Source organism: Mustela erminea, chromosome 16, assembly GCF_009829155.1.
Source record: "Mustela erminea isolate mMusErm1 chromosome 16, mMusErm1.Pri, whole genome shotgun sequence".
Lineage (NCBI taxonomy): Eukaryota > Metazoa > Chordata > Mammalia > Carnivora > Mustelidae > Mustela > Mustela erminea.
In genome coordinates, this window is record NC_045629.1 from 74924291 (window position 1) to 74996379 (window position 72089).

Consider the following 72089-nt stretch of genomic DNA (forward strand, 5'->3'; position numbering starts at 1 on the left):
CTGGGCAGCCGGCAAGCCCCATCAAGGATTTATTTCTTGCAGCAGCTTTCAGGTTGCTCAGAACCTGGCCTTGGATTGTCCCAGTGCAGAGCTGGTGTATGTGGAGTGACCCAGTAAAGCGTCTGCCTCTTGGTCCCTGGAGCACAGACAAGGGGGTGTCTTCCTGGAGCCAGCAGGCACAAAGGCAGCCTCCCCACCTTTCGCTTTTGCCTCTGGCAGAGGTAGAAGCCCTCAGAATGCTAACTGGTGCTTCTGACTTCTGTCCTGTAAAGGCAGCAGTGACAAAAGGCTTGAGCAGATACAGCTTGCTTGAGAATGCATGGTGTAAATGCCATTATTATTGCTGAAAGACTTGGTGGGGGCTTGCTTTCTGGGTCCTCCACCACACCCTTGAATTTCCGGCTGTACCTCATTGAACATCACCTCAACCTGTTTTTTAGATTGGTGGGCGAAGTCAAGCAGTTCACATGGATTGCAGTCCAATGATGAGTAGTTCCTGTCCAGTTGCTTCCAAAATTATCTTCTCAGTGAGTCCTCACAGCAAAGCTTGGAATATTGATCTTCATTTTACAAATAAGGAAACTGAAGCTTAGCAAGATTAAGATCACATGGTCAGCAAGTGGCAGAGGTGATTTGGGACTTCTGATTACCAATTCCAACTTCAGAACCCTGTCTCCTTCTATCCCACGAGGGACAGAGATGCAGTTAAAGCATGTGAATGGTTCAGTTGGCTCTTGTAGGCTATTGGGGTAATGCGTATCCATCTTCCCCTGCAAATCCACAGTGTGTATCCTTTGCCCATAAAATGTACTTGTTGATCGGCCTTTATAAAAATTGGTTATTGATTTTTTTCTTGTTGTGGAGTGGTACTTGTGAAATCTATTTGCAATAATTTAGACCGTACATGCAAGCATGAAAAAAGACATAACTGTCCTGAATCCCTCTTCCCCCTGATGACCACTCTATTCTTTTAGTTGTGCATCCATCCTTCTAGGCTTTTATTTTTTTCTGTGTAAATGAGTGTACACCATCACGGTTGTGCAGCTGATACTCCTTAATAACCTGCTCATTTCACTGAACAAGTGCTCGTAATGACTTCTTGTATCATGATTTTTTCCTTGATCATCCTTCTTATTGATGTACCTTCATTTATCTCACTGCTATTGTATTGCTGAACATTTCCTTCCCCATTGTCACATGCTTTGGCTGTCATAAACAATTGTACACCCTGATATTTCTTCATGTGCATTATTAATTATTTAGAAATAGGATTTAGGGGTCAACCTACATTTATGGAGGTTCATATACAGGACCTTGTCACCTTTCAAAAAGATACACAGTTTCATCAATATTTTGTAAGAATGATCTTCCTGCATCTCTCCGTCTCTGTGATTATTGGTTTTAATCATAAAAATACTTAGCATCTTAAAGAGAAAGTTACTGCTAATTAAGTTGAAACCATGTTAATATTGAGTAGTGTGCGGCTCAGGGGAAACACTGATTTTTCTCATCATTTCACCCAATCCCCATGGAACTTGGAAAAGAGATCACCTCTCTCATTTATATTCCCTGCCGAAACTTCATGTCAAGACTTGTCCCCTCCTCACACCCCAAGCGAGGTTTATCTCCACCATCAGGATGCGATAGCTATTCTGTCTGGCGTGCTTCAGGACAGGCTTCCTGGCACCCAGACCTCTTTGGACGGGGCAATAAATGTTTGATCAGTCTAAAAGAAGAGATAGAATAATCCCTAAATATATGAAATAGATCAGCAGATTCTCCGAACTGGCTTTAGTGTGTCTGTTTCTACAAATCAGTTTTTGCGCCTAGCACTTTATGTTCTTTTCCAAATTCCTTTTGCTATGATCAAAATCAGTGTTGATTGAGGTACATGGCGGAGCTCCAGGATGCTTCTGGGAGGACTTTGCCTGATCATATACATAGGGTGGGGGAAAGAAAAGTATACGTAGGATGTGAGGTTTGGAAGGGAAACAGAATGCCACCTGGTCCAATCTCTCTTCTGACAAAGCGTTCCTCAATATTAGTGGTATTTACATCATGCACTCTCAAGCATGCAACATCAGTACCTCATGTGTTCTTGCATAGTGACCTGACAAAGTGGGCCAATGATTATTTCCATTTTACAAAGGAAGATCAGGAGACACAGAGAGATTAATTACCTTGCTTATGTCACATAGCTCTAAAGGCAGAGCCAGGTGCAAACTCAAGGAGACCACACCCCCAGCCACTTTGCTCTTTATCCCGGTGGTGGAGAGTTAGCTGTGTTTCGAGCCAATCAGGCAGACTCAAGTTGGATCCCAGCTCATGATGTCTATCCTTGATCTGCCCTCCAAGCTGTGTTGTGCTCTGGAATGCATGGATTGGTAGGATGGTGCAGAGAAAGAGGGAGGACTTAGAAAAGTGTCTAAGAAACAGATGGCTAGTGAGTTTTCTCCTTCTTCTTCTTTTTCTTCTCCTTCTTTCTCCTCCTCCTCCTCCTCCTCCTCCTCCTCCTTCTTCTCCTTTTCCTCCTTCTTCTTCTTTTTGTCATGAAAGTACCTCCAATATCCCTCAGCTCAGTCTTATTTTGCCTTTGCTAAACAATCTTAGCTCCATTAGCTTTTAATAAAAAAAATATTGGCTAGTATTTTGTTGAGTATTTTTGCATCTGTGTTCATCAAGGATATCGGTCTATAGCTCTCTTTTTTGGTGGGATCCTTGTCTGGTTTTGGGACCTCCTACACTGTTGGTGGGAATGCAAGCTGGTGCAGCCACTCTGGAAAACAGCATGGAGGTTCCTCAAAATGTTGAAAATAGAACTGCCCTATGACCCAGCAATTGCACTATTGGGTATTTACCCTAAGGATACAAACGTAGTGATCCAAAGGGGCACATGCACCCGAATGTTTATAGCAGCAATGTCCACAATAGCCAAACTATGGAAAGAACCTAGATGTCCATCAACAGATGAATGGATCAAGAAGATGTGGTATATATACACAATGGAATACTATGCAGCCATCAAAAGAAATGAAATCTTGCCATTTGCGACAACATGGGTGGAACTAGAGCGTATCATGCTTAGCGAAATAAGTCAAGCAGAGAAAGACAACTATCATATGATCTCCCTGATATGAGGAAGTGGTGATGCAACATGGGGGCTTAAGTGGGTAGGAGAAGAATAAATGAAACAAGATGGGATTGGGAGGGAGACAAACCATAAATGACTCTTAATCTCACAAAACAAACTGAGGGTTGCTGGGGGGAGGGGGTTTGGGAGAAGGGGGTGGGATTATGGACATTGGGGAGGGTATGTGCTTTGGTGAGTGCTGTGAAGTGTGTAAACCTGGTGATTCACAGACCTGTACCCCTGGGGATAAAAATATATGTTTATAAAAAATAAAAAATTAATCAAAAAAAATAAATATTTACATCAGCTTTACATAAATCATCCATATAGTTCTCACTGCAGTTCCGGGGCAATGACAGCAATGATAATGTTGTCTACAGTTTATGGAGGAGAGGATGGAGGCTCAGGAAGATCAGAGGACCAGTCCAGTGTTGTAGCAGCTCCACATGACTGAATCTGTGTCTTGAAAACAGGTCATCTGACACCAGAGGAAGAATGTTTCCACCACAGCTTCCTTCCTTCCACTTCTCACATGACATATTTTCCACCCTTTCCCTTACTCCTCTGATTTCTTTCTTCTGGGTCACAGCAGTTGTCAATGAACCTGAGGAGGAGGCTCGCACTGAGTGCAGTACTTCTGATGGGGCATTTTAGCCTGTTCTTGTCATGATGCTTGCGAGAATGGGTCTAAGTTCTATCCCTGATGTGTTGGGTGACATAAAGTTGCTTTATCTCTCTAGTTCTGTGCTTCCTCAGTTGAAGATGAGAGGATTTATTTATATAAAATAAAAGAAGAAAGCCTTCTATATTGTTGGCTTTCAGTAAGTCTTGCTTAAGTGAATGAATGGATGAATGGCTAGATGGTTTCTTGAGTCCTCATACCTCTGAATTTTAAAAGCAGATATTCAATAATAAGCACAGCTCTATCTATATGATTATTTAATTTCTTTTGAAACACTCAAAAATGATATGACTCTTTTTGGAGGCAAATCTCCTTCCTTCTTGGCTTCATTTTCGTGTAGAAAGTGCTTCATGTAGAGTAACATCCTGACATCTTTCTCCATCTCCAACCTCAAGAAAAAAAAAAGAATAATTGAATAGATTGGTTAATTGTTCATTTATAGTCCATCGTGGCTCTTTTGGGGGACATATTCCTGCCTATGAAGAGGAAGCCTCTAGTCCATGCTCTCCATGATGCCCCGGTTTGAGTGGGACAGTCTTCATATGTCAAAAGGGGAAATAGTGTCTTGTGGGTAAGTTCAGTTTAGAGGGTGTTAGCAAGACCATTGGCCAAATGTGGAAGCCATGCCAATAAATACATCCTCTGCCAATAATGAAGCTGATATTCTGGTCTCTGTCTCTCTAATCCTGAGCTCACATCTCGCTGGGCTCCATGATTAGAAAAGAGTGAGTTGTTATGTATTGACTAAAAAATTCCTGTCATTTGGTAAAAGCAGATGATCTTGAACCACAGATAAGAAATGACACTTGGAGGCAAAATAAGAGGTGTTGCAATAGAAGGTTTGTTGGCCAGGGACACAGCTCTGGGTGCAGAGCTCTGGATCATGGTGCCAGTGGAGATTCTGACTGGTTTGCATTGACTTGTGTTGTACTATGGGGATGGTTTCGGTTTTACGCTTGTGCAGTTGACCTTCTGGAGGCTTTTTCTACAGTCACAGACAGACTTCTGAATATGCTGGCCATTTAGATCTTTATTTTGGGCTGCTGTAAGTTAACCTTAAACCACACACATAGCCCTTGCATTACAATCTCAGAGCAGCTGAGGCAGACACTACAACTTTTTGGTCTTGATAAATTGCACATAATTTCTGCTTTTCCTGAGGTCTGCAGCCAAGTGTCAGGTCTGTAAGTGGTCACTTTAAACTGTAAAGGCAGTGACATTCTACATAGATTATAGAACCTAATGTGTAAAACTTTCACTTTAAAATGTTATAGCAGGCCTAGGTAATACCACTAAACTTGCCACCCTAAATTCTCTGCTGCACCAGGGCTACGTGGAGGAACCCAGAATCCTAAGCCCTGGTAAACACCAGTTTGTTGGCAGGTTCTAGAGAGTTGCTCTCCACTATATAGTCTTTAGTTTGTTCATTTTGTGGTTCTGACCAGATCTTCAGTTTCTCAAGACAAAAAACTGTGGCTTCATGCATGGAACGGTGATAGACCTTATTAGTAAATTGGTAAAATGAAAGGAAAGGAAAGGAAATTGTAAAGGAAAATAAGCTCTTCCCTTGGAGGAAATTCGTAAAAATCCAGAGCTTAGGAAGGCAATTAAAAAGATCACCTGCACCTGGAATATTTGGCATCTAGAAATAATTTTATTTCAGAAACCAAGGAGGAAGTTGAATATCTCAACGAGCTTGCTTTAGTCTTACAGTCTCAATAGGAGCAGTGGAAGAACAAAAATCAAGCACAGGAAACTCCATTAAAGCGCAGAGACAGCTCCTTAGGAACAATGTTAACATCTTAGAGGAACATTCAGGCAGCTATGAAAGGGAAATGAGATATTAAGGGCTTGATAAGCAGATATAAAAGGTAAAAGTAGCTGCATCTAGGTGTAATTGCTTTAAAAGAGGGCATTAGGAAATAAGCCATTTTAGTTGTTATTAGATCAGAAAATGTGACAGGTGTACAAAGAAATATAACAGAGGGAAAGAGGCAAAATCTTGGAAGGCAGCCTGGAATGAATGCGCCAGCATGCCCGGGATCCCTGAAGGCGACCATAAAAAGAACTGACACCAGAAAACATCCCCTGAAGACTAGGAGAGACATGTAAGTGATTCAAAAAACTTAGACAAGAGAAATCAGTAGGATACACTCAAGAGAACTTCTGGATCAGTTTCACAGTGACATGGATGTTACAGGTGGGCTGGCAGCTGTTGTCGAAACCATTAGGAAACATGTTTGGTATATTTCTCAATTTAGGATTCTAAAGCTACCATCCACAGCTAACTCTCTGCATTTAAGTGATTAGATTAATCACAGGATAGTATAGATAATCTTTATTTTGATTAATGCGATGTCAACTGATGAGTAACATTAATTATATCTTCAGAAAGTCTTTGCCATGTAGTGCAACATTAATCACCAGTGTGAGATCATATTTATAGTCTCAGGGATTAGGGTGTGATACCTGGGTATTTTTTTTTTTCCTTTAAAGATTTATTTATTTATTCATTCATTCATTCTTTCATATATTTAACCAGTCTCTATACCCAACATGGGGTTAGAACTCACAACCCCACGGTCAAGAATCACATGCTCCACCGCCTGAACCAGCCAGACATCCCATCTGGGGACTGTTTCTGGATTCTACATACCACAGCACACACTAAAGGGAATCTAAGCAAAATAATGATAGATTTAATCCAGCCTGGGTGAGATACAGACTGATTTAAAACTGTCCTCCGGGTGGGATGGTTTAACTTAGGAAATGATAACTGACAAGATTAGTTGTGTTAGAAGCTTTCTGCAGACCCAGAAATTATTAATTTCATATCTCTCATTGTGTGGGTCTATATGAGATAACATTTAAAGGGTGGTGTTGGATGAATACATATCTTAGCCAGAAAGCAGAGAAAAAATTCAAAGGAAAGAAGAAAGGAATTCAATTCCAGTAAGTAGCAGGATGTCACTGTTGGAGAAGGAAAGTGGCCAAGCTACGAAGCAGATTAAGTAGTTAGAAGCTCAGTTGCGCATTTACATGATACTCGGCAAAAACAGAGAGTAAAGAATCATCAGAAACACCAGACGCATAATTTGCTTCTGTACGAGGTTACTGCAGAAAGAAATGTTATTCAAGACCAGGATTACGCAGGCTGAGCTAAGCCTGGCTTGAGGGTCCCATGGCAGGGGTAGTGGTACTCACTAGGTCCCCAGAACAAACATTTCTGATGCATCAGCAGCAACCACGGTTCTGAACTATGTTGAAGGTGATTATTGAACTGAAACAAATGTTTGCATGAGGAGAAATAGAGGATCCAGATTTCTTAAGGCCTAAGGAACTCCAGAGTAAGGAACAAGAACCATCACTTCAGAAATGAAAATGCTTGCTCACAGAGATGATGTAAAGGCTGTGATATCAGTTCCATTCAGGGTGTCAAATATTGAGTTCAACATGGGCAAAACAATCAAGAGCATCTGAAGAGGGTCTGAATTAAGAGGAGCTTCTACCAGTGGGTATTAATATACTTTGGAAGAAGGCAAGAGTTTCATAAATGCAGCCTTTGAAGAAGGTGGGTTGTACAGATTGGTGGGACTTTTAACCCCTCCCCCCACTGCTTGTAACAGAAAATATGCCATTAACACTTGATGGGAGATTTCTCCTGAATGAGTTGTAGACTCTGGAGAGCTTAAATAGATTGACTCACCTCACTGTGAACCTGCTGCTCATGCTTCTCAGAGTCTCTGCTATCCCGTGGGGCAATGAAACAACTGGAAGAAAAGTAAGTGACTTAGAGACTAGAGATTTATGCTTTCTAAATTTTATGGGTGTGTTACAGGTGCTAAAATAATATTTTCATCCTTATTAAGTCTTTAGGTTCCTTATAAGGGAATGCTTATGAAAGATTTGGGATTGGACTTGCACAAGTATTGAGACCCTAACAGAAATACACTAATTGCAACAGAAGAACCTACATGTAGATGCTAAAGGAATCCTTCCCTTCTCCAGGCATCAAGATTTTGTGAAGAACAAGAAATGAGAAAGTGCTTCAGTTTATTTGGATTTAACTTAAAACGTTTTGGACTTTGAACTTTATTCTAAAATGACAAACACTTTGTTTCAGGAATTAATTCATTTGGACTTTAACCTGCAAGGATACTTGATCTTTGAACACTGGTTTCTTGTTGTAGACATGGAGGATCATTTAAGTCATTGTCTGATCTTATTGCAAAACTTCTGATGATCTCTCATAGACAAGGAGACTGGATATCATTGAGTAGAATAGGGGGTGAATTTTTCAGTTTTAAGTACAATAAGGCCTTGGAGCTAATTCCAGTACTGTCTGACACATTCTAGGGCTATCTGACCCATATTGGAAGCAAAATATTTATAGGTTACCCATAGGATACCCATAAGTATAATGGTTTGTATTTTTTTTTTAAAGATTTTATTTATTTGACAGAGAGAGGACAGCAAGAGAGGGAACACAAGCAGGGAGAGTGGGAGAGGGAAAGCAGGCTTCCCGCTGAGCAGGGAGCACGATGTGGGGTTCAATCCCAGGATGCTGGGATCATGACCCAAGCTGAAGGCAGCTGCTCAACTGACTAAGACACCCAGGTACTCCTAATGGTTCGTATTAGTGGTTAGTATTGAAGCAGTGGCTTCATGAAGAAAGGAGTCAAGAATTGATTGATAGATTGATGGTCTTCTCTCCTAAGGCGTTGACTATATTTTGGGAATCCTGGATTAATGTTTAAGCTCTATGAGTTAGATTAAAAAAAAAAAAAAGTCATTTTGAATGTTGAGGAGGGGTGTTCTCCTTTATCCTGTCCTTTTGTTTTCTATGAAAAGATCTTCATTAGAATAACTTCTTGGCATCTTGTCCCACCTACCATTGCTCCCCATCTCCACGACAATCAGGAGTGCTGACCTATCTGACTGATGAATTTGGGAGGAGTTTGGAACAAATGGCTTATCTTACTCTGGCTTTCCTTTGGGGGACCTGCATGTTTTTCCCTTAAGGAAGCCTTCTGACCTTTTCTTTCTACCAGCTAGTTACCTTAACGGAACAGATTCTACCCCCCTGCAAAGAAAGTCTGCAGTTCTAGGAACTAAATTCATTTCAAAGCAATGTTACTAAGCCCATTTGACTACTCATCTTCAAATGTAGCTTTAATCCATGATGCAGCTAACATGGTTCTCTATAGTTATTGCCTGCTCTGAAGTTTCTTTCTATGCACTGACTGAAACCCAGGGAGTATAAAAGCCTTAAACAAGGAGCAGAGGTCTGGGTGCTATATCTAGCCCTGCCAGTGCCATGTTGTGGGGTGCTGGGGAGATCACGTCAATTTTCTGGTCTTGAATTGTCTTAGTTGGACAATGCAGAGGTAGGACAAGATGGTCTCTGAGGCTTCTTCTAGTTTTGATATAGTGCGGTGATAATGAGAGAATGCAAACAAGGAGGCGGGGTGGGAGGAGTTTACATTTGCCATCTGTGTTTGCCTTTGAACATCATAGTTGTTATCTAGGTATTATTGATGGATTTGGGGAATTGGGTTCCCAAACAGTGGTACCACATATATAGCTAACTAATCACTGCTATTAGGGTCAGCCTAACTAGAGCTAATGGAATGCAAAATAGAACAGAGCCTTTTTTGGTCTCTCTGCAGTCTCATGTTTAGATACTTCTGATAATTAAGATTTTGATAACAGAGACTTTTTTTCAGAGCAAGAATAAAAATAGTGCCAAAACCTCCAAGTGGGTTTTGTTTGAGTTTGGCTGGATTTATGAAGGATGTCTACAAGTTTAAATTATCTCTTTCCCTTAAGAATTATTTTAGGGCTGATACTCCCGCCTCCAGTCCTCATGATTTTGTGTTTTTCTTCCTGGCTCTCTTTTTCAGCCATACTCTCTCTCTGGAATTGCTGTCACTTAACCCCTTTATATTTCCAAGCACCAAGGGACTTTCTGCTTTTTATTTTAGCATGATGCAGAGTGAGGAGAGCAGGTGAAAATTCAATACAAAGTATATCACGAGCCTCTGTATGTAGTTTTGAAATATTTGGAGAAGCCGGAAGTTGAAGGTAAAAGAGCCAGGATATTGAGGAATTTTTTTTCTTTTTCCATATGATCTTTCTATGGAATGTAGTCTATCACACCTACATAGACATAGAACCTCAGGTTCTTTGCATATTCTGTTCCCTTTTCAGAACTCCTTCCTCTAATTTTGCTTTAGATATAGACATAGAACATAGACATAGACATAGAACCTTATACATAGACATAGAACCTCAGGTTCTTTGCATATTCTGTTCCCTTTTCAGAACTCCCTCCTCTAATTTTGCTCTTCACTCCCATGTCTCCACTCTTCCTGTTTTCTTCACCTCCCTAAAACTCTTTGTTCATCAAGTCCCAGCCAAAATGTCACTTCTGCAGGAAGCTTTCCTGGGCCTCTCAATCTGGCTGCCTCCACAGCTCCCTAGTGATGGAGACGTTTGCCATCAGGTCTTACGACTCCACACTGTAAGGCTCCTGGACACTGGAATTGTATCCACTCTGTTCACGTCTGTATCTCAAGTTCTGCATGATACTTGGGACAAAATCGGTGGTGAATAATTATTTACTTTGTAATTTAGTGAACGAACTAATGAAGGAAGGTGTTTGTTGTAGACAACCTTGCTGCTCCTGATATTTCCTTCCATCAGAAGAGAATTTTCATGGCAGTGACCTTCAAGCCATGTCTTTACCCTTCTGTCTCTCCTCCTCATAGGAAGAAGAGTGGCTTGTTGAATGTCGGAGAAGAAAGAACATGTATCCACAGCTCAGCTTCCCTCCTGGGAGCCCCATGTCCACAATACAGACAATTTATTGCTTTCCTCCTTCCCTGCTCTGCATTTCAAAAGGGTATTAGCCCATGTTTAGAATTAGGAAGCATCTACCTTAGCCACTTCCTAATTCATTTTTTAACAGCAATAAAGCTGCTTTAAATCCCTACCTGTTTTACTGTTTGTCTAATGCTTTAACTGGTTCAGAACATGAATGGAGAGGAGAAATGATTATTTATCAGACCCCTCCAATCCCAACAGAAGGCATAAGATCTTAGTTCTTAAAGGGAACATGGATTTTTAAAAAGTTAGAAGCAGTGCTATAGTTAATGTGAGGCCTTTGAAAAATATTGTGTCATGAACTAATATGACTCGTTTAAGCAACCTGGCAAACATTTGTTGGGGATCTGTTCAGTGCAAAGGGCTGCACTGACACTGTGGTGGATATGGAGATGAGTAAGAGCTCTTCTGGACCTGTTCAGAGCTCACAGTCTATCAGTGAAGACAGACTTATACATAAATATCGTTGATTCAAACACAGATCATGATAAGTGCTGTCAGAGGGTAATACACAACATGCTATGGAGTTTGGGGGAGGGAGAAACTAACTCAAAATAAGGGTATTGGGAGTATTTGTGGGAGAGAGAGGAATTTGACCTGAGCCTCGAAGAAATGTGTTGGAATGTGTTCAACCTAGGGCTCAAGGTGGGACTGGGGGGATCGGAGGACCCCTTGATCCCAATCCTCAGCACAGAGCAGGAAAGGTTTTAGATTGGGGTCAGTTGAGGCAGGAGAAAGGTTTTAGATTGGGGTCAGTTGAGGGGTTATACCCAAACTAAAGGTGCTGAAGTGAGAAGAACCTCAACAGAAAAGCTCGATTGGTTGAAAAGTAAGTGAGTTGCATGGGGTGAAATGGTGGGATCATTTAACAACCTGGATTGAAGAGTCTTTGTCTTTTAATGTTTTCTGAGGCTGTTCCTTCATAACCAAGCCTCACTCTCCTATCCTTTCACTTAGACCAGGATAGAGTGTTTTACTTGTAACCCCAGACAGCTGACCAGTGCATAGATTTTCCTCTGACGATTAATTGATCTAAGTCGAATGTAGTTCCACTCGGAGGCAGAAGTGTGCGTGTGTGTGTGTGTGTGTGTGTGTGTGTGTTCCATATATGGAGATGGGAAAATATATTTCCTTGGTTCACCATCACCTATGACCTTTCTCACATGTACCAGAGCATAAGAAAGAGACTAAGCATGGGATATACAAGTGATCAGAACCACCCCCAATTCCCAAGAGTCAGGCCTCCAAACATGCCTTGTGTTCTGAATCCTCTAGATTCTTTTATCCTGGTGGATGTCTGTTGTTTTTACTACCAAGCATCTAGTATTTTTCCCTTCTTACAGTGTGCTGATTTTTCTGGTGGTATATTTCTTTCCCTGGCCACAGTGATTAATTCAGGGATAGGGATAGGGTCTCAGGAATTTCATTGAGAAAAAATTCTGAAACTTGATGCAACTGTTATGAAAGAGACCCTCTCCTCTAGAGTCACCGAACTGGTAGGATAGGAGCTTAGAGCTGTGTTCTTCCAGGCAGGAGAAAGCCTGCCCAAGAGATCACAGGTAAGAGCAGAACCTATCTACAGAGGTAGAAAGACACCAAAGGACATTATTGTATACTTATATTCAACCAAACATGGAACCAAGTATTATCCCTGAATTTTTAAGTGACACGAGCTAAATCTTTGCTTTTATGGCTCAGACTGGTTGGAATTAGATCTCTAGCAATCGTAACTGAAGAGTACACATTAACTCATTCAGATGGAGGATGTGTCTGAGATCTCTTCTTCATGTCTTTTCATCTTACAACATGCTTCTCTTTCATCATTTTACGATCCCACTTTCATCTTTAGATGCCAGGATGTCCTTACTTGACTACTTTCTGAACTTTCTATCCAGACAAAGTGTGACTCTGGGCAGTGCACCTTGCTCTGGATCCTAGGAATCAAGTGAGTGCTGGAAGTGGGCTTGGCCTGGCCTGTGAGCTTCTGAGTATAGAGTCAAGGTAAACATTGGCAACCAGCACCTGGGCTCAAGTGGAATCAGACCCAAGGCCTCAAGTAGCCCAGGCACTGTGATGAGAACCAGAACCATAAAGACAATTTGATCTGGGATGACAAATCTGAGGGTTGGGGTCTGTTTCAGGAACAGGAAATGGTGACTCAGTAGAATATTCTTGGGGAATATTTCAGGAAATAGCCTGGAGTGGTAACTAAGAGTCAATTTTGCAGAGATTTGAAGGCTAGACTGAGTAGTCTGAAATTTATACTTAAAGAAATGGAGCTTCATGACTATAATTTTGGAGACAAATTGTGAGAGACTAGTGACAAGGAAATCCATTACAAGGCTCCATTCTGACACTAGAGGCTCCAAGCCTCTAGCTTGGAGCCTGGGTGACTGGAGAGAGCTGGCATCATACCTGAGAATATGGGGTTCCACACGGGAAGCTGGTTTGACAGGGTAAAGGAAGGAGATGTGTTAGATTTCAGATGTGTAGAATTTAATACGCCAATGAGTGAAGATAGTGTGGAGCACACTGACGTGAAGATACAGAGTTAGGGGTCATTTCCTTGGAAAAGACAAAATGAGTCCATGCATATGACTTACGTCTCTAAGGAAAAGTGCTGAGGAAATCTGCCTCTTGGTTCACTTGCTTTGTGGAAGGGGAGTGGTCATCCATCTGATAGACTGCACATAAACTTCAAAAATATATGGTGATTCAGGAGTAAACAGGGAAGCCTAGAATAGGATCTAATAGGCTGCACCGAATGATTCCCTTTGGAGAGGGTGTTCAGAGATTTGTTCCTGCTCGTGACAAGAAAGCTGGTCTCCTCCAGAAGACCACCCACACACTTGGGCTTTAGAAACAATTGGGAAGGGGCGCCTGGGTGGCTCGGTGGGTTAAGCCTCTGCATTCGGCTCAGGTCATGATCTCAGGGTCCTGGGATTGAGCCCCGCTCTCTGCTCAGTGGGGAACCTGTTTCCCCCTCTCTTTGTCTTTGCCTGCCTCTCTGCCTGCTTGTGATCTCTATCAAATAAATAAATAAAATCTTAAAAAAAAAAAAGAAACAATTGGGAAGACTATAAAAAAGGCAACTACCATACAGAAGACATCGTTCACATTTTTATCTTTTATTTGCAACTCCGTGGCAGAAAGCCTTCTTGCAGGAAATCATGGCTGACAGATTATATCAGGCTTGTAAGGAATGCGTGGATCACTTACTGATGTCAAGGAAAGAAATGTTGTGTTGGAAGGCAGAAGCAACCTCTGTCGAGGATTATTCATCATCGACCCTTCCCTCTCCCTTGTCCCCGTATCTGTTATTCATCTCTGACTGTATTTTTTCTCTAATGTCTCTCAGAGCAGTTTGTCAACCCAAATGTATTATGAACCTACTATGTGCCGGTTATACCAGACATTTGAGAGAGGGAGAGAAAGAGAAAAAGAAATGGTTTCTGACTTTAGGTGACTCAGAGACAAATAAGAGAACCGAAAAAACACCACTGCCTTGCTGGTGCCTCCAATAAACCATTGCTATGTTAGAGGGGATGATGGAGAGAGATACCTCTCGTCTTGGTTGACAGAAAAGATTTCTCCCAGGAAGTGATATTTCACATGTGATTTGTGATATGACAAAAAAATAATTAGGGATTTTCTAGTTAAAGAAATATGGGCAAAGGGCATTCCAGGTAAGGGGATAACATGACTATTATTTCTTTATTAACCCATTCAGCCTACCAAAACTTATTAATGTCCTAGACCTGGCACCAGGCACTGGTATTTATAGAGAAATAAAGGAAATGTACACAAAGCAGTGATTGTTATTTTTAGAATCCCTTTTCTGTGCCCCAAGATACTGGTCTTACACATTTCTCTTTGTCTCTCTTAGATCCTAGTTTCTATTGATACTTTAAAAAAAAAAAAAAAAGGATAGATCATTTAGTATTTGTGAAGGCTGGCCTGAGCCCCTTTATAACACAAGCACACCATATCACAATGAGGGCATTGTTTTGTAGCAGGTTTAATTCATTTTTTGAAACCTCAGTGTTTTCTGTCTAGGGGACTAATGATCTCTCTTTTGCAGGCAGCTGGGGCTAGCTGGGATGGTTGCTGTAACTTTGGATACCCAGAACAATTAGAAGTCCTCCTGTTCTGCTGCCTGGAGAGATGTTCTGATTTCAGTGCTGTCACATATAATCCTGCCTTGGTCAAGATGAAGTGGTGTTTGAAATGACAACATAAGCCCTCTGCCCCATGTGGTGGATGTAAAAATAGACCCATTGCTGCAGGGAGTGCAATGGATGTCACCTTTGAGTTTCTTAGATTTTCTGCTTTTCTTTTTCTAACTCCCTTCCTCCCACACACCCTGAGAGCCTTCAATGCCATAAATAAAATCAGTCCTGAGAAATAGACATGCTCTGTGCTGCCCAGGAGTCCTGTGCCATTGTTGTCATGACTCAGTTTATCCTTTTCCAACAGCCAGATTGGTTATGTTTGGGCAAGGAGAAATCATGAGGAAGTGCAGAGCTCATCCTATCAGTCTTTCCCTTCTGCAGGGAGGGTTTGACTGAATTTTAGAGCAGACTGACCAGAAGTTGTGACATTGTATTGATGCTGTCCCATATGACTCTGTGGCCACCCAGGGAGGACGGAAGCACCTCCTGTCCTTTGGTGGTCAACCTCACAGCCTCTTCCTAATGTAGAGACTGGTACAGATGTGTCTTCTGGCCTTGATCTTCCTAGTTAGTTGGTTCCATCTTTTTCCTAGCTGGGTAGGCTTCATTTCTCTAAACTCAACCTCTATTCAGTTTTCAACCTCTATTGATTCTTTCTTTGCCCTTTCTCTCCTACCCAACGCTGCTTTCCATTCCCACTCTCTCTACTAAACCCAGTCATTTGTTGCCTTAGATTGAGATCATGTTGCCCATCTGCCTCTAGATACTATCCCCCAATCTACACTTATCATGTCCTCTACAGGGTTTCTATCTTTCTTATTAAAAATGGCCCATGGCTCCCATAAATGCCAAATCTTCAAAATGATTCAAGAACCCACTGCTCTGCCTTCCTCCATCCACCCGGTGACTCTGATTCTACATGCTGGGCCCGTTTCGTCTCTACCAGGGAAGGACTGCCTTCCCTGTCCAAAGTCATCTGTCTGGTTGCCTCTGTCCTGTTTTTATGGTGCCCTTGACATCAGCCTTGAGGGACTGCCAGACCAAGTGCCCTCCGCGTTAAGAAGAGGCCTCTCCCCATCAATCTGGTAGAGGCTGCCTGACTTCATGTGTCATATGTCATCATCCTAAGCATCCTAAGATGACATTGATACCACTGGCATTTCCTGGATTCAGATGCAGATTCCTAAAACTTAGAGGAACAAAGTAGCTTGGGTTGGGGAGGGCGACAGAAATCTCAGTGAGAACTATTTCAAGAAGCAAGAGAAAGTTAACTTCATTCAGTAAATCACACCTACCACCGATTTTCCACTTCCCAGGACTCTGATTCAAATGCTTATTTAGGGGAAATCTGACTGTAATAAAAAGCAAAAGCAATCTTTACTAAGAAAATAAATGTGGAACGATCTTAGGAAAAGATACCATGAAATCTAAAAGATCTCAGAGGTAAGAATATGGCATTAGGAGATGGGCATTAAAAAGGGCACAAGATATGATGAGTACTGGGTATTATACTCAACTAACGAATCATTGAAAATTATATCAAAAACTAATGATGTATTACAACTTGGCTAATTAAATTTAAATTAAAAAACAAATTAAAAAAATAAAAGATCTCTGCCTGATTTTGAACAGTAATTACTGCAAGATGTCTAACATATTATCTCATTAAATCATCATGCTGACCCTGCTGAGTACATAATGTTGTGCCCTTGTTCTAGACAAGAAAACTGAGGCTCAGAGCTTAACCAAATGCATCCAGATTATGAATGAAGAAGTTGGGATTAAAACAAGATTGATATAATTTCCCTATTAGTATAATTTCCAATGCTACCTTCATGACCATCAGTGACAGCCCCATCCCACCATTCACTGAACAAATGTAACACGTAGCTATTGAGTACCTCTGATGTCACCAGGTCAAGTGTTAGGGATCCACCATTCAGTAGTGAGTAAGACATATTTTTAGGCATCAAGAATGTTAAGGTTCTCAGGATGAAACAGAAGGGATAGATGGGCAATTAGAATCCAGGATGACAATTATTATGACAAAGGAAGCATGGAGCATGTCGCCTATAAAAGTGTCCCATGTGGGCTTTTTGGGAGAAATGGTGTCACAGTGGATACTTGAAGGATGAATAAAAGTGACTAAAATGAAGGACTAATAGAGATCTCGAAGAGACACAGTTTTAAAAGCACAGTCCCATGAGAATAACTAGAGTACAAATATACTGACAGGGGCTCATAGAAACCCAAGATTCAAAGAAGTGACCCAAAGTAGGCAGCTTTTGTACCTTCCAGAGAAACAATACATTTGTAAAGAATCAGCAGGACAAAGAAGTTTGGGCTTGGAGTAGCAAATTAGTGAGGAAGTAACAAGGTTTTCCTACATAGACTGTTTGGTCCTAAATTCCCTGTCTCTGGAGATAAGGACATCTCTCTCTCTCTCTCTCTCTCTCTCTCTCTTTCTCTCTTTTTCTCTCTCTCTCTCTTTCCTGATACAGGGATGGCACCTTCCACATGGGAAACTTGTTTCCTGCTTTTAGGAGGATAAAAGAGGGTCAGTGTGTCCTTCTGGTACCAGCTGCTTTTTGAGTAACCTTAATTTAAAATAATCAATATGCCAAAGTGGGATCTTTGGGAGCAGCCTGTCCTGAACCCCATCATAGACAAGTGCTGATATGATCTGGAGTAGAATAGTTGTTCTGGAGAGAAGCAGAGAGATTTAGAAGTTGTAGGAGGAAGATTTGATGACAGTTGCCCCAGAGAGGTGCCTGAAAGAGTAACCAAGTAGGATGCTGTCTTACTCCTCTTGTGAAGCTTCTAGATTAGACCTTTAGGTCTCAGAGCAGGAGGCAGCCTGGTCACTGTCCTCCATGAGATGCTCAGAATTAATTTTCTTGCCCACCTTTGCCCCTGGAGAAGTCCAAACCTGTCTTCTCTGTCATACATACGCTGAGCTCTTATACCCTGGCTGGTTGGTGCAGTACTTCATTCTCCCCCACCCTTTTCCAACTCAATTCTTCAAATCATTCCACTGTGTCCTCTGAGGTTCCCAAACCATGAGAAACCCATTCTTTATCCTATCCCTCACCTCAGGATATCCATGAAATAACTATTTTTATAATCACTTTCCATGGCATCTAGCATGATTCCTGAAACACTGTGTGTGCTTAATAGATATTTGTTGAACAGATGGATTTGAAGTTGAAGGTGGAAGCATCTAGAGGTTTCCAAATTCTAGTGTCTTACTTGGGCTGTGAGCCTGTAACTGAGACAAACCAGGAGAACGAATGTGTCATCTACCAGGTGGGAAACACAGGATGGTGGGGAGACACATTTCAACTGAATGTGTTATGGGTAGGGGGATGGTTGTATTTTGGACATTATCCATGTGAAGGACCTGTAGCCTCTCAAATATAAGTGGAGGTAGCTGGTGTTTACTGTCCTAGAATGTGGAATGAAGGTCTGGATTGAAGTGAAGATTTGGGAGTCTGCCATATAGGTGGTAACTTAAGCTCAAGTGATGCCATCTAGAATTTTCCCTTTCAATGTCAATTCGTGGTCCTTCCCTCCTCCACTGACACAAGTTCTCCTTTTAAATATTTGCATTCAGAAATTAAAGAATAAACCCAGGGGCAGGGAACACATGCTGTTTTTAATATTCTGAAATCCCTCAGTCAGTGGTTGGAGCTGGGGGTGGGGGATGGGTATTAATTTGTTTTCAGAGCTTGAATTCTACTTATGTATTTGTAAGAAACTGCAAAACATTTGAGAATGCTTTCCCTAATACTTGGTCTCTTCCTGGCCTTGTTTCCCCCTCTGCCTGAGCTGAAATGGTAAAGGTATTGACTTTTAGAAGTTCAGAATTTGAGGGGGAACTTAGAGATGTTCTTGTATAAATGCTTATTTATTTATTTATGGAGTGGGAGAGGGGCAGAGAGATTGGGAGAGAGAGAGAAAATCCCAAGAAGGCTCCATGCCCAGTGTTGAGCTTAGTGAGGGGTTTGATCTCACAACCCTGAAGTCATGACCTAAGCCGAAATCAAGAGTCTTGTGCCCAACTGACGGAGCCACCAGGAAACCCTATGATTGCTTATTTTAAAGAGGAAACTGAGTCCCAGAGATGAAGAATGACCTTCTCAAGATCATAAAACTACACATTAGCAGAGTCTCCTAATGCCTGTTTAGGATTTTGTTTTTGGAGAGCATAACTAGTACCTTTGCTTTGGCTGCTCCCTTCTTGGTGTGAAACCCATGGTCCTCTTATCTTGCCCCATGTCCTCCCAATTTCTCTCTCTAGTCTAGTCTTGCTAACCTAGTCTTCTGACATTTTTCAGGTACACTGGCTTTCTTCCTGTTTCTGAAACACACCAAGCACCCTTGCCTCCAAGCCTATGCTCTTGTTACTGCCTTTTTCTAGAACTGAATCTGCAGGGTTTGCTCCATCAGCGCCTTGAGTCTCGGTCCAGATAGCAGCATGTCACTAAGTCCTTTCCTGTTTAATCTATTCAAACTAGCTACCCTTTGGGGCGCCTGGGTGGCTCAGTGGGTTAAGCTGCTGCCTTCGGCTCAAACTAGCTACCCTTTGAAATAGTTGATGAGGATCAAGGAACACACTTGTCATGATGAGCACCAGGGATGCATGGAAGAGTTGAATCTCTATATTCTACACCTGAAAGTATAACACTGTGTGCCAACCATACATGCCCAACATTAAATAATAAATATAAAAAATAATAATAAATACAATAACCACCCCTGCCCCCAGAACTCCTCATTTATAATTCCCTGCTTTTTACAATATTACAGCATATTAGACTTTTTTTGGTGTATTGTATGTCTTCACCTGAAAGGAGGCAGACTCCATGAGGGCAGGATTTTTGTCTGGCCTCGTCTTTGTTACGTGAGCAGTGGCTATAAAAGTGCCTGACACACAGCCCTCAATATTTATTCAATGTGTGAATGAATGAATGAGTGCCAGGTTTCTTCTGTTACACTGTAGTGTCTTTTAGTGTCCTCAGTGGCCCTACACTCAGAGACTTTTCTTTTATTAAAAAGGCTCCTGCTTGGTCAGTTTTCATATCTGCTGACATCACCCAGGATTCGATAGAATTCCATTATCAGGCTGCACAAATGGTGAGAAGGAGGCCCAACCTTCTCTTCCATTTATTTCTCAGCCAGTGATTCAGAAGAACATTGACCTGGATGTCAGAAGCTCTGCGTTCCAGCACACAGCTCTCTGATCATGTAAATCCCTCTATTCCTTGGGCTTTGCTTCATTTCTCTAAGAGCATGCTTTCCTGGCTTAACACACTTAGTTGGGGAACATAAGTATCAGGAAGTCTTCACATCAGCACACATGGCCCCAGGTTGGGGAGATTTGAGCTGTTATAAAAAAAGAGCATATAAAAAAGGTCTCAGTCATGGGAATAGAGTAGGGTCCCAAATATTCAGAGTCAGCATGGAGTGAGGACTTGGTTAGGAGGACCGAAGGTGAGACCAGTGACTAAATCACAAGAAAAGAGTCAGGCCTCACTAATGTACTTGGAGCTCCCACATTAGCTCCTGTAAGTCTCCCAGCTGAGAGGGTTGGTGAAGGAGGGTGGATGGAGTCTGGGTACCGTGAGTCCAGGTTGTTGCACCAAGACACCGGGGCAATGGAGGATGCAGACATTCATGCCATCAATCAGGTTGTTGGGCTGCGTACTTCCTCTGCCCTCATGGTCCCCATGAAAAAGCCTTTTCCTGGATATTTCTAGATGATGGTCTACTCTTTACTCATCCACTAGCAGGGAGGGAAGAGTTACCTGATCAGTGGGCTTCCAAAAGAAGCTGGGCACAATGGGCCAGCCCCTTCTTCCTGCCTCCTGTAGGGACTATACTGTAGCTTCATCCTGGCAGGCCTGTGGTTCTGCACTCTTGTCTGTGGAAGACTGAGTAAATGTACCCGATTGTGGGGTTCAGTCTTAGTTCAGTCTAAGCCCATTTGCCCTAAACACATAAACTGACTTGTTCAATATCACCTTAACACTAATCAAGGTGTTTTGGCTTCCATGAACTTTATTCCTTTGTCTTGTTCTTTGTTTGGTTTAGAACTTGGTTGAGAAAGAAGAGTCTTGTTTCCTGGGTCCCTTCAACTCCTCCCCCACACCATGAATTTATTTGTCAGACAACAGCACCTACTAAATACCTACTATGCTTCCAGCACTATGACAGTAAAGGAAGTTGTTAGGAAACTATTTGTAGAGAATGTGCTAAGTAGCAGGTCTATTTGAGATGCATTTCACATGTTTTTACTTAAACCATATAATAAGGCAAGATTATTATTCCCATACGCATGAGACAACTGTGGCTCAAAAATGTAAAACAGGGATGCCTGGGTGGCTCAGCCTGTTAAGCATCTGACTCTTGATCTCAGTGTTAATCTTGATGTTAGGGTCGTGAGTTCAAGCCCTATGTTGGGCTCCACTCTGGGCATGGGGCCTACTTAAACAAACAAACAAACAAACAAACAAACAAAAACAGGCAAAAACTTGTGCCTGGTAAGCATAGGTAGTAAATGTTGGAATCAGAGTATGTACTTTGCTATGTCTGATGCCAAAAGTTATATCATTAGATGTAGTTTTTACTCTCCAACTTATAGCCTACTAGTAGGAATAATTAAATGAATCCCAACATCTTCCAGACTGTAGTTCCTGTTAGTTACAAACATGCTACAATGGGGAAAAAAAAAAGGACTATCTACTCAGACTGATGGGGGCAGAGTTATATAGAGTTTCCAGCTGGGTGATCATGAAGTGGAATTTTGAAATTTGGGCATGAATCAGACACTTATGGATTATTATCTTTCCATTTACTATCTGTATGTATTAAATAACTTATGTAACCTGTTTGAGTCTTGGTTCTTTCATTTATAAAATAGAGGTAGTAACAGCAGTCCATGGATCTATGGGGTGAATGAAATCATGGGACAGTTGTAAAGTTCCCAGCACATTCTTTGGCCCTGGGTAAATGTTCTTTGGTATTGGTTCTCTCTCCACAAGGAGAACTGGAGTAATCAGAGCTGTAGGGCTGAGAAATTAGTTTTTCTTGGAAAGATGTGATTCAGCCAGGCACATATTTGACCTCAGGTCATGGGCTGCTTCAAGAGTAGTTTTCACAGGTGACTTCTGGAAATTCAGACTTAATGTAACTTCATTACAGGACCACTGTTACCACCCTAAGGCCTGAAATAAAAACATCCTTAGTCTTCTTTATCTGATGCTCACAAACTCTTTAAAGAGTAGATAGAACCCCGATGTTCAGGGAACTTTTTATTGTTTATCCTACAGTTTATACAACTCTGATTAGACCATTACAATCCAAATGTCCCCATGCTTGCCCCAGGAAAACAGGAGGCAATTATCATTTCTGATATGCAGAAATGCACTTTGAAACATTTTCATCACCAAAATATAAAAGGGAGGTAATTTTCATTTTATTTGTTGAGTTCTTACTTGTTTCTTCCTCTCTTTTTAGTGTATGGGGAGGTTGGGATTGGAAAGGAGACTGTTACATACTGCATTTGGCTTGGTATGAAAACAAAACTGTGGCCTCAACTTGTTTTCTAAAGACCATCATTATGCTGCTTCCTGGAGTGGGTGATGCAAGGGCCAAGGTCGTAAGTGACTTTAAAGTAAAAATTAACTAATAAGATCTGGTTTTGTTGTTGTTTAGTTTTTATTTTGAGATCATAAACTTAACTCTGCAATCCAGCTGGACTTGGAAGGAAGTAAGGAAAATATGGAACCCAGAGAATGGCACCAAGAGCACCAAGATTATAGGATATTTCAAGCAGATGTGGTTGATGGGATGCTCTCCTGAGCTACAGAAGGAACAGTCTGGTAGTTAAGATAAAACACTAGTCAGATTTGTTAGATCTATCCACAGTCAGCAATGGTGATCTTTTTGCTGTTCTTGCCATTCCTGGACCCAGACTGCTCCATGGATCCCACAATATTCCTGTCCTCTTTTGCCTTGCCAAAGACCACCTGCTTGCCATCCAACCACTCAGGCTTGGTGGTGCAGATGAAGAGCTGAGAACCATTCATTCTGAGTCCAACTTTTGCCAGGATGAAGTTCTCATCAGCTTTCTCACCATAGACAGACTTGCTGTTATTGTCATTATGGTGTATGATGTCACCATCCTGATGCAGAAATCCCAAAATAATCCTGTGAATGCAGGAACCTTTATAACCAAGTCCTTTCTCCCCAGGGCTCAGAGCATGAAAGTTTTCTGCTGTCTTTGGATCTTTGCAAATGGCTCAAGGGCTCACCATCCACATGGATGTCAAAGAACTCAGTGGGGTTGCGTTGACTCTAGTGGGGCGGTGCAGGTGGCTTTGGACCAGCAGCATTTGCAAAGCCAAGATCTCATTTTTTAAACTCTTGTTTCTGAGTAGGATAAAGTGCAAATAATAAAATAAAGCAATTTGGAAAAGTCCAACATGGATTTCAAACCTCCCTGTCTGGACATTCCAAAGCTGCTGTTCTTGGAAGGGAACCTAAGCAATGCTGGAAGTGCCTCGAGTGCCATATAGTATGCCCTTAGCTTTGGAATGGACCGAGCTTTGGTCTTGTCCCCAGTGAGAATGAAACATCTACATCTGGAGAACCTGTTCATGTGTCACGATGAAGAACTGTGGTCCAACACCAAGTAGACTCTGCATCAGTAACCCTGGGGATGCTATCTGGGTGTCCTATTCCCCCCCCCTTAAATATGCTCCTCTAGGTATTCTTATTCACACTGAAGTTTGAAAAGCTCTGGCATGAAATCTGTGTGAAAGCACAGAGTAGAAGACTCAACTTTCAGACTCAACTGGACTAGAATCTAATTTGGTTCACTTTGGAAAAGAAAAGCCCCCTCACCATTAAAAAATATAACAAATCAAATACATTTTATAAGAAGACTGCTCATCTCAAAACCTCCCTCATCTCCTGCTTTTCCTCTGTGTGGCGTTCTCTCTCTTAGGGTTACAAAGTGTTCCAAACGCTTGCAGTGATTTTGAGCATATCCCCTGAGATCATATCTCTTCCAAGCTCTGGGGAGAAAGAAGAGGCCAGAAGTAAGTTTCCGAGGTGGGAGCTCGCCATGCAAGGACACAGCTCTCTCACTCTGGCCTTGGCCTCCCTTTCTAATGAAACAACTCCTTCCTGGATTGTTGGCTTGTTTTAGTCTTTACCCACATACCTTCAATGCTCCCAGCTGGAATCTGTCTCTCCCTCCCTAGCCTGTCAAGCCTTTTCTAATATGCTTCACTTATTCCTGTCTGCCTTGTGATGAAATAAAATAAATGAAGTATCATTCGCATAGTGCTCTCCAAAGCATTTCGAGTACATGACCCCATCAATCTTCACAATATACCCTAGGTGGACATTAGAACGCTTGCTCCTTGGTTTAAGAAAAGATGCTGAGTCTCCAAAGGTTAAGTGATTTTAGACTTTCCCAAGAGGAAGAAACTAGTTAGCACTAGAGGCAGGATATCTTTCTATAACACTATCCTTTTTTTTTTTTTTTTAATTGTAGGTGTATTCTTGTGCTTATTTCAATAAACTACAAAATTTTTAAAATTAAGCAGCTATAGGTACCAGAAGCATACTAGATAATTTGAAATATAAGAGAGTCAGCATAGCCTGAATAGCTCAGGTGTTTAAGCATCCAACTCTTGATTTTGGCTCCAGTTGTGATCTCAGGGTCAGGAGATCAAGCCCCACATTAGGCTCCACAATCATTAGGGAGTCTTCTTTAGATTCTCCCTCTTCCTCTGCCCTTCCCCGTGTCACTCATACACTCTTTCTCTCTGTCTCTCAAATCTCTCTCTCTAAAATAAATAAATCTTAAAAAAATTATAGTCTAGTTAGATGGCAAATAAGGCTCACAAATAATTTTCACCCTCGCTTTGGTCTGAGTGTTTATGTCCCCCCTTAAACTCATATGCTAAAATCCTAATGTCCAATTTGATGGTATTAGGAGGTGGAACCTTTGGGAAGGGATTAAATCATGAGTTCAAGGTCTTCATGAGAAGATTTGTTCCCTTTTAAAAGGGTCCTCAGAGAGCTCCTTTCCCCATTCTTCCATGATGATGCAATGAGTAGTCTACAGTCAGAGCCTTCACCCAACCACGCTGGCACTCTGATCTTGGACTTCCATCCTCCAGAACAATTTCTATTGTTTATAAGCCATCTAATGTGTGGTATTATGTGATAGCAATACACACAGACTAAGACAACCCTCTATTATTGTTTTTCTTCTCTCCTTTGATGTTTCGAGCCTCCACATATTAGATACTACATGAGGAACAACACATACCTGAAAAAAAAATCATAGTACAGCACAACAAAGTAACTGCCATTGAGAATTTAAGTGCAGAGCAGAGACTGGCTGACTAGATGAGTCAAAGAGTATGTTACATTGTGGTTAAGAGCTTATTCACTGGACATAGACTACTTGAATTCATTTCTTATCTTCACCACTTAATACCTCTATAACCTTGGGCACAAACTTCGTGTTACTCCCTGAAGACTAAGTAAGTGTATAAAGGACTTAAAACAAGTCCCAGAACAGACAAAATGCTTAATAAATATCAGTAATAACAACAATAATAAATAATTCAATGTTATAATTACTACTTAAGTTTAAGTCTTTGGCTACATTTGGGAAGATATTAGCCATCCTCTCTCTCTTTTTAAAATTATTTTTATTAACATATAATGCGTTATTTTCCCCAGGGGTACAGGTCTGTAAATCATCAGGCTTACACATTTCACAGCACTCCTCATAGCCCATACTCTCCCCTATGTCCAACCACCCTATTCCCTAGCCCCTACCCACCAGAAACCCTCAGTTTGTTTTGTGAGATTAAAAGTCTCTTATGGTTTTTCTCTCTCCCAGTCCCATCTTGTTTCATTTTTCCCTTCCCTACCCCCCACAACACCCTGCCCTGCCTCTCAAATTCCTCATATCAGAGATCAATGCTAACTGTCTTTCTCTGATTGACTTATTTCACTCAGCATAATACCCTCTAGTTCCATCCACATCATTACAAATGGCAAGCTTTCATTTCTTGTGATGGCTACAATCAATATCTATATATCTATATAGATATATAATATCTATATCACATCTTCTTTATCCATTCACCTGTTGATGGACTTCTAGGTTCTTTCCACAGTTTGGCTATTGTGAACATTACAGCTATGAGCATTCAGGTGCACACCCTCTTTGGATCACTATGTTTGTATCTTTAGGGTAAATACCCAGTAGTGCAATTGCTGGGTCATAGGATAGCTCTATTTTCAACTTTTTGAGGAACTTCCATACTGTTTTCCAGAGTGGTTGCACCAGCTTGCATTCCCACCAACAGTATAGGAGGGGTCCCCTTTCTCCACATCTTTGCCAACATCTGTTGTTTCCTGACTTATTAATTTTAGCCATTCTGACTGGTGTGAGGTGGTATCTCATTGTGGTTTTGATTTGTATTTCCTTGATGCCAAGTTATGTGGAGTACTTTTTCGTGTTTCTGTTGGCCATCTGGATGTATTCTTTGCAGAAATGTCTGTTCATGTCTTCTGCCCATTTCTTGATTGGGTTATTTGTTGTTTGGGAGTTGAGTTTGGTAAGTTCTTTATAGATTTTGGATACTAGCCCTTTATCCAATATGTCATTTGCAAATATCTTCTCCCATTCTGTCAGTTTTCTTTTGGTTTTGTTGACTGTGTCCCTTGCTGTGCAGAAGCTTTTGATGTTGGCAAAGTCCCAATAGGTCATTTTTTCCCTTGCTTCCCTTGCCTTTGGCAATGTTTCTAAGGAGAAGTTGCTGCTAGCTATTAACTCTTTAAGAGATTTTTCTTCCCCACACTTTTTCTCTTTTTCATCAGGAGCTATTATGACATAACTCTTAGCCTTTTTGGTGTTGTGTCACCAGTCCTAAGCCTCTATTCCTTTTTCAATCATTTTCCTTCCCTGTTGTTTAAACTTGATAATTTTTATTGATGTATCATCAAGTTTACTGACTTTTTCCTCTTTCTTTTTTTTTTTTTTAAGATTTTATTTATTTATTTGACAGACAGAGATCACAAGTAGGCAGAGAGGCAGGCAGAGAGGGGGGAAGCAGGCTCCCTGTGGAGCAGAGAGTCCGATGCGGGGCTCGATCCCAGGACTCTGGGATCATGACCTGAGCTGAAGGCAGAGGCTTTAACCCACTGAGCCACCCAGGCACCCCACTTTTTCCTCTTTCATCTCTATTGTGCTATTGAGCCCATTCAGTGAAAAATGTTATTTTTCAGTTCGGCATTTTCCAGTTGATTCTTTGTTATAACTTTTATTTCTCTAATGCTGTGTTTTCTTTCCTTTCCTTTTTTCCTTCCTTCTTTCCTCCCTTCCTTCCTTCCTTCTTTCTTTTATAGCCTCCATGCCGAGCTTGGAGCCGAACATGGGTCTTGAACTTGGGACTCTGAGCTTAAGACCTGAGGTGAGATCAAGAGTCAAACACTTAACTGACTGAGCCACCCAAGCATCCCAATTTCTTTTATTTCTAAAGTGTTTACCCTTACTTCACAGAGCATGGTTAAATTAATTGCTTTAAAGCCTTTACCTATAATAATTCCAACATCTCTATCAGCTAGGGTTAATATCTGTTGATGACACTCTTTTCTTACAAAATATTATGGTTTCCTCATTCTTCCTGTTTATAATTTTGGGTAGTATCTTGGACATATTGAATATTTAAAGGGTTTGAGCCTTATTTAAATCCTATAGGGAATATTTTTTGTTTCTTTCAGCAGGAAATTATCCTAGTGTAAGGCCTCAAATTTCTACTGGCCTTCTCTCTGGGTTGTGGTTCTAATGGAGGCTTAATTTTCAAAGACTTTGGTGGCTCACTTAGATCTGTCCCATTTGTGTATCATGTGGCAGCTAGTCTGGGGCTTGGGTGGGGATTTACCTAATAGTTCAATTCTCAAAGACTTTTGTATGCAATTTAGGACCAAGCTCCATGAATGTACAGTTTGAAGGTGAGACCAAGAGTTCATAGACTTTATGGGACCCCTTTTTTTCCCTTTGGTGATTTTCCTGGTAAGTTCTGGCTCCCAACATCCAACCTATCCAAGCATTCAGCCCACCCCACCTTCACATTTGTTTTCTATCTAAGAAATGATACTGTAGGTTTGCAGCTCTGCTATGTACTTCCTGAGAATGAGTCTATATTGGGGCCAAAAAGCCAAGGTATATGGAATGATAAGGAATACCTCCCACTCTTAGTGCCACAGTTTTCTGGTCCATGGCTTATTGTCCCTTAGAGGTGTAGGTACCTGCCTGTCATGGCTGCCAGTCTTCCCCCTACTATTTGCTAGGGGATTGCCTGGAGATTAGAGCGGGAGAGAAGGAAAAACAAGACAAAACCAAAAGCAGGGGACTCTATCATTGTGTCGGACCCATGGGAACCTTCTTTCCTGCTCCTTGGACCAGAAAGAAAAGGTGTTATTTTTTGTTGTTTGTTTTCTAAATCTTGTTATGGGTTGAATTTTACCTCCATCCTCAATTCCTATGTCAGAATTCTAACCCTCACACATCAGAACATGACTTTATTTGAAAATAGGACCATTGCAGATGTAATTAGTTCTGCTATGATAAGGCCACACTGAAGTAGGATCTCTGCTAATCCAACATGACTGGCATCCTCAAAAAAAGGGAAGTTTGAGAGACTGTAGACTCTGAGAAACAAAATGAGGGTTTTAGAGGGGAGGGATATGGGGGGATGGGTAAGCCTGGTGGTGGGTATTAAGGAGGGCAAGTATTGTTTGGAGCACTGGGTGTTGTACATAAACAATGAGTCTTGGAACACTGCATCAAAAACTAATAATGTATTTTATGGAGACTACCATAACACGATTAAAAAAAAAGGGGGGGAGGGGAGGTTTGGACAGTAGTACATACAGAGGGAGGATGATGTGAAAAGACAGCCACCCAAAAGCTAAAGAGAAACTTTAAAGAAGTCCTTCCCTTGCAACCCTTAGAAGGAGCCCACACTGCTGACACCTTGGTTTTGAACATCTATCGTCCAGAACTGTGAGAAAATAAATCTCTGTGGTGTTTGTTTGTTTGTTTTTTTAAAGGCACCCAGTGTGTGGTACTGTGTTCTGGCAGCTCTAGCAAACTAATACAGGCTCACATCTGGTGTATACTTAGGAGTTTTAAGCTGTCTTTGAATCCAGGCTAAGAAATACCAGAGGAGAAAAAGAGGAAAGTCATCCTTGGTTTGGTGTTATTTCGAGTTCTGGTTTCCTTCCCCTGTCTGCCTGTTACCAATTTTATTTTATTTTTATAAATATTCTTCAGATAGCTACTCTGTGCATTCTGTCCAGGATTTTTCGTCGCATGGAGTGGGAGAGACAGGACGAAGTGTGCTTACTCAATCTTGGCCAGAACCAAAAGTAACAGTTTTGGGTTTGCTGCTTCCCTCTTCTTGCTTAGATTTTACAGGGTTGATTTGATGAAAAGGATCTTATGTTATTCTATCATCTTGTCAAGATGTTGAAACAAGGAGCCCTCAATCTTCTTTTTTTCTAAGATTAATTTCCTCCAGGCTCAGTTTAGAGATGTTAACATCTTTCTGGTTACCATTTAAATTTCTGAGTTCATTCTGCTCATTATTTTTCAGGGCTGAGAACTTTTTGGACTTTGGAGAAAAAAAAAAAAAAGTAAATTATCCCTCTTCACCATTAAGGATGAAGAATTAGGTACCCGGTGGCAAGGCATTCTTAAGAAACCTACTTCTGATTCATCTGACTTTTATCCAATTCAATTTAATAAACATTTGCTGATCTCTCTCTCTCCGTCCTCCCTTCTTTTCTTCCCACCCTTCCTCCCTCTTTTCCTTTTTTGCTTCCTTTCTCCCTTCCTTCCTTCCACTTTCTTTTTAAAATTTACAAACAAAACTAAAAGGATAAATTAGGATTTTTTTCCTCAAGAGATTCAGGCAAACTATGTCTCAGAGACTTGATAGCCTCAGTTTATAGAATAGGAATAATTATACTCAGCATACAGATGTTGTGTGCATACTTAAGGGGAAAAAAGCAAGAAAAAAGCATCTTACAAACATAGTGTAATGCAAATGAAGGATTATGATTTTTATTTGCCCTAAATGTGCCTTCTGTCAAGGTTTAATGGGAGCCTGAAAAATAGGATGTTGGATTTTACTGAGTAAAACTATGTTTATTTTCTCCAAATCACTTCAGATTTTGTTCCCACCTCTTCTCAACCTAATATTTCAAGGCAAAACAATCCTGATATTTTTAGTCTGGAATTGTACAGCAGCCTCTACTGGCCCTTGCCCTTTTTTAGAACTATCCCAAGCATCAATAAGTCTTTTTTGAAAGAACAAGTACCAGATATTGCACACAATCTTCCACCAACAGCACACAATATTCTACCAACAGACACCTGGGTCTTATAAAACAGGAAAATATGTCATATTCAGATTTAAGAGAAAAATGTGAGGTTTGAAAGTACATAACACCTTATGTTGATATTCAACTCGTCTTGACTCTCAAAGGTACCCTCAATCTCTAGTATCTTTTTTCTTCCCATTTCTCAACCTGTCAAAATAGGACTCATTTATTCAGCAAGTAATTTTGAGCCATATTGTTTTGGTTTGGCAGTGAACAAGATGGGGAGCTTCATATTTTCAAGGGGTTTGCCTTCTGATGGCAGAGGGTCGAAAGAAGAAGGAAGGGAGGGAGGGAGGGAAGGAGGACATAGAGAGGGAGAGAGAGAGAGAGAGAGATCAGATAATGATAAATGCTGGGAAGAGAATTACAACAGAGCAAGATAATAGAGAACAATGAAGTGTCAGGAAAAGGCTCTCTGAGACACTTGAAGGTCAGGAGCAAGAGCATTCCAGGCAAAGGAAACAGCTATTTCAAGGAACTTACCGGACTCTGGGCTCAACTGAGTTATTGACAAAGGGTCAGCGACCGGAATGGTATGACAAAGGGTGGGGGAGGGGGGCAAGATGAGATCATAGGGGTGGTCCCAAACCAGATACTCAGGCTTTGCAAGTCAGTGCAGGTAGCAGTTTAGATTGCATTACAAGAGTGATGGAAACATCAGTGGTTTTTAAGCTGGGAGTAATAAGTTCTGATTTACTTTTAAAAATTTTCACTCGATCAGTTATATAGTTGTCCTTCAGGACCAATTTGAAATGTTTCTTTCATCGCATGTCAAACATTCTTCCCTCAAATCCCGAGGCAAAATCAATCCTTCCTTCATCTTGGGCTTGAGTGCAGATCTGTCATTCGGATTTTGGTGACTAATCCAACTTAACTGAACCTGGGTGTTTCCCTTCTGTAAATATAAGGGTGGTATATAATTCATAAGTACACAAAATGGCTGTGGCAGTTAGTAGGCTTTTAGTAACTGGTCTACTATAAATCCTTAGCACCTTGAACCTTAAATTTAGCATTAGTTTTATCTTAAATTCTAATTGGTCATTTGTATGTTTGGTTCATCCCAATGACTGACTTTCTTTAAGACAGATATTTATTATATTGGTACCCCCTTCACCCAGTAGAATTATAAGAAGGTCATGAAATGGCAGATTGCTGTGTATTCACGGAAGTCCATTTCTTTCTCATCCTATGTAAATAGTTAAACAAAATTTCCCAACCTCCAGTTAAGTATGATCATGTGACTGAATTAACTGGTTTGGATGGGAAATGATAAACATGATTTGCAATCCTTGCCCTTAAAAGTCTTCCATGGGTGATTCTTCCTGTCCCTTTTCTTGTTTGCTAGCAGAGTGAAGAATTATGAGGTACTCAGGAAAGCTGGGTAGAAAGAAGCCAGGAACCCTGGATCAGTGTAAGTCATTTCCACCAGAGGGAAGAATAAATCTTACTTTGATAAGTTATTAAGCTACCAGAGTTTCTCTTACACTGCTAGTGTTACTCTAACTAGTGTAATGTACCATCGTATGTGTAGAATTTGTGTGTACTTTCATATACTTTGTCTCCTTTACTCTTTTCCATTATGAGGGATGCAAGGCAAGGGAATCTAATTTTTCTCATTTTTATGGAGGAAGACTCTGGGGAAAGTTGTGGTGATTTTACCTGATGGTTAAGGTAAGAACCAAGCTTTAAGCTCATTATTCCACTTTAGGAAAAACAAACGAGTAAATATTATAGGTGATAAAGAATGGATTAGAAAGAATAAGGGCATCTGGGTGGCTCAGTCAGTTAAGCAGTTAAGCATATGACTCTTGGTTTCAGCTCAGATCATGATTTCATGGATTGTAGGATGGAGCCCCACATCTGCTTCATGCTCAGCATGGAGTCTACTTGAAAAAAATTCTCTCCCTCTGATCCTCCCCCCACACATGCTCTTTCACTCTCTCTCTCTCTCTTGCAAGTAAGTAAATAAATCTTTAAAAAAATTAAAAAAATAAAAAGGAAAGGAGTAAAGCAAGGTTCTGAGAGACCAGTAAGAGATAGTCATAATAATAAGGGGGGGCAAGAGATGAGACTCTGACAATGAAAGGGAAGGAGGGTGGTAAGAAGCAGATGGGAGTCCCAGAGCCCTGCATTTTGTACCATGCTCTGCTACATCTTCACCTCCTCACTGAAGTCTCGACTTTATAATATTGGGAAACCAAATGACTTGTTCCACATTAATAAAGCACATCAGATTTCAAGGTGAATGGGATTTTTTTTTTTTTTTTTTTTTTTGAGCAGGGGTTGTGGTTAAGGAAAACAAACAAACAAACAAAAAACAGATGGTGCAAAAAAACAGATGATGCAAAAGACCCTTGAAACGTAGGGGAGAAATTCAGTCATTATTGTTATTTTAAAAAGTGTAAGTTGTGCCACACAGAGCAAAATTTGGTTCACTTGGGTTATCTTTTGACGTATTTCAAAACTCAGCATGCGAGGAGAATAAATGCTCTGGGGTCTTCTACTCTTGATTTTCAACTTCCAGATGGGAACTGACTGGGACATGACTTTCAAGTTCTTATTTCTAGCCTAGGCTTTCTACTAGAGCTTACATCCATATATTTATTTGCCAAAACCTGAGTCTTTTTAAATTGTTCCCTCTTTCAATTTAATCTATCACCAGTCCCTGCAGAACTGGCCTCTTAACATCTCTTGAAATGACTTCTCACTTTAATTTTAAAATGGATTCTAGCTATCACTCCTTGCTGCAGTTACTTCCAATTTTTCACTAAAAATATCTAAGAAAATGCATTTAAAAAAGATAAAACTCGTCAACAGCATCAAATTTTAAAACTGTTAAAAATTACTGGAATTTAAATCACTTTTAACAAATTACCAGAGATTAAAATAATAGAAAAAATTTTTTAACAAGTCCCTATATAGTCAATAGAAGCACATCAAATTTGCCCTTCTACAAAAAAAACTAAAGAACATTCTTTAGTTTATGGTTTGTGGTTCTGAAATGTAAAGTTTAAACCAACAAAGAAAGGAGCTCTCTCTTTTATGTAGAATATTCTATTAAAAGCAGTCACGATAAAACTATCATTCCCATCATTTCTATTTTGTTCTTCTTAATCTACCATTAGATTTCCCTAATATAGGTGGGACATGTCACATTTGTATGTTTTTAATAGCTGGATCTTAGATAAATTATGGACCCAAGGAGGGCAGAGATTTTGTCTATTGTGTTCATGGTGTGTTCAATATCTAACAGAGAGCCTAGGAGACAGTAATGTGCCCAACATTGCTTTGTTCCAGAACTACACCGTTCCCTCACTCAATAAAAACAAACAAACAAAACCACAAAAAAACAACGATGGCTAAAAAACAAAAAGACAATTGGCAGTGATATACAGTATTTGGAAGATGAAGCATTTAATTTAAGACCATAGGTGAGGGCACCTAGGTGGCTCTGTGGGTTAAAGCCTCTGCCTTCGGCTCAGGTCATGATCCCGGGTCCTGGGATCGAGCCCTGCATCGGGCTCTCTCCTCTGCAGGGAGCCTGCTTCCTCCTCTCTCTCTCTATTCCTGCCTCTCTGCCTACTTGTGATCTCTGTCGTCAAATAAATAAATAAAAATAAAATCTTTAAAAAAAAAAAAAGACTCATGGGTGAGAACAGAAAAAGAGACTTGTTAGCAGGGTTATTCTGTGATTTTTGTCCCCACTGCAGTCCAGTGATTCAAAGGACAATGAACCAGACAATGGGCACAAGAAAAACTGCAGTCTCTGTTGAGCACACCTACAGGTGGTTTTAGAGGTGCATAATCTCCACTTCTTCTTTGAGAATGGCATTTAACCATCTCCCAAATGAACATTGCCTGGAAACTGGGGCTGGCAAACACTTAGCATATAGATACACAGTATGGCAACACACCATAGATAAATCTTATCACACTTGAAAGTGAATAAAGTGGAAAATAAACATGAAATGTACTGCAGAACAAGTGAAAAAATATCCTGAACATCCAGAATATCTTCACACATACAAATTATATATACACACACATACTTTTTTTTTTTTTTTTTTTTTAACAACAACTGGAGGAAAGTATTAGGAAACTAAATGCTTTGATGGAATGCAGGAAGTGATGACCTCTATAAAGCAGGATCAGAAAGGCTTAAGCAGAGAACTAGTTGACATAAAAGACAGCAGACTGGAAAGACAAGAGAGCTGAGACAGGGAAGGGCTGCAAAGAAACCAACAATTCAACAGCAGAGCTAAAATCCCTATTGGAGATAGTGAAAGGAAAAAGTGACAATAACACACAAAATGTGGGAGGCAGCCTTGAGGAGGTCTACCAAAATGCAAGGGAAAGATAACTGCTATTAGCGAAAAACAAAACAAAACAAAACAAACAAACAAACAAAAAAACAGCTATAGAGGAGAAAGTACACAGACAACAATGCTATGTGTGTACCTAATGTTACTTTTAAAGATTTATTTATTTACTTTAGAGTGAGGGAGAGAGAGAAAGAGAGAATGACTAGAGAGAGGTAGACAGTGGTGGGGAGCAGCAATGGAAGAGAATCTCCAGCAGACTTTGCTGAGTATGGAGGCTAATACAGGTCTCAATCCCAAGACCCTGAGGTTATGATCTGAGCCAAAATCAAGAGTTGGATACTTAACCAACTGAGCCCCCCAGGTGCCCCTTTAATGTTACTTCTAATAGTAAGCCTTTTCTATTTTCACCTTATAGTTCTATAAAAGTTGATTTTATTAATATGATCTCCATGAAAAATCATCCTGGATGATTTTACAAGGAAATTCATTTAGTGTAGGGACATATCTTTAAATGGTTTAAATCATTTAAAAGGGCATTTCAGTATAAGAATCAATAACACATATAACATTGTGAAAACATAAATAATAAAACTAACTTAGTAATTAGTAATTACTACTAAAAATAAAAGAAAACCTTTTGATGGCTGCATAGTATCAATGAAACAAGATGGGATTGGGAGGAAGACAAACCATAAGTGACTCTTAATCTCACAAAACAAACTGAGGGTTGCTGAGGGGAGGGGGGTTGGTAGAAGGGGGGTGGGGTTATGGACACTGGGGAGGGTATGTGCTTTGCTGAGTGCTGTAAAGTGTGTAAACCTGGCGATTCACAGACCTGTACCCCTGGGGATAAAAATATATGTTTATAAAAAATAAAAAATTAAAAAAAAAAAGAAAACCTGACATTAAAGCCGCCATTATAGAAACACTGGAAGAAAATCCAAGAAATCACAAATCTAGTGGGAAGTTTGAGTGTAAAACTATATAGCCTTGAGATGAATGACTTGAGTATGTGTTTATGTTGAATTTATAGACATGTACAAACTGATAAAAATTTTTATTCTTTTTAAGAAAAAATTCATTCTTATTTAAAAAATAAAAACCCAACAGGAATTCTTTTGTTTAATTATTTATTACACAAAATATTTGTGGAGAATCTACTACTTAGCAGATATTGTACAGTGTTCTGGGTATCGTAAAGGTGAACAAAACAACCCTGAATCTGTCACCACTGTCTTTAGTCTAATGTAGCCTGCCAGTAATCAATCAGCCAATCACGAAATAGCCTGTAAATGTTATGATGGGGGTATAAGGGCCTGTTGGGCCTGAGGAGAGGTGCCTCTCCAATTCTGGGGTCCTGGGGAATTAGGGGCTATTTTAAATCAGGTCATCACCAACACGAAGGCCAGAGGGAGAGAGATCCTGATGAGTTGGAGTTTTGAGGAGTTCTTTGTGTTTGACTTTTAGAATTAAGGAAGGAGAATGAAAAGAGGCACAGAGAAAAGTAAGCTTGAAGAGAACGACCGCTTGAAGACATTGGGTAGGATCCTAGGCATGTCTTGGTTTTTCAGACACAGGGTTCAAACAAACTCTTAACTTCCTTTGTACTTATATCATTATACTTGTATAGTACTTTGTACTTTAAAGGATATGTACCCTCAAACCCCCTCTATGTGTCAGGTATTTCAAATATATTATTTCACTGAATTTCTACTGGAATTTCATGAGGTAAATATGATTAGCCTTATTTTATTTCATTTAAAAATTTAAAATTTAAATTGAATTTAGTTAACATATTGTGTATTATTAGTTTCAGGTGCAGAATTTAGTGATTCACCGGTGTTCAGTACATGAAGTACCCTCTTTATTGCCCATTACCCAATTATCCCATCTCCTCACTCACCTCCCCAAATCCAGCAGCCTTCAGTTTGTTTCCTATAGTTGAGTCGTTTAATGGTTTGCCTCCCTCCCTGTTTTTATCTGATTTTATTTTTTCCTCCCTTCCCCTATGTTCATCTGACACACACAAAACAGATAAGCATATCAAAAAATGGGCAGAAGATATGAACAGAGACTTCTCCAATGAAGACATACAAATGGCTGTCAGACACATGAAAAAATGTTCATCACTAGCCATCAGGGAGTTTCAAATTAAAACCACCTTTTGGTTTTTGGGATATCACCTTACACCAGTTAGAATGGCCAAAATTAGCAAGACAGGAAACAACATGTGTTGGAGGGGATGTGGAGAAAGGGGAGCCCTCTTACACTGTTGGTGGGAATGCAAGTTGGTGCAGCCTCTTTGGAGAACGGTGTGGAGATTCCTCAAGAAATTAAAAATAGAACTTCCCTATGACCCTGCATTGCACTACTGGGTATTAACCCCAAAGATACAGATGGAGTGAAAAGAAGGGACATCTGTACCCCAATGTTCATAGCAGCAATGGCCATGGTTGCCAAACTGTGGAAAGAACCAAGATGCCCTTCAATGGACAAATGGATAAGGAAGATGTGGTCCATATACACTATGGAGTATTATGCCTCCATCAGAAAGGACAAATACCCAACTTTTGTAGCAACATAGACGGGACTGGAAGAGATTATGTTGAGTGAAATAAGTCAAGCAGAGAGAGACAATTATCATATGATCTCCCCGATATGAGGAAATGGTGATGCAACATGGGGGCTTAACTGGGTAGGAGAAGAATAAATGAAACAAGATGGGATTGGGAGGGAGACAAACCATTAGTGACTCTTAATCTCACAAAACAAACTGAGGGTTGCTGGAGGGAGGGGGTTTGGGAGAAGGGGGTGGGATTATGGACATTGGGGAGGGTATGTGCTTTGGTGAGTGCTGTGAAGTGTGTAAACCTGGTGATTCACAGACCTGTACCCCTGGGGATAAAAATATATGTTTACAAAAAATAAAAAATTAAAAAAAAAATTAAATAAAGAAAGAGAGAAATTATGAGTGGGGGGTGGGGCAGAGGGAGAGGTAGGGAAACAATCCTCAAGGAGACTTCCTGCTAAGCATGGGGCCTGTTGTGGGGCTCAATCCCAGGACCCTGAGATCATGACTTGAGCCAAAACCAAGAGGTCAGATGCTTACCCAAGTGAACCACCCAGGTACCACTAAAGTCCTCTTGACTCTTGAAAAAATTAATCTGTACCCCAATGTTTATAGCAGCAATGGCCACGGTCGCCAAACTGTGGAGAGAACCAAGATGCTCTTCAACTGATGAATGGTTAAGGAAGATGTGGTCCATATACACTATGGAGTATTATGCCTCCATCAGAAAGGATGAATACCTAACTTTTGTAGCAACATGGACAGGACTGGAAGAGATTATGCTGAGTGAAATAAGTCAAGCAGAGAGAGTCAATTATCATATGGTTTCACTTATTTGTGGAGCATAACAAAGAGCATGGAGGACATGGGGAGTTAGAGAGGAGAAGGGAGTTGGGGGAAATTGGAAGGGGAGGTGAACTATGAGAGACTATGGACTCTGAAAAACAATCTGAGGGTTTTGAAGGGCGGGGGGTGGAAGGTCGGGGTACCAGGTGGTGGGTATTATAGAGGGCACGGATTGCATGGAGCACTGGGTGTGGTGCAAAAATAATGAATACTGTTATGCTGGAAATAAAAAATAAATTAAAAAAAAAAGAAAAAAAAGATGTGAGAAATTCGTCCTTTTTCTCCTTATCATCCATTTTCAGAATATTTTGGATTATGGTATTTTCCCTCATGTCCCTGATTTTTCTTTGTTTCCCACTCTGCCACTGAGGGTTTTAAATTTTCCATGAAGGGAATGATAGAGGACTTCTCTCAGAGATCATGTGGATGCCTGTTTGCAATTCCTAAGCATCTTGTTTCTTGAGATATGGCAAAGTATTGGTCCTGTTGAGACTTCCTTCAATCCAACCTAGTTTTTTCTTTATCTTACAAGTGCTCAATGTTTTTGGTATGTGGACACTATTATTTATGAAATTCTACTAAAAATAAAGGTTTTCTTACTTTAAATCTTGTTGGTCATTGTACTGTAATTCTGGAAGTCTCCTGTATCCTGTTTACACAAAAAATTTTCACATTATTTTTATTTTTTAATTTATTTTTTAGAGATTTTATTTATTTATTAGACAGAGATCACAAGTAGGCAGAAAGGCAGGCAGAGAGACGGGGAAGCAAGCTCCCTGCTGAGCAGAGAGCCTGATGCGGGGCTTGATCCTGGGACCCTGGGATCATGACCTGAGCTGAAGGCAGAGGCTTAACCCACTGAGTCACTCAGGTGTCCCTCACATTACTTTTAAAAGCAAATTTAAAAATGCTAACCAAGTTATTTATTATTTTCTTTATTCCTATAATATGTGTATATTATTCATATAAGGAGGAAAAAGTTATAGTGTTCATTTATATTATATTATTGATAGTGTGTCTTTAGGTAATCACCTCAGATATATAAAAATGATTAATGCAAATGTAACATTGAGTGAGTTTAAGGTGTATAACATGTTCATCGATGTACTTAGGTACTGCAAAATGATTACCAAAAATATATCTCAATAAAGCTAAAAAACTAATAGAAGTCACATACCTGCATTATCAGGGACATGGCCAGGGGTCCAGATGGAAGCCTTGGGATCTCTCATTTCTTCTCAAGACACCCCTTCTCTAGAAATGTGAAAGTGCTCTTGTTACTTGTTCTTCCAATGGTCCATGCTGGTTTCCTTCTTTAATTGCAGTTCTTCTTCTTCTTCTTCTTCTTCTTCTTCTTCTTCTTCTTCTTCTTCTTCTTCTTCTTCTTCTTCTTCTTCTTCTTCCTCCTCCTCCTCCTCCTCCTCCTCCTCCTCCTCCTCCTCGTCATCATCATCTTCTTCTTCTTTTTTAAATAAAAGCCAAGAATGTGCTCATGAGAGCAAGTCTGTCAAGACATTTTGAAAATTTTTCTGAGCTGTAATTTGGAATCACTGCAATTCCATGTTGCTGCCCCCATTGTCCTGGAGCAGACATACCTGTTCCCACTCTCTTTTCCTTCCAGACAAATTATATTCTATGGTGCCTCTTGGTTCTTCAGCAAATAGCTCCCTCCCAGGTCTTCCTTTAGTCCCTGAGCTGTCTTTAGGTGTGTCTTGATATAAATCTTAGAGTTAATATGGGTTACTAAGCTGGAACTCCACCACTCATATGACTGGGCTTTAATTTGATGAAACTTATTGTGGGCATTTCTATGGTTTGCACATTCCTGATTCCTGGAAAGCGTGAAGTACAAGGTATTGCACCAGTATTGCACTGTGACTCGCATAAGACTGAATAATTTGGGGACAATGTAGCACTTAGTTGCCTTGCTTCCATACAATGCAGTATCTCTATAGGAGTCTGCCATCCCTCATCCACTAAATTCACTGGAACTCAAATGAGCTCAGTTTTGAGGCAGTCTTAGCTTTTAAAATGGAGAAAAACCAGGCCTGAAAGCTTTGGGATTATAAATAGTTTTGATTTATGGCACATGAATGGCTCAGTCAGTTAAGCAGCTCCCTTCAACTCAGGTCATGATCTCTGGGTCCTGGGCTCAAGTCTTGTGTCAGGCTCAGTGCTCAGCTGGGAGTCTGCTTCTCACTCTCCTAGTGCCACTCCGCCCCACTTGTGCTCTTTCTCTCAAATAAATAATCAAAATCTTTAAAAAAATAAATAGCTTTCATTTATTTTTCAAAGGGTAATCTGTATAATATCAATAGTAGCAATAATTCTAATACTGATACCAACATCAGCTCTTAGATATTGAATATTTATTCTCTTTGTGAAGAGATTTACCTACAGTATCACATCTACTCTTTACTGTGTCTTCATGGATTAGTAATAATGATCCTTAACAAAATAAGGATGTGGGGTGCATGGGTGGTTCAGTCTGTTAAGCGGCCAACTCTTGGTTTTGACTCAGGTAATGATCTCATGGGTCATGGGATCAAGCCCCAAGTCAGGCTCTGTGCACAGTGGGAAATCTGCTTAAAGATTCTCTCTCCCTCTGCCCCTGCCCCACCTTCCACTTGTGTGAGCACTCTCTCTCAAACAAATAAAGAAATCTTTTTTAAAAAGGAGGGATCTGAATAATTGGAGAGGTCAAGTGGCTTGCCACAGGTAACATAAAAGTGATAGGAACTTCTCTGTTTCTCTCCATATCCTGTTATTTTAATCACTCTAAATTAATGCTGGCAACTATGTTCTCAGATATTGGTGAGATTGTACTCACATCACTACAAAGTCTTAATTTGGAGATACTTATTCACTGGCAGCAGATTCTAGCTATGGCTATAGGTAGGAAGATGGAAAAAAAAAAAAAAACCACCAGGTCCCATGTATGAAGGAAGCAAAATAGGCTGAGGATTGGAAAGTAGAATGCTAGATAGAAAACTGAAGCAGAAGTCCAATTGAATGAATAGGGAAGTGAATTCAAGGAATGAGAAATTGTCCAGTCCATATACAGAATGAGGGATTGTCCAGAACTGGACCCAGCCCAAGAACCCTGGAATGTTTGGTCGATAAGCCTCGATCTACAGTCAAAGATGCTGCCTTGGTTAGCATAGCTCAGGAAATGGTCACTAGATGGTCCAGCAGAAGTCCCTATCCTTTAATGCATCTCCTCTATCCCAGGTCCACAAAGAAGCTTAATGAGGAAACTTCACAGTCTAGATAGTCTGTTCACCTCTCAAATGTTGGTAGAGTCAGGTTAACCTTAGTAATTGTCTTTACTAGCTCATCATCTTTGATCCATAGGAAGCTGTCTTCCTTCTTTTCACCAGGACAGATTTAGTTATGAAGATTCTCACATCTCTTGGCTGCAACAGCGAAAGAAACACGTTCCGGAATGTTTTAATTTTCCATTCACGGTGGAAAGCAGACCAAGTGGAATAAAGTGAAAACAGGCACAACAAAGCAAACTTTCCTAATCCTCTAGGGAAACAGGATGGGCTCAAAACACTTCTAGTTATAATCTTAATCAAAGATTCTTTCAGTTAGGTGAAATATAGATATATAGATGATTCATTCCACTTCTCTGGGGTACCGACTTTGTTCAACATAAAGGAAAGCCTTACAATAGTCAGAGTGGCCCCAAGAAGGAATGATCTGCATCAAGAGAGGATCTATATATCAAAGAAGACGAGCTGCTAGTCACAATCTAGCAAAGGCCAGATAAGCTTGGAGATGGGGCTCTGATATCATGTGAGAGATTGGATTAGAGTTTTTAAGTTTCTATATTAGTTAGCAATTGCTGTATAACAAACCATCTCAAAACTCAGTGGCTTAAAGCAATAAGTGCAGTAAGTATGTATTATTGTTCACATTGTCTAGGGGACAGTTGAAGGGTTCTTTCACCCTTAGCTGGGCTTCCTCATGTGTCTGCTGTCAGCTAATCTGGATGCAAGTGGTTTTGCTGACCTGGGCTTAACACTGCCATGTATTTGGGACTGATTGTCTATAGTCTGGCTAAGGATGGCAATGGCTGGGACAAATGGGTTCTCATCCATGAGGTCTTTATTTTTTAATTTATTTTAAATTAACATATAATGTATTATTTGGTTCAAGGTCATGATGTCTTTAATACTCTACTGGGCTAGCTCAGATTTGTTTATATAGTCATATAGGGGTGCAAGAGAGGAAGAAACTGATGACTTCTTGAGTCTTAGTCTTAAAATGGAAATTTTACTGCATCTCTTTGAACAAAATAAGATCACAAGGCCAGTCAAGATTTGAGGGATGGGTGGGGAAATGACTCTGACTCTTCAATAGGAGGAACTTCAGACTCTTATTGCAAGGGTGTGGATAGTGGAAAAGTGGAAAATATAGGCCACTCTTTTTTTAAAATTTTTTATTTTTTATAAAAATATAACATATTTTTATCCCCAGGGGTACAGGTCTGTGAATCGCCAGGTTTGCACACTTCACGGCCACTTTTTATAATGGCCACACTCTTGCTTCCACCCCACAGAGACTGATTCCGGTAGGCTTGTGGGCCTAACTTATTCATTTACAAAGGCATTTGTGACTTCTATTTATTTTTCTTCTATTAATATATAGTCCTTTTTAGACTTGAAGGATTTATGGTTCTAATCATGACAACCTAGAAAGATCGTCTATGGTCCCTTGAATAATTTATAAATATAGGTGGAATGCTGTCCTGTCTTCTGTTTATAGTATTCTTATGGCAATAGCCAAAATAGCAACAGCCACCACAGCCACCACCACAACAGCCCAATGACGTTAGGATTTTCACCATTATATTCAGAACTTATAAAAACATGATTATATGTGACCTATGCAATTAACTTTGGAAGCAGGCAGAGTATCCATTTAAAGGAAATCAGACTTAAAGAGCTTAAAGATCTTGCCCAAGGTCACCCAATACATTATTCCCAAGATCAGTGTCTTGGACTATTTCACATTTCTTAGGTTTGTCCTAGGAAGATGATAGCTTTTATTTATTTATTTATTTTTAAGATTATGTTTATTTATTTTACAAAGATCACAAGTAGGCAGACAGGCAGGCAGAGAGAGGGGGAGAAGCAGGCTCCCTGCTGAGCAGAGAGCCCGATGTAGGGCTTGATCCCAGAGTCCTGGGATCATGACCTGAGCCAAAGGCAGAGGCTTTAACCCACTGAGCCACCCAGGTGCCCCAGATGATAACTCTTTGCCTTATACCGTTAGGAGATCATTTTTAAGTATTAAGAAATCAGGTTCTTTTTTTATAACTTTCAGTTCACATTCCTGTCCACAATAAGTAATCTACTCCTGGAGGTAGGAGAGTAAGATTCTTATAAATGAGATTATAGCATTAGTTCTCCATTCTGCCTCCCTTGTCTTACATTTAACATTTACCTTACCTTACATTATATTGCTTTTTATTTACATTTAACACTTTACAAAAAATAATACTTAATGATTGTGTGGGCCTCACAAAATTATAGGCCATCAAATAGTACATCAAACAGCTCCAGGAAATGGTGTTGGGATATTGTGAAAAATAAGGCTGAGAGGTGTTAAATGACTTACAAGGTCGCATAGTTCATTGAGCTGAATCTAGAATTTGGACCTAAGTTTGACTCCAAATTTTATAATCTTTCTACTACATACAAACTTTCTTATTGTCTAATTTCCTGAAATAGATGATAAAATCCTGCATCTTGATGGTATTCTGATATTTCTATCGTTTATAACTTCACTTGTTCCTTAAAAGTTTCCTAGAAAAACAAAAGTTAAAAGCAAAACCAGCCATGTCCCTGTCACACATGATACCGTCGGGCTGTGTGTCCCATATTTACAGTCTAGCCACCCTCCTGCCCGAGTCAGCATGCATGTCCTGCCACCTGCTCAGTGCCAAGTCAACACACCTTCACCACAGATTCACAGGGGCTCAAACTGATACTCTTTCCCTCAAATTCCAGCCCCTGTGCCCAGGTTTGTGCACAAAAGTGGGCATAATTGTAACAACAGAATGATCTTGGCAAGATCCTATAAATCAGTGACACTAATTCCGTGGAACACATAATGCATAGAAAGAGTGTGCTAGGCTGAGAACATCACCAACAAGCACATCAAAGAACAATACATACAGTATGATACTGGTTAGTAAAAGAAAGCTGAAAAAATAAAACAAGATGAAATCAGAGAGGGAAACAAATCATAAGAGACTCCTAAGCATAGGAAGTAAACTGAGGGTTGCTGGAGGGCAGGTGGACAGGGGGATGGGGTAGTTGGGTGATGGGCATTAAGGGGGTACTTGATGGAATGAGTACTGGAGCAACTGATGAACCATTGTACCTCTGAATCTAATAATATACTATATGTTAATTAATTGAATTTAAATTAAAAAAGGGAAACCCAATAAAATAAAATGTAAAAAAAAAAAAAAGTTTGGCAACATCTACTAGTCAATGTAAGAATTCCTGTTTCTCTATGTAGAGATACTGGAGAGCAGAATGGAAAATTGATTTGCTCAGAGTTACAAAGCTTTTTGGTGCTGGAAATGGGACTGAATATTAGATCTGTCTTGAATTCTGAAGTGGTTTCTCCTTCAAATAACTTTCAAGGTTATCTGTTAGTAGGCTCTCTGCCTTCTCTTTATATGTTCACTTAAAGTTTATAGTCCCCATTTAAAATTTTTTATTGGAGGGTTGGCATCTGGGTGGCTCTGTCCATTAAACATCTGACTCTTGATTTTGGCTCAGGTCATGAGATCAGGGTAGTGAGATTGAGCCCTGTATCAAGCTTTGTGCTGCGTGTGCAGCCTGCTTAAGGTTCTCTCTTCCCCTCTCCCTCCGCCCCTCTTCCCACTTGTGCTCCCCCTTTCACTCCACCACCCACAAAACTTACTGGGAAAAAACACTCTTGTATTTTACATTCTAATTTGATGATAGATACCTCTTCTTTATACTTGTCTGTAGGTGAGATCTTTATTATAGGTCCAGAGGGTATTTTCAATGGAATAATATATGTGTTTCTTCACCCTCCTAGAAGAAGACCAGAGAGAGTAGTTAAAGCATGTTCCCCTGGGAAGCATTGCCAGGAGGAATGGAAGAATAATAAATATTAATGAGGTTTCGTTAGATATTTACCCTCTCCTCCAGCAGTCTTACTGATGTAGCATAAAGCCCAATACGGTAGGTAAATGAGAAACAATGTATCAGTTTTCATGAATCTGGGCAAGTTTATGATAAATACGAAATTAGATTGGAGAATATCTCCAACTATAAATCAAGACTTTGTACAAATAGACATGTCTGGAGCGGGTGGGGATGCTGGACCTACAGAGTTTTCTCAATCCATCTATTAAACTAGGTACATGCATGAGGACTCTCTACCTGCATCCTCCTTCCAGTTACAGGTGGAAAATGAAGACATCTAAGAAGATTCACAGAATTCCCTCTATGTGGTCTTCAAACTTTACCACCTGTAGAGCTCTTGGTACTCAGACTGTCAGTCCTACCTCAGAATTTCTCATTCAAGAGATCAGATACAGGACTAAGAATTTGATTTTTTAACTTTCTAACAAGTACCTGATGATGTTGGTGCTGCTGACCCAGAGACTGCACTCTGGGAACTGCTGCTCTAAAAGGAAAGCCTGCCATGGGCACTGGGAATAAAATAACACCAAAAACGCTGATGTTTATGAAGCTCTTGCCACATGCATGGTGCTGTTCTAGAGTGTCATATGAAATACTTCGTTTAGGGATGTCTGAGTGCCTCAGTTGGTTAGCATCTGCCTTTGGCTCAGGTCATGATCCTGGGGTCCTGGATTGAGCCCCACATTGTTGGGCTCTCTGCTCAGTGGGGAGTCTGATTCTCCCTCTGCCTCCCCTTCCCCAGCTCATGCTCTCTCACTCTTGCTCTCTCTCAAATAAATCAAAATAAAATCTTGAAAAAAGAAATACTTCATTTAAGCTTCCTAGAAGTGTATGAATAGGGAGATTAACTTTATCTCCAGTTTGCAGATGAATTTAAATTTATGTGTCCAAAGTCACAAAGCTAATAGGAGTAGGAGCTGGGATTTGAACTCAAGGAGAGTGACACCAGGGACCGAAACACTGTACTTATCCTCTTTGATCTTAAAGTGCCCCGTCTGCGAAATGGAACTCAGAATTCTTAAAAGAGCTTGCAGGAATTGGTATGTCTTCCTCTCATTTCTATTTGACCTCCAGCTTCACCGTTTACTGACAGTGGCTTTTGAGTTTCTGGACTTTATATGTGCTTTGAATCAACTCATATAATCTGTAAAATGGAAAGATCAGACCTGTCCCAAGTCTCCTGATTTACCTAAAATCCTTCTAAATAAGAGCTGAAATAGTGCTTTGAAGGGTACCTGGTGGCTTAGTAGGTTAAGCTTCTGCCTTCAGCACAGGTCATGATTCCATGTTCCTGTGTTGGAGCCCCAAGATAGGCTACCTGCTCAGTGGGGAGTCTGCTTCTCCCTCTCCCTCTGTCCCTGTTCCTCTCCTCTGTCCCCAACTTGTACTCTATCACTCTCTCAAATAAATAAATAAATAAAATCTTTAAAAAATGCTTTGAAATACAAGAAGAAGTAAAAAGCAATCTTATATCATCTTTGCTATCATTGATTCCTCCTTTTGATTTTCACAAATGTTCTAAGAGTTACCTGAGAATGCACTGCTATTTATAAAGTTATAAAACTCAATCGTTGTAACAACCATTATAATTTGGATATTAGGCTTCTTTGGAATTTTGATCCAGAAGTAGAAGAAACCTTGACATTTAATGAGTGGTTATTATTTGCTGGCTTTCTCCTAAGACTTGTCATCTCATTTAAATTTCATCAGAGCTCCGTGAGATTTGAGGTTACTTTGTGATCATTGAGGTTTGGAGAAGCTGAATAAACTAGTCAAGATCAGTTAGTAAATCTGTGGTTGAGTAAAAAATGCACCAGGCTGGAGGCCCTAGCTTAACTTTGTAAGCAGCATTTTCTGAGTTAGTGTCTCTCAATTTGGGTAAATCAAAATCAAATAAAATCTCTTTTCCTTTTTTTCCCACTTAAGCTGTTACTTTTTAAAAGACTTCTTAATTTTTTGAGACAAAGAATGAGTGAGTATGAGCAGAGGTAGAGGCAGAGGCAGAGGGAGAGAGAGAATCTCAAGTTGACTCCCTGCCAAGTATGGAGCCCATTGTGTGACTTGATCCCAGGACCCTGAGATCACGACCTGAGCTGAAAGAAACCAAGTCGACCACTTAACCAACTGAGCCACACAGACACCCTTACACTTATATTGTTCTTTTATCTTTGGTATTTTCTACCCTTTGTCTCTTTTGGGGTTGTGTGTGGCAAATGCAGGGAGAAATAGTCTTATTCTTTAATATCAGGGAACTTCTTAGACAATTTGTCATTTTGGGCACTACAACCAAGTCTGTCTGCAGTGAGGTCACATTTTATCCAGTTCACATATCTGTCTACGATGCCTTGAGGGTTTCTTTAACCCCAGATTTTATAAAAAGTAACTAAGATTTTACTGTTTATGTTCTGGGATGAAGGCTCAATATATCTTCTTCTGTGGTTCATGTAGGCAAATATATATGTTCCATATCCTAAGGTTTCATAAGACGATGTGCTGTAAATGTTAAGAGCTACATCTCCTTAAGGAATTAGCAGAGGATTGATTTCTCAAGATAGTCACCTTGACATCTTCCAGGTACAATGAATCAGCTCTTTGTGTTTCAATTTCACCCTGCCCTTGCTGGTCTATTCTGGAAAGTCTCTTCTTCAGGATACACCAAGCCCTGTCTCAACTTGCCCACTTGGGTTATGCTCACATTTAATTGGCTTTGTGACTGGAGTGTCACTTCTTCCCATAACTCTAGTGAATGCCTGACTCTTGGTTGCACTTTGATGCAGACTGGCTGGGTTCAAGGACACAGAGGGGGTCCTGCAGGAGCAACCAAGAGGTCCCTGGCTTCCCACGGGATTGAAATCAAACACAAGCTAAGAGAAAGTGGGAGAAGGTCTATTAAAGAGAAAATGCAGATATAGATAGAGCATTTGGGAGACTCAGAAAGGAAAGGAGACAGAATCTTCTTTTTGCTTAGGGTCCAGAGTTTTTACTGAAGATGGCACTCTAACGGACATGTCCTGTCAGGCATCCAGGAGCTTGTTGAAATGAGAACGAGTGCTCAGATGCCCTCCATAAGTCACTTGTGCCCTGGAGCCAGGGGCCTCAGCATCAAGGTCAGTGGTCTGGACAAACGTTCATGATGACCTCAACTGGTCATTCCTTAAGGCTCCGTACAATGCAGGAAGACTCCAAGGACATCATTAACTCCATGACCTTGACAAGGAAGCCATACGTTAAGGCATGTTTAAGGTGCAGTTACCAGTCCTAGGAAGATAAGAAGTACGAAAAGGAGAAAAATCCCAGCTTCCCCCCACTTCCATGGGGTCCCTTCAGTTTCTCTGTCCTACTTTCACTGAGAAATGCTTTTCCCCTCAAGGTAAATTTCTTGCTACACCTGTCCCTCCATAATCTTAGCTTTTGACCCCTTCTTTCTATTTACTGCTCTCTCTCCCCTGGAGTATGTGTGGGGAGAGAGTGTAACTTGGTGCAGGCAACATACATCATGAATTTGGGCCCAAATTCTTTCATTAGGAATTCAAAGTGGATTCAATGTAATTTAACAGATATTTATTGAGTACTGATGATCTTTGAGTCTGGAGCTTCCACAAAGCACAGAGCTTATATTCAAGATGATTTTTGGTAGAAGGGCAGTTTTTGATGAGTTTGCTTTAACTTGTGTTTTAAATAATTATATTCAACTTTTTCCTTTAAATATTTACTTGGGAGGTGGGTGAGGGATGGGGTAGCTGGGTGATGGGCATTAAGGAGGACACTTGATATAATGAGCACTGGGTATTGTATGCAACTGATGAACCACTAAATTCTACCCCTGAAACTAATAATACACTCTAAGTTAAATAAATTTAATTTAAATAAGAATTAAAATATATCTATATATCTATTTATATATCTATATATAAATATAGATATAATATAGCTATATATCTATTTATCTATCTATAATCTGTCATATTTATTTAAGCCCTGGTTTTACAGATATTAGTACTTAGGACCAGGAAAATGCAAGCCTGAGGTGCTTATACAGACCCCCAGCACCACCAAGACTACCTGGTTAACTTGAGGAAATGACCAGTACGGGGGTGTTGATGAGTGTTGAATGAATCAACACTCAATGAATGAATTGTTTGAGAAAACCTGACATAGACACATGGATGTCAAGACATAGTCTGTGGGACACTGTTAAGCCTCCCTCTTCTGTCCCCCATAGTGGTTTGTGGAGTCTCCTATTTACCCTTTTCATGGTCGCTTAGATTATCTAGACCCAAAACTAGGTCACACCACTTGGCTCACTGTGTGACCTTGGAGCCAATAACTTACCTTTCTGTGCCCCAGTCTCATCAGTAACATGAGGGACTGAGAATACCTACCTCTCTGAGAATACCTACTGAGAATACGGACGCTCTTGAAAAGATTAAATGAGAGAATAAATTACACAGAAATGACAACATGTTGCAAATGAAATAAGCCTGGCAGAGAGAGACACCAGCATTTATCCTTATATGTGGAATATACATAGATAGAGATACGGATTGAATTAATAAAAACAGTAGGAATGTGGTTGCCAGGGGCTGGGGGATAAAAGGGTGCAAAGTTTTACTCTTATTAAAGGTAAAAGAAAAAGGATCTGAGGATCTAATGTATAACATGGTAACCATAGTTGAAAGCATTGTACTAAGTGTATGGTTGAAACTTGCTTGGGGAGGAACTTCAACATTCTCACCAAAACCAAACCCAAAACCCAAACCAAAATCCTGGTAGCTATGTGAGTAGTTGATGTGTTAATTAGCTGGATGGGATTGCCGTTTCATCCTTTATATGCATATCCAATTACTATGTGGTATCTTTAAATATCTTTTAACATACCATCTTACTTGTCAATTATACCTCAGTAAAATTGAGAAAAAATGAGAAAATACACTTATTTAGCCTAATATTTGGCATCTTGTGAAGGTTTTTATCAGTGCTAAAATTATCTTTACAGGGAAAAATATGTATGAAGTTATTTTATGTTTAATAAACCAAAATTTCAGGGTGTCTGACTTCCAAGTGTCCTTCCAACAGACTTCTCCAAGTGGAGGCTGAGGGAAGTTAATTAAGTTAGTTATTCATGGTCCTAGAGGTCCCCAGAGCCCAGGAGCCAGCCACCGTCTTCGGATGTCGTGTCCAGAGCTCTTTCTCTCATCCTAGTCCTCTTCTGAATCAAACCTATGTGCTTGTTCTTCTGCTAATCTGATTCCTATCCAATTCACAAACATTGTATGCTCCAACCCAGAGGCTCTTACAAAAAATCTGATTGTAACAGTTCCAAGTACCACAACAGGCCAAGTCAAAGGTAGAATCCTGGGCTGCCTCACCCTTGTTTGCCACACCTCAGAAGTACATTGTACAAATGGCTTTGAAAAAAGAAGAGGAACCAGGGACATTTCCTTTCCTTCCAAGGTAATAAAAAAAAAATAAAAGAACCTTTTATAAATGTCACAGTGCTGCTTTTTATCAAGGCCATGAGCTTCACAATACATTGCCTTATTTATTGTTTCTTTTTTTCTGGCCTGAGGGTCCTGTTGGCATATCCAACAAGGGGTAAGAACATGCATATCTGTTCTTTACATAGAATCAGACTGATTGTTGCCATTATATACTTCCTAGGGTGTTCCTTGCAGTCAGTTTTTAAAATGGAAAGATTTATTTACACCCTGCACAGTTTGAAACACGTTTCTGCTCACGGCTTTGGGTTCTCAAATATTAGGAGCACTGTTCGCAAAGGTCCCAAAGTTTGTGCAACAGAGGGTAAGGGACATGTAGCTATGGAACCATGATGCAGCAAAAGGTGTGGATGATGGAGAACAAAAGACTGGAGTTTCTTTCTTTCTTTCTTTCTATCTTTCTTTCTTTCTTTCTTTTCCTTCCTTTCTTTCTTTCTTTAAAAAGACTTTATTTATTTATTTATTTATTTATTTATTTATTTAGACAGAGAGGTGCACAAGCAAGGAAAGGGGTAGAGGGAGAGGGAGAAGCAGACTCTCCCCTGAGCAGGAAGCCTGGAGCATAGCTCAATCCCAAGACTCTGAGATCATGGCCTGAGCCAAAGGCAGATACTTAACTGACTGAGCCACCCAGTTGCCCCATGATTGGGGTTTCTAAGCTGGATTAAAACAGGATCCTTAGGCAGAGACATCAAGGCATTGACAAGCTAAGCCACATGCAACAGAAAAAGCTGAAAGCCGTAGATTTTTTTTTTTTTTTTTGGACCGCTCACAAATGGTCATAGAGTTAATATACAGCACAGTCGTTAGCTTTCATTTTTCAGAAGAGGAAAATAAAGTTCAGATAAAGAAAGGAGCTTGTCCATTTCCTTTGCTGTACAGAAGTTTTTGTCTTGAAGTCCCAACAGTTCATTTTTGCTTTTGTTTCCTTTGCTTTTGTAGTCAACAAAACAAAGAGGCAACCCACAGAATAAGAAAAGATATTCGTAAATGGCACTATAGACAAAGGGCTGATATCCAAGATCTATAAAGAACTCCTCAAACTCAACACCCACAAAACAGATAATCACATCAAAAAATGGGCAGAAGGCATGAACAGACACTTCTCCAAAGAAGACATACAAATAGCTAACAGACACGTGAAAAAATGTTCATCATCATTAGACATCAGGGAGAGTCAAATCAAAACCACATTGAGATACCACTTTACACCAGTTAGAATGGCCAAAATTAACAAGAGAGTAAACAACGTGTGTTGGAGAGGATGTGGAGAAAGGGGAACCCTCTTACACTATTGGTGGGAATGCAAGTTGGTGCAGCCAATTTGGAAAACAGTGTGGGGATCCCTTAAGAAATGAAAATAGAGCTTCGCTATGACCCTGCAATTGCACTACAGGGTATCTACCCCAAAGATACCAAAATAGTGAAAAGGAGGATATGTACCCCAATGTTCATAGCAGCAAGGGCCACGATCACCAAACTGTGGAAAGAACCAAGATGCCCTTCAACAGGCAAATGGATAAAGAAAATATGGTCCGTATATACAATGGAATATTATGCCTCCATCAGAAAGGATGAATACCCAACTTTTGTATCAACATGGGCAGGACTGTAGGAGATTATGTTGAGAGAAATAAGCAGAGAGAGTCAATTATTACATGGTATCACTTACTTGTGGAGCATAAGGAATAACATGGAGGGCATTAGGAGAAGGAAAGGAAAGGTGAATTGGGGGGAAATCTGAGGGGCAGAAGAACCATGAAAGACTGTGGACTCTGAGAAACAGAGTTTTAGAGGGGTGAAGGGATAGGAGATCCTGGTGGTAGGTATTAAGGAGGGAATGTATTGCAGGGAGCACTGGGTGTGGAGCATAAACAATTAATCTTGGAACACAGAAAAAATAAGATCATTTTTTTTTAAAAAGGGTTTGTCCAAGTTCACCCACTTACAGTGTTTTGCCAGGTTCTCCGGGGTCAATGTTCTTTTAGTAGCATCTCACCGCCACATTTTATCAGCATGACAAACTTGGACAAGTAAGTAAAGCAATCTCATACTCAGTTTTCTCACCTAAAAAAATGGGACAATAGCACCTACCTTAGAGAGTTTCTCTGTGTGGTTACATGAACTTCTTTTGGTGATATATATGAGGCAATGCCTGCCATCGAGTGGTTGCTTAAAAAATTCTATTTGAACCAATACTTTACTCTTGGCAGTCAGGTTTGTTCATGTTCTTATTAGAAAAATGTCTATTGTAGTTCTCAAATACAGAACACTCATGAAAGAAATTGAAGAAGACACAAAAAGATGCTCTTGGATCCATGCTCTTGGATCGGAAGAATAAACATTGTTAAAATGTCTATACTGCCTAGAGCAATCTATACTTTTAATGCCATTCTGATCAAAATTCCACGTTATTCTTCAAAGAACTGGAGCAAATAATCCAAAAATTTGTATGGAATCAAAAGAGACCCCGAATCGCTAAGGAAATGTTGAAAAACAAAAATAAAACTGGGGGCATCACGTTACCTGATTTCAAGCTTTATTACAAAGCTGTGATCACCAAGACAGCATGGTACTGGCATAAAAACAGACACATAGACCCCTGGAACAGAGTAGAGAGCCCAGATATGGACCCTCAACTCTATGGTCAATTAATCTTTGACAAAAAGGAAAAAATATACAGTGGAAAAAAGACAGTCTTTTCAATAAATGGTGCTGGGAAAACTGGACAGCTATATGTAGAAGAATGAAACTCGACCATTCTCTTACACTGTACACAAAGATAAACTCAAAATGGACAAAAGATCTCAATGTGAGACAGGAATCCATTAGAATCCTAGAGGAGAACATAGGCAGTAATCTCTTCTATATCAGCCACAGCAACTTCTTTCAAGATATGTCTCCTAAAGCAAAGGAAACAAAAGCGAAAGTGAACTTTTGGGACTTCATCAAAATCAAAAGCTTCTGCACAGCAAAGGAAACAATAAAAAAAACAAAGAGGCAACCCACGGAATGGGAGAAGATATTTGCAAATGACAGTACAGACAAAAGGTTGATATCCAGGATTTATAAAGAACTCCTCAAACTCAACACATACAAAACAGACAATCACATAAAAAAATGGGCAGAAAATATGAACAGACACTTCTCCAATGAAGACATACAAATGGCTGTCAGACACATTAAAAAATGTTCATCATCACTAGCCATAGATTCAAATTAAAGCCACCTTTTGGTTTTTGGGATATCATCTTACACCAGTCAGAATGGCCAAAATTAGCAAGACAGGAAACAACATGTGTTGGAGGGGATGTGGAGAAAGGGGAACCCTCTTACACTGTTGGTGGGAATGCAAGTTGGTGCAGCCTCTTTGGAGAACAGTGTGGAGATTCCTCAAGAAATTAAAAATAGAGCTTCCCTATGACCCTGCAATTGCACTCCTGGGTATTTACCCCAATGATACAGATGGAGTGAAAAGAAGGGCCATCTGTACCCCAACGTTTATAGCAGCAATGGCCACAGACACCAAACTGTGGAAAGAATCAAGATGCCCTTCAATGGATGAAAGGATAAGGAAGATGTGGTGCATATACACTATGGAGTATTATACCTCCATCAGAAAGGATGAATACCCAACTTTTGTATCAACATGGACGGGACTGGAAGAGATTATGCTGAGTGAAATAAGTCAAGCAGAGAGAGTCAATTATCATACGGTTTCACTTATTTGTGGAGCATAACAAATAGCATGGAGGACATGGGGAGTTAGAGAGGAGAAGGGAGTTGGGGGAAATTGAAAGGAGAGGTGAACCATGAGAGACTATGGACTCTGAAAAACAATCTGAGGGGTTTGAAGTGGTGGTGGGGTGGGAAGTTGGGGTACCAGGTGGTGGGTATTATAGAGGGCACAGATTGCATGGAGCACTGGGTGTGGTGAAAAAATAATGAATACTGTTATTCTGAAAATAAATAAAAAATAAATTTTAAAAAAGAGAAAAATGTCTACTGAGCAAATACTCTGTGCCAGGTTCTGTTCAAAAGTATTTAGGCAGGAGTGGCACTCAAAGTTCAAAAAAAGAGATGATCAATACTGAAGTTATATGACAAAAGAGGCGAATGCTCTTACAATGGCACAGTATTGACAAGATTTTGTTTTGTTTTGTTTTAAATTTTAAGGTAAATAATATAAGATGAATTTTTAAATAACAGAAGGACTATGTTAATATTTCAACCAAAGTATTTAAGAATTCATATAGAATAACATCATCACTTTGTTATCTTCCTTACTTTTAATTTATGTTAGTATTTGGGAGTAGGGCTGACAGTTCTGCCTCTATCCGTTCATTTCTTCTCCCCTTGTAATAGAATTTTTATCTGGCACATTGCATCCCAGAATTGAAACTCCATTTCCTAACATTTCCTGCAACTCTGTGATGCCATGTAACTAATTTCTGGCTAGTGAGTGGTAAAAGTACAAGTTTTTAATTGTATGAAGACTGATTTTTAAAAAACTTACCTGTCATGGTTTTCCAAAGTAACAGGTTTTACATTGAGGTCTATGACCTATATTGAGTTATTTTTCATATATGGCACAAAATATGAATCAAGTTTCATATTCCTCCATCTGGATATCTAATTGTTTGAGAACCATTTATTCATTTTTTTAAAGATTTTATTTATTTATCTGACAGAGAGAGATCACAAGTAGGCAGGGAGGCAGGCAAAGAGAGAGAGGAGGAAGCAGTCCCTGCCAAGCAGAGAGCCTGACACGGGATTTGATCCCAGGACCCTGAGATCACGACCTGAGCCGAAGGCAGAGGCTTAACCCACTGAGCCACTCAGGCACCCAAGAACCATTTATTAAGAAGACTGTCCTTTAGTTATCATATGATCTCCCTGATATGAGGAATTTGAGAGGCAAAGTGGGGGGCTTGGGGGTAGGGAAGGAAAAAATGAAACAAGATGGGATCAGGAGGGAGAAAAACCATAAGAGACTCTTAATCTCACAAAACAAACTGAAGGTGGGGGGTGGAAGCAGGGCGGGATAGGGAGGTGGGGTTATGGACACTGGGGAAGGTATGTGCTATGGTGAGTGCTGGGAAGTGTAAGCCTGATGATTCACAGACCTGTACCCCTGGGGCTAATAATACATTATATGTTAATAAAGAATAAATTAATTAAAATCCTTATTAAAAAGTTAATCAATATAATTCACCAGGTGAATTTTCATCCCATGAAAATGGAATGAGGAATAAGCATTCCCAAGATAAATAATAATTGATACCTCTTGAGTTTGTTATGATAAACAAATAGTAACTCATTATTTTATTTTATTTTCATATGTTGCAAAGATCGAGGTCATTTTTACAGATTAAAATATATACCTTTTGGGGTGCCTGGGTGGCTCAGTCAGTTAAGCATCTGACTCGATTTTAGCTCAGGTCATGATCTCAGGGTCATGAGATCAAGCCACATGTCAGGCTCTGTGCTCAGTGGAGAGTCTTCTCCAGATTCTCTCTCTCCTTTTCCCTCTGCCCCTTCCACTGCTTGTGCTCACTTGTGCATGCATTCTCTCTTAAATAAATAAATAGGTAAATAAATCCTTAAAAATAAAATAAAATAATAAAATATATACCTTTCATCTATTACTATGTAGCTCTATCTGAGCATATTTCTATATTTTGAACTGGTAATAATTTGCTACAAAGGAATAATACATATAAGGATATATAGCATGGAATAAGCACTTAATAAAAATTAGTGTCTTCCCTGTCTTTTCTCTAGATGGTAGATGGTATTCCTGTCGGAACTGGACTAGCAGATCCTAAGATTGCCTCTCTATTTAACATCTCTGTGATTTTATTCTTTTAAGTACCAAGTGTATAATTGGATTAAGGATGTAATAATAAGAACACAAATGCACTAATTTGTTATCATTGATGGGCAACAGTTAGAATATATGAAGTCAAATTTCTTACCCAACATTATCATAAATACAATATTCCCAGCCAGTTTCCCTCAAAGCTACAATACAATGATAATTAATGTTCATCAAGCAACATTGAAGAAAAACACTGCAGTGTTTTCTGAATTGTCAAAAGGAATCAAATTCCCTTCAGTTAAGTTAAATAGTAATCAGTCACTTGTTTCTTTAATATTGGTAAAAGCTTTAGCCCTAACTAGCAGTTTGACTTAAAAAAATTACAAAGTCCTTGATTTTTGGTAAACTTCTGCTTATAGCTATGGCAGAGTAACTGGCATCAAATGTATTCATGACCTCCAATGACTGAAAAACTAAACAAGTGATGTGCAACACTTGTAGCCATATACTGGACAACAGCAGCAAGGGATAGAAAACTCTAGGAGAAAAGAAACAAATAAAGTAACTTCTATGATTATCCTGGCTCACTGCCTAGAGACAGGATCAAGGACACAGCTCAAACCCCTCAAAAGCCCCGAAGACTTCCTGCATTGAGCAAAGAGAATTGGACATTTGGGGAAGCCAAGAAATCTAGGACTTTCTTGTAAAATTACAGGAGAGAAGAAACCTGAAATGAAAGGAGAGAATTACACAGAAAGACTCTGCAGATCTTGAAGGATCCTCCCACTTTTGGCAGAGAACCAAAAAAAAAAAAAAGCATATCTGAGAAAGAAAACCAAACCAAACAAAACAAAACAATATCTGAGAAAGAATCACTGGAAAAGAACAAGCAGAAAGCCCAAACCCAAAACTCACAGAGAAATAATAGTTCATGTCCTTATCAACCAAACTAAGAAAAACTTATAACACAGAGGATAGCAAATGGACTATCAGAAGGGTACAATCTCAGTGAGACTTCAATAATCAGATAGAATTAGCCACAGGTTAAAGTACTAAGTCACTTAACAACCTTAGATCAAGCTTGAAACAGTCAAATTGTTTCTAAGTAATTTAATAAAGCACAAGAAAATATCCCATTCCCTACCCAGGTAACATTGATGATATCTATCATCCAGTCAATTATTTCCAGGCATGTGAAAAAGAAGGAAACATAACCTAAAATGAGAGTTAAAAAAAAATCAGTGGAAACACAAGAAGTAACACAGATGATATAATTAGTAAACAAGGATTTGAAACATTTTCATAAATGTTCGATATGTTTAAGAAAATAAAAGAAAGCTTGAGGCAAGGGAAACAAAAACAAAAATAAACCATTGGGACTATAACTAAATACAACTTGCTGCACAGTGAAGGAAACAATCAACAAGGAAACCCACTGAATGGAAGAAAATATTTGCAAATGTTGTATGTAATAAAAGGTTAGTGTCTACAATATGTAAAAACAAACCCAACCAACCAAACAAACAAAAAACCTGATACAACCCAAAACTCCACCAAAACGAATAACCCATTAAAAAATGGTCAGAAGAGAGCCTAAAAGTAGTAAACCAGAAAGGAACAGAGGCAATATACAGTAATAGTCACCATACAGGCAATACAATGGCACTAAATCCATATCTCTCAATAGTTACCCTGAATATAAATGAGCTAAATGCCCCAATCAAAAGACACAGGGTATCAGAATGGAAAGAAAAACAAAACCCGTCAATATGCTGTCTGCAAGAAACTCATTTGAGACACAAGACACCTCCAAATTTAAGTGAGGGGGTGGAAACAATTTACTATGGTAATGGACATCAAAAGAAAGCTGGGGTGGCAATCCTTATATCAGATCAATAAGATTTTAAGCCAAACACTATAATAAGAGATGAAGAAGGACACTATATCCTACTCAAAAGGTCTGTCCAACAAGAAGATCTAACAATTTTAAATATCTATGTCCCTGACATGGGAGCACCAAACTATATAAAACAACTAATAACAAAATCAAAGAAACACATCAACAATAATACAGTAATAGTAGGGGATTTTAAACCTCCCCTCACTGAAATGGACAGATCATCCAAGCAAAAGATCAACAAGGAAATAAAGGCCTTAAATGACACACTGGGCCAGATGGACATAACAGATCTATTCAGAATATTCCATCCCAAAGCAACAGAGTACACATTCTTCTCTAGTGTACATGGAACATTCTCCAGAATAGATCACTTCCTGGGTCACAAATCAGGTCTCAACTGGTATCAAAAGATTGGGATCATTCCCTGCATATATTCAGACCATAATGCTCTGAAGCTAGAACTTAATCACAAGAAGAAATTTGGAAAGAACACAAATACATGGAGACTAAAGAGCACCCTTCTAAAGAATGAATGGGTCAACCAGGAAATTAAAGAAGAATTGAAAAAGTTCATGGAAACAAATGATAACAAAAACACAATCGTTCAAAATCTGTGGGACACAGCAAAGGCAGTCTTGAGAGGAAAATACATAGCGATACAAGCCTCTCTCAAGAAACGAGAAAGGTCTCAAATACACAACCTAACCCTACACCTAAAGGAGCTGGAGAAAGAACAACAAAGAAAGCCTAAACCCAGCAGGAGATGAGAAACAATAAAGATCAGAGCAGAAATCAATGAAATAAACACCCCCCGAAAAAAAACCCCACAACAAACAAAAACAATAAAACAAACCAATGAAACTAAGAGCTTGTTCTTTGAAAGAATTTATAAGGTTGATAAACCTCTGGCCAGACTTATCAAAAAGAAAAGAGAAAGGACCCAAATAAATAAGATGTTGAATGAAAGAGGGTAGATCACAACCAACACCAAAGAAATACAAACAATTATAATAACTTATTATGAGCAACTATACACCAGCAAATTTCACAATCTGGAAGAAATGGATGCATTCCTAGAGACATATAAAGTACCACAACTGAACCAGGAAGAAATAGAAAACCTAAACAGATCCATAACCAGTAAGGAGATTGAAGCAGTCCTCAAAAATCTCCAAACAAACAAGGGCCCAGGGCCAGATGGCTTCCCAGGGGAATTCTACCAAACCTTTAAAGAAGAATTAATTCCTATTCTCCTGAAACTGTTCCAAAAAATAGAAATGGAAGGAAAACTTCCAAACTCATTTTATGAGGCCAGCATTACCTTGATCTCAAGACCAGACAAGGATCTTATCAAAAAAGAGAATTACAGACCAACATCCTTGATGAACACAAAAGCAAAATTTCTCACCAAAATACTAGCTAATAGGATCTAACAGTATGTTAGAAGGATTATTCACCATGACCAAGTGGGATTTATTCCAGGGCTGCAAGGTTGGTTCAACATCCACAAATCAATCAATGTGATACAACACATTAATGAAAGAAAGAACAAGAACCATACGATACTCTCAATAGATGCTGAAAAAGCATTTGACAAAGTACAGCATCCTTTCCTGATCAAAACTCTGCAAAGTGTAGGGATAGAGGGTACATACCTCAATATCATCAAAGCCATCTATGGAAAACCCACCGCAAATATCATTCTCAATGAAGAAAAACTGAGAGCTTTTCCGCTAAGGTCAGGAACATGGCAGGGATGTCCATTATCACCACTGCTATTCAACATAGTATTGCAAGTCCTAGCCTCAGCAATCCGACAACAAAAAGAAATTAAAGGCATTCAAATCAGCAAAGAAGAAGTCAAACTATCACTCTTTGCAGATGATATGATACTATATATGGAAAACCCAAAAGACTCTTTGCAGAGAGTCTTTTTCAAATCAGCAAAGAAGAAGTCAAACTATCACTCTTTGCAGATGATATGATACTATATATGGAAAACCCAAAAGACTCTTTGCTAGAACCTGTACTGGAATTCAGTAAAGTGTCAGGATATAAACTCAATGCACAGAAATCAGTTGCATTTCTTTACACTAACAACAAGACAGAAGAAAGAGAAATTAAGGAGTTAATCCCATTTACAATTGCACCCAAAGCCATAAGATACCTTGGAATAAACCTAACCAAAGAGGCAAAGAATCTATACTCAGGAAACTATGAAGTACTCATGAAAGAAACTGAGGAAGACACAAAGAAATGGAAAAATGTTCTATGCACATGGATTGGAAGAACAAATATTGTGAAAATGTCTATGCTACCTAAAGCAATCTACACATTTAATGCAATCCCTATCAAAATCTCATCCATTTTTTCCAAAGAAGTGGAACAAATAATCTTAAAATTTATATGGAACCAGAAAAGACCCCCAATAGCTAGAGGAATGTTGAAAAAGAAAACCAAAGTGGGCAGCATTACAATTCCAGACTTCAAGCTCTATTAAAAAGCTGTCATCATCAAGACAGTATGGTACTGGCACAATAACAGATACATAGATCAAGGGAACAGAATAGAGAGCCCAGAAATAGACCCTCAACTCTATCATCAACTAATCTTCAACAAAGTGGGAAAGAATGTCCAATGGATAAAAGACAGCCTCTTCAACAAATGGTGTTGGGAAAATTGGACAGCCACATGCAGAAAAATGAAACTGGACCATTTCCTTACACCACACCCCAAAATAGACTCAAAATGGATGGAGGATCTTAATGTCAGAAAGGAATCCATCAAAATCCTTGAGGAGATTATAGGCAACAACCTCTCCTACCTCAGCAGCAGCAACTTCTTCCTAGGAACATCGCCAAAGGCAAGGGAAGCAAGGGCAAAAATGAACTATTGGGACTTCATCATGATCAAAAGCTTTTGCACAGCAAAGGACACAGTTAACAAAACCAAAAGACAACTGACAGAATGGGAGAAGATATTTGCAAACGACATATCAAATAAAGGGCTAGTATCCAGTATCTATAAAGAACTTATCAAACTCAACACCCAAAGAACAAATAATCCAATCAAGAAATGGGCAGAGGACATGAACAGACATTTCTGCAAAGAATACATCCAGATTGCCAACAGACACATGAAAAAGTGCTCCACATCACTAGGCATCAGGGAAATACAAATTAAAACCACAATGAGATACCACCTCACACCAGTCAGAATGGCTAAAAATTAACAAGTCAGGAAATGACAGATGCTGGTGAGGATGTGGAGAAAGGGGAACCCTCCTATACTTTTGGTGGGAATACAAGCTGGTGCAACCACTCTGGAAAACAGCATGGAGTTTCCTCAAAAAGTTGAAAATAGAGCTATCCTATGACCCAGCAATTGCACTACTGGGTACTTACCCTAAAGATACAAATGTAGTGATCCGAAGGGGCATGTGCACCCAAATGTTTATAGCAGCAATGTCCACAATAGCCAAACTATGGAAAGAACCTAGATGTCCATCAACAGATATAATGGATAAAGAAGATGTGGTGTATATATATATGATGAAATTCTGTGCAGCCATCAAAAGAAATGAAATCTTGCCATTTGTGCCAATGTGGATGGAATTAGAGGGCATTATGCTTAACAAAATAAGTCAATCAGAGAAAGACAATTATCATATGATCTCCCTGATTTAAGGAAGTTGAGAGGCAACATGAGGGGTTTGGGGAGTAGGAAAAGAATAAATGAAACAAGATGGGATTGTGAAGGAGACAAATCATAAGAGACTCTTAATCTCACAAAACAAACTGAGGGTTGCTGGAGGTAGGGGATAGGGAGAGGGTGTTGGGGTTATGGACATTGGGGAGGGTATGTGCTATGGTGAGTGCTGTGAAGTGTGTAAACCTGACGATTCACAGACCTGTACCCCTGGGGCTAATAATACATTATATGTTAATAAAAAATTAAAAAATTTTAAAAAATGGTCAGAAGACATGAGCAGATATTTCTCTAAAGAAGACATACAGATCACCAACAGACACATGAAATGATCCTCCACATCATTCATCATCAGGGAAATGCAAATTAAAACTACAATGAGATACCACCTCACATCTGTCAGAATGGCTGGAATCAACAACAGAAGAAACAACTGGTGTTGGTGAGGATGTGGAAAAAAGGAACCCTCTTGCACTGTTGGTGGGAATGCAAACTGGTACAGCTACTGTGGAAGACCATATGGAGGATCCTCAAAATATTAAAAATAGAACTACCTAATGATCCAGAAATCATACTATTGGGTATTTACCCTCAAAATACAAAAACACTAACTTGAAAGGATGCATGCACTGCTATGTTTATTACAGCATGATTCACAACTGCCAAGGTATAGAAACAGCCAAAGTGTCGATCGACTGATGAATGGATAAAAGAGATATAGGATATATGTACAATGGAATGCTGCTCAGCCACAAAAAAAGAATGGAATCTTGTCATTTTCAACAACATGGGTGGAACCAGAGTGTATAATGCTAAGTGAGATAAGTTAGACAGGGAACAGCAAATGCCATATGATTTCACTCATACGTGGCATTTAAGAAACAAATAAACAAAGGAACAAAGAGAGAGACAAACCAAGAAAGAGACCCCTAACTACAGAGAACAAACTGATGGTTACCAGAGAAGAGAGGGGAGGAGGGATGGCAGAAATAGGTGTTGGGGATTAAGGAATAAAAAGGAAGAAAAGAAAAGAAAGAAAAGCATGCACATAGTAAGATCACAAAGATATAAAAAACATCTAAATCAAACATCTAGGCATGAAAAATGCACTGGATGGGATTAACAGCATATTTAACCTTGAGAAATAAAAGATTAATGAACCTCAATACATAACAGTACAAAGTACCCAAAGTGAAAAACAGGGGGAAAAAAGAGTCTAAGAATATTAACAGTGCAAAAATAAACTGTGAGTTATATTCAGACAGTCTATGTATGTGTAATTGAAGTACAGAAGAGAGATCAAGGTAGAAAAAATTTTATACTAAAGTCAGAAAGATAAATTACAACAAAAATTATAGATTTATATCCCTTATGAACATAAATGTACATATTCTTAATTTTTTTAATGAATCCAATTAAAGAATATTCCAAATGTTTAATGCACTGTGACTGAGTAGGAGTTATCTGAGCACTGGGTGTTATACTCAATTAATGAATTGTTGAACACTACATCAAAAACTGATGATGTAGTATATGTTGGCTACTTGAACAGAATAACAATAAAAAAGAAAGACTAACTTAACATTTGCAAATCTATACAATTCACCATATTAAGAGACAAAAGAAAAAAATTCATAGGTTATCTCAGATGTATAAAAGCATTTGATAAAATTGGGAAGCCTGTGTGAAAAAAATCATTAAATCTTCTCACCATATATGAAAGAATAACTCCATCTGGATCATATACCTAAATGAAAGGGCCAAGATTATAAAAATTCTAGAAGACAACAAGATACTATCTTAGTAACTTGAGAGTAGGAAAAATATCTTATAAAAGACACAGGATGCATGAACTACTAATAATCTGTATATTAAACCTCTCATCAAAATTAAAAATTGTTCAAATTTGTTCAATTGTTCAAAATTGTTCAAATTGTTTTCTCACTGGTAGGACAGTGAGAAAATATCAGATTTGGAAGAAAGGATGGGCAAAAGGGGGGAGGGAAATTTTGAGTTTGATCAATATATTCATTTTCTTAACTGTGGTTTTATGGGTGTGAAAATAAGGGGAAGTTCATTCATTTATGCCTTCAAACTATGTTCACTTTAGTGTATATCAAGTATAATCCAAACAAGTGCCAGTGAAATTGGAGACAATGCAATAGAAATGATTCAATCTCCAAAGAAAGAGAAAAACTATTGAGGGGAAAGATGAATGAACCAACAAGGAACCGTAGACAATATTAAATTGTTTGCCCTACAGAAAAAAGGCATTGCAGAAGAGAGGAAGTTTAGAGCAGAACGGAAGGAAAGAGTTACGATGGGCAATTTTCCTTACTTGAAGAAAAATGCTCACTTAGAAATGCAAAAGCTCTGTGAACCCCAGGTAGAAAATATTACAGAGATAATTGTATCTAAATACTCCAATCAAATTGCTGAACACTAAAGATAACAGAAATTTAAAGCAATCGGGAAAAGAAAAATGAACAAGTTATATATAGGGAAAAGTAATAAGATTATCTCTTTCTTTCTCCTCAGGAAAAAAAAAAAATGAAGCCAGTAGAAGACGAACTCACATCTTTAAAATGATGGGGAAAAAAGGTTAGAAACTCAGAATTCTATATCCAGTAAAAATATATTTAAAAAACTGAAATAAATATATTTTCATTAAATTAAAGTTGAAAGAATTCATTGGCATTTGGCCTGCCCTGCAAGCAATGTGAAATTATGTTGTTCAGACTGAGGTACCTTGATTTCATGTGCAAAGTCTGATCACAGGGAAGAACATTAGGGTTACCAGCAATAACACACAACTGGATAAATAGAAAGCACTATTTTTCATTCTGATATTTTCCTTGAGGTATAACTAATTGTTTAAAGCAAAAATAATTGTATTTCCAGAAGAGGTTTATAACTTATATAAAAGATAAAAGAACAACAGCACAAGGGTAAGAGGAAAAGGAAAAGTAGTTATTATAGGTAATTGCATTTGTAAAATAAATAGTGCAAATGACAGGTGTGGAGAGTCTGTTGTGTAGCCTGTGGTGGTCCAATATTGACTCAATAGATTTTTTGAGATATAACTGACATTTGTCTCAGGAGTACAACATGAATCAATATCTATATATTGCAAAATGATCTCCGCAGTAAGTCTACTTAACATCATCACTACACAATTACACATTTTGTAACTCAATAGATTTTGATAACTTAAAGATGTGTATTTTAAACATTAGTGGGACTACTTAATTAGAGAAAGAGAATTATCATATGATCTCACTAATATGAGGAATTTGAGAGGCAGGGCAAAGGGTTATGGGACAAGGGAGGGAAACATGAAACAAGATGGGACCAGGAGGGAGACAAACCATAAGAGACTCTTCATATCAGGAAACAAACCGAGGGTTGTGGGAAAGGACGGGGGTTAAGAGGAATGGGCTGTTGGATGATGAACATTGGGGAGGGTATGTGATATGGTGAGTGCTGTGAATTGTGTAAGATTGATTATTCAAGGACCTGTACCCCTGAAACAAATAATACATTATATGGTAATAAAAAAAAAAAAGCATTAGGGGGACTACTAAAAATGAGTCTAGCTGAGAATCTGAGAGAAAAAATGAAATGGAACATTGAACACATACACACACACTCACACACAAATCAATACAGGAAAGAAGCAACAGATAAACAAACCTCAAGGGAAAATGAAAAAGAATGTAGACAAAGCCAATCACGTCAGTAAGTACATTGAATGGGGGCTAAACACTCCAGTCAAAAATGAAACAAGATGGGATTGGGAGGGAGACAAACCATAAGTGACTCTTAATCTCACACACACACAAAAAAAAACAAACAAAAACAAACAAACAAACAAACAAAAAAACTGAGGGTTGCTGGGGGGAGGGGGCTTGGGAGAAGGGGGTGGGATTATGGACATTGGGGAGGGTATGTGCTTTGGTGAGTGCTGTGAAGTGTGTAAACCTGGTGATTCACAGACCTGTACCCCTGGGGATAAAAATATATGTTTATAAAAAATAAAAAATTAATTAAAAAAAAAAAAGTGAAAGATTGTTAAACTAGATAAAAACTCAACACCCAACAATATGCTGACTACAGGAGATGTACCTTAAATAAAAGTTGCAAATTAGTGGAAGATAAAAGGATGACAAAAGGTACCTCATGCAAACACTAATGAGAACACTGAGGTGGCAGTATCAATTTCAGAGAAAATAGACTTCCAAAGAAAGAGTATTACAGAGGATCAGGTTGGGCATTGCCTAATGATGAAAGGGACAATTTCTCAGAAAGAACAATTATGTTACCTGTACTCTGTAACAAAGATTCAGAATTCATGTGCAAAACTGATATGACAAAAGTGGAAATGCATCAGGTCCACTCTCATAATGGGAGATTTTCATATCCTTCTTTCATTTAAATGACATAAAAGGGCGCCTGGGTGGCTCAGTTGGTTGAGGCCTCTGCCTTCCGCTCGGGTCATGGTCCGGGGGTCCTGGGACTGAGCCCCGCGTCGGGCTCTCTGTTAGGCAGGGGAGCCTGCTTCCCTTCCTCTCTCTGGCCTGCCTGTCTGCCTACTCGTGATCTCTGTCAGATTTAAAAAAAAAAAAAAAAGACATAAAAATATCATGAAGCATACAGAAGACCTGAGTGACAGTGTCAATCAACCTGAATTAGCTGGCTTTCACAGTTAAGTTCCACATAGCTACAGAATGTGCAGCTTTGAAATGCACATGGCCTATCTAAGATAGGCCAGATGATGGGCCATAAGAAGTTTAATTAACTTTTGAAAGTTTAAAATCTTACAGAGTGTTTTCTCTGATTTCAATTGTATGAAATGAGCTATCAATAAGGTATTCTGGAGAAGTCCCCAAATTTATATTATTAAACAACATACATATAACTAAGCTATGGGTTAAAGAAGAATTCACAAAAGAGATTAATAAATACTACAAAATGAATGATAATAAAATTAAAACACGAAGATTTATGGGATGCAGCCACAACAGTGTTTAGAAGAAAGCATTTAACTTTAAATACTTACATTTAAAATTATCAGTAGAAGGATTTAAAACTCAATGACTTTTCCAAACTCAGAATTCCTTCTGAAATCTTTCATTAAAGACTTGACTGGTGTCCATTAAAAAAAGAAAAACAACCTCAATGACGTTTTCTTGATTGCATCAATATGAATATCCTGGTTGTGATATTGTGCTATAAAATGTTAAGATGTTACCTGTGAAGGAAAATGGATAAAGGTTACAAGAGCTTCTTCTGTATTATTTCTCAGAGCTGCCTATGTATCTATAGTGATTCCCAAAGTAATAAGCTTTTTTTAAAAAAATTATTTATTTATTTGAGAAAGAGAGAGAGAGAGAAAGAATGAGAGAGAGAGAGAGAGCATGAAAGGAGAGAGGTCAGCAGAAGCAGATACCCTCCGGAGCAGGGACCCCAATGCAGGACTCGATTCCAGGACTTCAGGATCATGACCTGAGCCAAAGGGAGTTGCTCAAGCAGCTGAGCCACCCAGGGACCCAATAAGCTTAACTTTTAAAAAAGCAAAAACTGGATGGCTCATTCAATTTAATGTCTAACTCTTGGTTTCAGCTCAGGTCGTGATCTCAGTGTTGTGGAATCAAGTACTAGGTTGGGCTCTATGCTCAGTAGGTAGTCTCCTTGGGATTCTCTCTCTCCCTCTGCCTCTTTCTGCTACACCCCCACCTCTCCCTCTCAAATTAAATAAATTAATTAAAAAAAAAAAGACAGGGGCTTTTTTTTTTTTTCATTTATTCTTCTCCTACCCACTTAAGCCCCCATGTTGCATCACCACTTCCTCATATCAGGGAGATCATATGATAGTTGTCTTTCTCTGCTTGATTTATTTCGCTAAGCATGATACGCTCTAGTTCCATCCATGTTGTCGCAGATGGCAAGATTTCATTTCTTTTGATGGCTGCATAGTATTCCATAAAAAAAAAAAAACCAAAAAAAAAAAAACAACAACAACAAAAAAACTGCATAATACCACACTCCTAGATCCTCTCTGAACGCTCTAAAATAACCCTTCAAAGGAAATACATTTTTAAAAATAACAGATTTTTTGTCAAATAATTTAATAAAATAAAAGTTTCATTCATCTATGTAGATCATAATAAAAAAAAAAAAAAAAAAAAAAGACACAGACCTGGGGTGCCTGGGTGATGTAGTTCATTAAGCGTCCAAATGTTATTTTGGGCTCAGGTTGCGATCTCAGGGTTGTGAGATCAAGCTCCATGCTCAGTGCAGAGTCTGCTCTTCCCCTCCCTGTGCCTACATGCATGCTCTCTCTCTCTCACTCTCTCAAATAAACAAATCTTTAAAAAGTCAAAGACCTAAGTAGGTTTTGGCAAGCTATGGACCATGCACCAAATCCTATTCATATTTTAAATAACCCACAAGCTAAGAACGTTTTTACATTTCTCAAGCATTGTTAAAAAAAAAAAAAGGAGTATGTGACAGAGCCCATGTATGTCTCTCAAAACCTAAAATGTGTACTCACTGAGCTTTGCAGAAAAGTTTGCCAGCCTTTGATCTAGCAGTTTCTGTTCTGCTCTGGAAATGTCACAGGCTCTATACCCCATCCCTCCACTAATTAAAAATAAAAACTCTGGACGAAATTCAAGAGCAGTGACTTAACGATTCTTAAGAGTAAATGAAAGTGGGCAAATCATGGTAGGAAGTGAAAACTTACAGAAGTGACCCACACCGGGATATGTTTCCAGTGTTTTATTTATTTTTGGCTCTGCCAAAAGAGGAATGCCCTATTGTCGGATGTATGGAAATGGCAAATAAAACTTGGGTAATAACTCTTAACTGATTAGGTAAATCTTATCTGATGAAGTACAGACATTCCTTCTGTCTAGTGGACCCAGGGAAAGGAGAGGTGACACGAGTCACAAAGACCACAAAGGAAAACAGAAAAGTAAATCACTGTATTTACCTAGGTTTAGTGGAATTTTTATTGCATATTCATAAAACTTCTTGCTTAAAAACTTCTCAATTTGATGTCTGCCTTTGATCAATGTCTAGAGTCCTGATACATTCGTTTTGGTCAGTGTGGTCTGGTTTTTAAACTGATTTTTGGAGATAGGATTGGATACACTGTTTATTCAGTTTTCAAGAAGTAACATTAGTAAGACAAAACAAAATAAAATGACTTCTGGGGGAGGAATTAAAATAAAGATATCCTGGGGTGCCTGGGTGGCCCAGTGGGTTAAAGCCTCTGCCTTTGGGTCAGGTCATGATCTCAGGGTCCTGAGATCAAGCCCCTCATGGCTCTCTCCTCAGCGGGGAGCCTGCTTCCCCCTCTCACTCTGCCTGCCTCTGCCTACTTGTGATCTCTGTCTGTCAAATAAATAAATAAAATCTTAAAAAAATAAAAAAAATAAAGATATCCTTACTTGCCTCCAAAAATGAAGAGAAGGGACTAAAGATAGTATTGACTTGGTGCTATGATGCATTATTCTGGAAAGAAAAAAGCATGAGATAATCATTTAGAAACAAGAACATGGGGAAGATGAGAGCCTGAAAAAAAGTCTTTATACAATCTGAAGCAAATAATACATTATATGTCAATTTTTTAAAAAGTCATTACAAAACCTGGAGAAAGAAAAAGGCCCATCAAACTGAGCACTTAATGAATGATTCTAGGGTCTCAGGAATGACGGTAATGAACATACAGGAAATGCATCCTTGGAGAGAGACACATTGATTTCTGTGATCCCCCTGAGTTCTTTCAGATCTGTTGATTACTTTGGTGCACCACCAATTCCTGATTAAAAAGGGACAAATGGTTCAATGAAAATTGCCCACCTCATAAGTATGCATAAACTTTTGTCCATTTTTCTCATGCTCCTTTCTTTTTAGCAATTTTATCATCCATGGTAGAAACTTAACCATGGAATTTTGTGTGATAAAAAATTAGCTTCATCATGAATGGTAATGAAATACGAATTTAGGAGGGCTAATGAAAGCAACTGTGGCTCTTTAGTCTTGACTTGTGACTGGGAGGAAAGAGGTATAGTTAGAAAGATCCACTATCTTTTCATTCATTCAACAAATAATCACTAACCTCTTACCAAGAGCCACTCACTGCTGGGATTACAGCAGAAGATAACAAGGCAGAACTCCCTGCCTTTCTGGATTTGGGATCCTAGTGGGGTAAGGTGAAATAGAATCATGATATAGAAGTAAATTCTGTAGTATACCAGAGAGCATCCGCTTTATGGCCACCCATCAAATAGGATATGGAAGACATAAAGTGGAGAGGAGTATTGTAATTTTAAGTTTTTTAAGTATTGTAATTTTAAATTTAAGGGTGCATATGGCAATCCTTACCAAGTGATAACGTTTGAGCAAAGACTTGAAGAAGCATGCCTGGTGATCATCTAGTGGAAGAGCACTGCGTGTAAAAGGAAAGGCCGGTGCACAGGAGGAAGACTCTTTGGCATGTTAAGTGCCAGTTTGGGGAGCGCGGCAGGAGTAGAGTGAGCAAGGGCGGGAAGTGGGGAATAACACAAGAGGCCGGATTATGCGGGGCACTGCAATCTGTCACTAAGCCTTTGTTTTTTATTGTATGGGACGTGTGGAGCCACTGGGCAGAGGGGTAACCAGGTCCAGTGTAATACAGAAAGCTGATGAAGACAGCTTGTTGCTAAGAGAAAGTCAAGGACTTTGAGCAAACTGAGCGATGAATTGACATCCCCTGCCTACAGTTTCGTGAGCCTTTTATTCGCTGTGGTTTTACTGCCGATGTTAAACCCACAGGGTCAAACCCCAGCTTGTTAGTTTGACATTCAAGGCTCATCTCCATCTGTCCATTGTTGCCACTTTCTAGCATCTTCCAATGCTTCCTCCTCACCCCCTCTCACCTCCGGGCATTCCAGATAAAGGTACTGGACAGGTAAGTAGTGCATTTTGGGTATGCCATTGTACCTATATAGAAAGCCCTTCTGTGTCTCTGGAATTCCTTTTTCTTCTGGTTATCACAACACATGACTTTTTAATCACAATTATTCATATCCCTGTATCTCTCCTTATAAGCATGGATACTCAGTACACAGGAGGCACTTTGTATGAGTCCATTATATTGGATATAATAGGAACTGACCTAACTAACCACTTGGTTCAAGTTAAGGAGATATTTATGTTTATGCTAAGACTAATTTCAAAAAAATATAAGGCAGTTCACAATCAAAAATCTATATTTCAAAAGATTCAGAGTAATAATAAACCTTGAGAAACTTTATTAAGATGTTAGTGAGGTATTAGGGAAGAAATGAGTATTGCAAAAATCTAGGCTAAACACATATTTTCTTCTATAGGCTTCTTGTTATTTGATATATATTATGCACTTATCTGTAACTATTAATTCCCATCAGGATGAAATTTCCATCAGAGCAGAGACTTTAGTCTTTGGCACTGCCATGTTCCTATTTTCTAAGATCATACTCAATTGTTTGATAAATATTTGTTCAGTGAGTGAATGACCACTTTCAGTTAAAACTAAACTCAGCTATGAACACCATTTTCATCATGCAGAAGTTTTTTTTCCTTTCTGATAAAAGGAACTCTAAGGAATTTTTCATGAAAGCTGAATTCTTAGACTTGTCATTCATCCCACAGAGAAATTTAACTTGCTTAGTCTCACAAGGTCTTATCTGGGGACCATTTGTGAAGGCAACCAAAGGACCTGCTACTGGAAATTTCATAAGTGTTCTTCAGGTAATTATTAATTACATTGATCCAGTATTAAAAGCCAGCATATGGCAAGATTTCATTTCTTTTGATGGCTGCATAGTATTCCATTGTGTATATA

The 72089-nt window shown here is 39.3% G+C and overlaps 1 protein-coding gene across 1 annotated transcript; it reads right to left on the reverse strand.

The window, feature by feature from the left end:
- Positions 1-22788: 22788 nt before the first annotated feature.
- LOC116574982 (peptidyl-prolyl cis-trans isomerase A-like) lies at positions 22789-49546 on the reverse strand. Its single transcript, XM_032316013.1, is given in 5 exon segments — positions 22789-23164; positions 23166-23227; positions 45724-45800; positions 47987-48155; positions 49538-49546. Coding segments are annotated over 5 exon segments (693 nt in total).
- Positions 49547-72089: the final 22543 nt, after the last annotated feature.